The sequence below is a fragment of the Megalops cyprinoides genome, chromosome 11, assembly GCF_013368585.1.
Source record: "Megalops cyprinoides isolate fMegCyp1 chromosome 11, fMegCyp1.pri, whole genome shotgun sequence".
In the NCBI taxonomy this organism is placed as follows: Eukaryota; Metazoa; Chordata; class Actinopteri; order Elopiformes; family Megalopidae; genus Megalops; species Megalops cyprinoides.
Window position 1 is genome coordinate 24,288,424 of NC_050593.1, and position 72,089 is coordinate 24,360,512.

The 72,089-nt window shown below is 39.0% G+C and overlaps 1 protein-coding gene across 1 annotated transcript; it reads right to left on the reverse strand.

Moving 5' to 3' along the window:
- Positions 1-24,321: 24,321 nt before the first annotated feature.
- Positions 24,322-34,210, reverse strand: shox (short stature homeobox). Its single transcript, XM_036540932.1, has 6 exons — positions 33,854-34,210; positions 31,811-32,019; positions 28,227-28,284; positions 27,773-27,861; positions 25,033-25,245; positions 24,322-24,728 (listed from the first exon to the last, which is right to left on the reverse strand). The coding sequence occupies exons 1-6, from the start codon at positions 34,101-34,103 to the stop codon at positions 24,642-24,644; spliced, it is 906 nt and encodes a 301-aa protein (XP_036396825.1). The 5' UTR covers positions 34,104-34,210; the 3' UTR covers positions 24,322-24,641.
- Positions 34,211-72,089: the final 37,879 nt, after the last annotated feature.

Consider the following 72,089-nt stretch of genomic DNA (forward strand, 5'->3'; position numbering starts at 1 on the left):
ATTTTAATACAGTGATGGAATGTTGCCCCCGACATTCCAAACTGAAAGATGATGTCATTAAAAAGATAGATTTACATTTTTACATGTATTTCTAATGGTTCAAAAGAACAAGATGCTAGAGGTCACTGAGACATATCTGCTATTGTTCTTCCATTGTTTACTGCAAGAGTTACCAGGAGGCTTAAAAAAATCCCATTTGAAGTCAGTAAATCAATTTTAGTATTGACAACACCGTGTTAGGTTTCTCAAAGAAAAAAAGATTTTTCTTTATACTTTAAACACAGTACTACTCTGTGTATTCACTTTCTTGAAAGCTTTTATCTCTGGCTTCTTGAATAAATAATATCAGAGGAGGCATTCTTGGATTTAAAGATCAGCTTTTGTGATTCAGGAAGGAATCTAGGGGTGCCAAAGTTCTGAGAGCTATTAAATGTCAGCGATTTTGATGGAGAAGTTGATGGTCTGCATTTAAATCCATTTCAAAAATTGCTCTAGATTTTGTCATTATATAAAAACAACAAAGCCCTGCGTAATGACATGCATATTCACTGCATATGTAAGGACACAAAGGGTCACACTGACCAATTAATGTTATGTTATGAGTTTGCTATAATTTCAAGTATTTTATTTTCCTCATAGCCTTCTGTGTTATGTGCATACAGTTCCAAAACATATTTCATGACCTGCCGTACCCTATAACGTCAAACATCAATGTTTATTGTGTGATCATCATCATATCTCAGAACAAGACAATATTTCTGTGGTAGCCTACTTATTGTATGCTGCTTGTCCATTGGTTGGGACATAGCTGTCATTGTTTTGAAGCGTGGCTGTCTTTTTGTTGTTGATTGTGTTTTTTTTTTTTTTTTATGTCCCACAAAATCTTAGAATAAAAATGGAAGCAATGTGATTTAGCTGACAGCCCTGAATAATGAAAGTACAACCAGAGTGATACAGATGAAGTAAAGCAGGCTATATGAAGTGTGGCCCAATAAATGTGGACATAATTTAACATCTGTATAAAATCTTACAAAAGCTACAAGAAGCCGCTACTGTTTTGACAATAATTTTTCAATAAGGATGAAATATAATTGCGTGGTGTTATCTAACATTTTGCATTATTTTTTTTGCACCAAGCACTTTTGCCAGTCGAATGCGTATATATTTAGGCACTAAAATAGTTTTTGAAGTTGAGGCACCAGAGTGACATCTCCACCAATTAAGCTAGTTTTTCCACCGCAGTTCAGTGAAAATATTATTAAATGTAAAAAAAAAAAAAATAAGAGACAGAAAGGAAAAGGGACTGATGGACAGCTTTGGCAGTCTGGAGCACTTAAACAATTATTAACAGTTTCTGCAAATCACTACATCTGACATAACACAAACACAGACCGTATAATTTTACATTACACTGCCAGGCTCGGGTCACTTTAAAAGAACACGGGAAGCTCATTTCAGCTTTGTGTTTCAAGACCAGTCATCTAAATTAGCTCCATGGTCTTTATTCCCCCGCGCCGTTTGCAGACAGTGGCTGCGAGCAAAAATAAAACGAGTCAGGGCTTTTGAAGTGCGGCAGTCCGTCAGGGTGATCCTGCCCTGAGATCGGCTTGGTAAAATGATACACAGGTGTGAGGCAGGACTTGAGCCACCACTTTCAACAGATCAACAGTGGGTCAAGTGGAGCCAAGGCAAGACAAGCCTGGCTGTGTTGAACGGGGAGCACTAGAGGCCGGTGGTAACGAGCCAACGACTCGGACTGGATGAGGCATCCAGGGTGCAGGCTATTTTCTGTGGCAGTATTCCGGTTAAATTTCATTCTGTTTCCATGCATGTAATGCTGTGTCCCAGCAATGTTTACTTTAACTTGATGTTAACTTGAATGTTTACTTCATCTGAAATTGGGGAATACAGTCTTCAACAATGAGAACCATTACCATGGTGTTATTGTAGTCAGTTAAACACACTCGGTTGTCTAAACAGTCATAAAAAAAAGCTGTGGAGTAGAATATTTTTAATGTTGATTAGATGTAAATGTTTATTGCCTCAATGTGATTTGGAACAAAAAATATCAAACATTTTGTTTTGAGGTTGTTAGTCTGGCATGTCTTTAAAGAACATGTATTTTTTATTGGAGCAATGATAGATTTGTTGCAGTACAGCATTGCTTGTCTTGTGTTGTTTATTCTTGTAATTAAACGATTAAAATCTGGAAAGGAGACCATAGTCTACGCTCTACCTCAGCATGTGGGTTAATTTGTTCTCTAAGTAGCCTACTGGTTCTTAAAAAAGATCCAGAAATCGTTATGCTGTATAGGTTAATATGAATTGAGCACGGTTTTCACGAAAAATCAAAACATCCTGAAATCCTGACAGCGCGGGCTTAGCTTGTGAGCACAGAGAGACTACGCCAATTCTAATGTTCTTCATATGAATTCTGATGAGTGCTACCAATAATTTGTTTGAGACAGACTCCTCACAGATCTAACTCAAGACAGACTCTGATTTCATAGGCACACAAAAAGTATCACAGAGAAAGTCCGAATACATAACTGTCAATGAGGTACTTGAGATGTTCCTCTAATGCGGTAACTTGGCACAGGTTCCTTTTGTAGACCATCGATGATTGATAGATTATTGATATTTATTTAACTATTTATTCATTTATTCATTCATTTGTTTATTTGGCAGTTGTCCTTATCCAGGGAGATCTGGAGCACTTTCAAAGATTCAAGTACATAATAAGAAGTAGCCTCCCATGGTACAGTACATTGGCTTGTTTGTTTCTAGAGGTCACATGCTTAATTTGAGGGTCGATAGCTGTACGGCCTGTTCACTCAATCAAACTTGAAAATGAAATCAAACATGTTTTGGCTATAAATGAATAGGTCTAATCTGCAAGGTAATTACAAGAAAATGGCACTTTGTAATTAGCGACTAACGGCAGCCTTTTCTGCATTTGCTTGCCAAACAGCTGTTGGAAAAGGTAAGACTCCAATCTCTCTCTCTGCACATGTTGGAACACATGAAAGTAATTTTGTTGCACTTAACTCTCCATAAGCAATTAGTGTAAAAACGTAAAGACTTCTTTATGTACAATTTCTGCTGCATTTTTTTTTACTCTTTCCTTCCCTGTGTGCCGGCAGAACAATTATTACCAATCGTCATCTGCTAGGTACACTTCATGAATTTTACATGAGCCCTCATTATTACCATAAGTAGACTATCAAAGATACAAGGGGCCTTCAACATTCTCTTCTCTGGGAGCTGTCTTAGATCTGTTGTCAAGAATCTGAATATCTCCCACAATTTGAAATTCACAAGATGTTTTCATGATGTCTGTGTATGTGTGTGTGTGTGTGTTTGTGTGTGTGCCCATGTCTATGAGAATGCATATGTGTATATATATATGTGAGTGTGTGTTTATTTGTGTTTATTTATGAACATAACAATATATGTGTGTAAATGATGGCAGGGAGGTGGTGAGTACGTGTTTGTGTATATGTGAGTGTGCGTATGTGGGAGGGGAAACGTGTTAATTTTTGTATGTTTGAGTCCATGAGAGTGTGTATGTAAATGATGGCAGGAATGTAGTGTGTGCATGTGTGCATGTGTTTTGTGTGTGCTAGTGTGTGAGTGTCTGTATATGTCTATACGTATTAGAATGCCTGTGTGTAAATGGCAGTTCTGGGCTGTGTTTGTGTGTAAACACTCTTCCTTTAAATTGCATTATTTCATTCCGAAGCAGAAATTCCATTTGCTTTCTCTTGTCCACTTCACCTGATTCCTCATTGACAGCAGTTCTATAGAGTATGTTGCTCTCTTTGCATTAAATGTCACTGCATGCTATCTATCCACAATTAGATTTGCTTCTTGTGTGTGTTTTTCTGACACAGTGAATTGGATTATAAAAAAGTGAGACCATTACAGCGTCAAGGTTGTGGTGGGGTGGAAAAAAAAAAAACCCCTCTGCAGTTCACTCGCATTCTTTTTATTCATTAGGCATCACGGTTTGATGGACGTCCAGAACGTGGCGGAGTAATTATCATTTTCCTTCGTGCGGTTCCTCTCTTTCTTTTCCTCGGTGCTGTGATGTCCTGTGATGCGGAGGAACGAGTGAGAGAATTCTGTGTTATCATTTAGAAGCCGCCAGCACTGCACTAACAGACTGTAATTATGTACTGCCAGGGACAAGATCACTGCAGAGAACAAAGTGCGCATGAAAACATTGGGAAGACTATTTGGTTGTGTTGTACAAAATGTCCATCACATGCCGCATTGGCTAACTTTTTTCCCCCCTTGGTGTCTTGTTATTTCCTTTTTTCGTTTTCGGGGGAAATTGATTTGCTTATTAATGTGGCACAGTGTTTTTTTTTTCACGTAACACACCAGGGGAAGGTGTCTGTAATGCTGCTCATTTGCGTTGCACAGTTTTCGTTCTATTCCAGGGACAAATGTATACCGATGTTTAAGATATGCTACACAATTATCCGGCACACTGCTGGTTTGTTAACATTATAAGCCGCAGAGAAGCGCATGCCGTATGCATGTGCAGATAACTGTGTAGCTGAATTTGGCTTCCTACTGGATAGTTTATGGAATTCATTTAAAACTGTTTTATGAGAAATAGGCGGTGACTTAATGTCTACACAGTGGATGTGAGAAAAACAGGTCCTTTATAAGCCTGCATTATGCCTACCATGCTGACCTGAACACATTTGTAATGGTGTGTTTTACAAATACTGTAATAATACAGAATCATTCATCAAACAGTTTATAAACATTAACACAATGTGCTTCCTGTTGTTATAATGGCATTAAATAACTGACAGGTTTGAGAGGAAGTATTTATAAAGGAGTGATGAATCTTAAAGTATGTTATACACACAGTATACTTAAAGGTTTATTTTATATAAATAATAAATGTCCTTAAACCATATTATTAAGAATATTATCACAAGACAAATGGAGGATATATATCCCTTATTGGATTGGTGTTTCACTCCTTAATGCATTACATAATCATATTGCAAAATCAAAAATGTAATTTTTAATAGACTAAATTTCAAGATAAGATGATAAAATGAACAGTTGTTTTAAGTTACTAAATTAAGACAGACACAAAAATGGCTGCACCATTCCCTCTGCAGACTGGGAAAAATTCAGCAAAATTTGAAGTTTTGTGTCTTAGCAACTGCTTCTAACTGAAACTGAAACTTCTAACTGAAATTATCCTGGTTGATAAATGCAGTGCGGTTGCAGTGTTTACATTGATTATAAACTGCTTAACAATGTTCCTGCAACCCCCCTTAATATTTTAAACAATTGTTTAATTTGTGATGGACATCCCCTTTTCTCCTTTTGCTGGGGGGATAATGCTCCAATGTCCTAACAAATTTTTCATGTATAACCATGAAAGAATTAAGGGGAATATTTTTATTTTGTCTAAATAACTCACTGGTTACAGATGCAGTAAGTGTGCCCTGAACAACACACAGTAATCACATGGGAGACAATTACTTTTAAACATAAAACTCTCATAATCTTAACCAACGCAGGTGAGTCATCTTGGGATATACTAGAGGGACAACTGGGAGGACATCATGTGAGCTAGAGGAGACGGTCAAATACATACACTTTATTCCCACATCATCCAATGAGAGCACACTACACATCGGCACTGATGTAAATTGAGGTGCAGTTGAATCGCTGTTGGCTAATATTCAGTAACAGTTTCACACAGATTACACAGGCCAATATTATTTCTGTATTTGTGTGGTTCAAGAAAAAAAAGCCATTTAACTGTAAGAAAGCTGTATCTGTAAATGCTCAAAGAAGTGTGTCACACTCTATATTCCTATTTAGGCAGTGGTAAAGCATGCTTTCAAATGCAGAAACAGGTGCTAGTGCTGTTGTCACAGGGGTGTGTCCAAATCACTTTCACTGTTAAAGGTACTACAGAATGCACTGCAAGTTGTAAGACGGCTGGGAATACAGGAAAGTATAATGAAGGTGTGTCAAAGGTGTGAGGTGTCACCTGTATCAGGTGTACCATGCCCCTCTCATTATGTCTGGACCACAAAACATTATAACCCACCCTCCACGAGGAATGGGATTCCACATGCCACTGTCATGATCTCTGGGGGGCACAGTCTGAAATCGCTTGTTCAGGGTCGTTCTGTATTGTGGTCTCTATCAGATTTTCATAGAGTGTGACTTTTGATTACCAATCTTGATTAATCATACTTTATTACTCAGATGAAATCTAACTACATTGCTGGTGTGTTTGTTTGTCTATTTGAAAGTACATAGTAAAGTCATGTCCATAGCTGCAGATGAGTATGACACCTTAAAACAACTCTATTTTCATATTGCGTTGCCTTACACTTTGTTTGACATTCAGATGAATTGCAGCTAAATCTCTTTAGGAACTTTAGAACTCTTCCATAGGATCCTCAATTTCAACTTCCAAAGTATGTGAATGTGACATTTCCCTGCTATAGGAAGTAAATAGTGAGTGGATACTGGAGTTCTGACTCTTTGCAGTGAGTCAGAGCATATTTAGGTGACTGTCTTGAACTAATTAATCCTTTTCTATTTAGGAGGACTTTATTTCTTCTGAGGTTTCACTTGAAAGAGACAATGATTCCTTTATGGAAGCACCCAGCTTTATGCCTGCTAAAGTATCCAGCAAGCATAGTGATTCCTTCTGTGGTAAATGGGAGAAAGAACATATACATTTAAAAACTTGCATGCTAAAAGCAAAACAGCAGTTGAACAAATATAGGTGAACAATTTATTGATATGTAACATGTTTTTATGGCTTCTGTAGTATTTTCTGTATTGGGATAATACCCCACATATTGAAGAAATCTTTATTTTACTCAAAAACACCTGCTCTGTTAGTATGGCATTTTTTAGTGATATTGGAAAAACATACCCTTTAATGAAAGGAAAATGCATCTTTATTTTAGTATTATAGAACTCTTAAGGAAAATAATGAACAAACCATAAATGTACTGAGAGAAACTAAATTCTGGTTGAAAGGAACAGAAGCACTAAATAGCTAATTTACATTTCACCATTGTCTCCACTTCAGTCATAACGTGTGTGTGTGTGTGTGTGTGTGTGTGTGTGTGCGCTTGTGCGTGTGTGTATGCATATGAATAAGTTGAGTCACTGTTTTTGTATTTTTGGGCCAGACACTTGTCCTGAATTGCCCTGCTAAATGCCCAGCTGTATAAATGGATGATGTACAAATTATAAGGTATGCAAGTCACTCTAGATAAGCGCAACGACGAAGCACATGTAATATTGCTGAGTGGCTGTATTTAGCTTTCAACACACTGATTTAGAGAAACTATGTAAAGTCAATTAGGTCTTGAGAAAACATTTTTGTAATTGATATGCATCTACATTCATGTGATTTCAAAATTTACAGGAATTGAGATGTACACAATGACCAATATCACAAAATGATTTGTTTTTCTGTAATCCACACGTTATGACAGAGAGCCCGGTTTTGCCTGAAGGACCCCAGTTCTCACATTCAAATGAACAACGCTTGGTAATTATGTAAACTAATGACAATAATCTGCACAGTGTACGCAGGGATTTATCAATACATTATTAAGTCAACATTACCTTGAGGTGCATCGTGAATCAGAGAGATGTAAAAGGCTCTATCATAAGCCAGCTGTCAGCATTCTGTAATATCTGTGAAGAATGTGAAACAGTCCATGATAAAGATTCTGGAAAGTTGTGTCTGTAAACACAGGCCAGGAGAGTGGAGACAACACATGCCGTATTGAGAAAATACACTCTGCCCTGGACTCCTTATACCAGCCAGCAAATTGCCTGCAGCATGCCACCAGCCATGTAGAAACACCCACTCGATGCAGTGTCTCTGTGGGTTAAATATATGTGAATACAGATGAACGTTGTTTAAAATCATTGTTTTAAATTCATAACATTTTCATTTAACGACACAACTGGCAAGTTATTAATGATAATAACTGATAAGCAAGTTATTTGGAAATAAAATGTAGCCTTATTGATTTGAGTATATTAGATGTACCACAGCAGATCAATAATTCCACTCTGACAGGGTGAGGCTGACATGAGAAAAAAAACACATTAAATGCTGACACTCTAATTCACTCGTTTTTTACATGTCTGTAACTTTCATTCTCCCAGCCATTTTGTAGACACCATTTCTGTTTCTTCAATGCAGGCCCATGTTTATTTTCTAACTTTTAGTCAGACTCTCAGACTCTTGTTTAAAATGGTCAGACTACTCTCAGGTTTCTCTTTTGGTTTTGACTCCATCCAACTCCTTTTTTTTTTCAGCTGGATCCATTTTTTCTCCAGTGAAATAGATTCAGGTGGCCATGTCAGTATTTTCCCATTTAGAGTGACCTGTAAACTCTACAGGATCCCTGCCCTCCAAGGTCATGATTGCATGGCAACTGCATGATTATGCAGAGGTCTGTTTTATACTGTACCAAAGTAAATAAGCAAGTCGGTAAATGTCTGAAAACATCTGGAAGACTGCAGTACTTTGCCAGTCTGTGCTTGCTCATCAGGGTTTCAATCTGCAGATTTAATATTTGTCAGTCAAGTTACATTTTGGTGGCAGCGGACATGGCTAGGGAGGACAAAGTATGCAACAGTCGCTCCAGGAGTTCTTTGAAAATGATGCTGCTTAAAACAGCGCTTTCCAGATAAAACCGTTTGTATAATCGACATAACTTTAAAAACAGACCATTTTGTGTGTATGTCCACAAACATCCAGCAATACCGGTAGCCAATTAAATTATCCCAAAAAAAGTTCCCTGCAATATACAGAGAAGAAGAAACCCTAGGGCTGTTTAACTTTAAAGCTTATGCTTCAAAAACTATATAAAACAAATAATCTGACTAGAACTATAACCCTGAGAGACCTTGCTGACTGCCTGATAATTGTCTGCTTTCATGGCACCATCCATCCAGAAAATTACTCTTCTGTTCTCAAGCCTGTTAGGCAATATCACAGGGGCTATCGCAAACAAGGGAAGCTTCACAAAGACTCCGCTCCACAGGGATCTCCCAAACCTTGCTATTATCTGGCCATAGGGATCTATTCCCACATAAACAATTTCAAAACCGCCAGGCCTCGTAACAAACAGTACACTTTCATTGTGATTTTATCTCCTCTTTTTTCTTTTTTCCCCTCCAACACATTCTTTAAGGCAATCACTAATTTCAAACATGGTTCATAAAAGATTAAGTAACCTTTCTCCAGTGTTCTTCAGATCTTTTGAAATGCTGCCTTTCCCATACCCCCAGCCAATATACACATGTATTGATGTACATTGAAATGTGTTTATACCTGTGCTGTGTTTATGGTCAATATTAAAAGTCTAACTGAAACAGGTTTTACTTCGCACTTTTTCTGTTTATGTATGCATGAAGCTCTTAAGCTCTTTTTCTCAATAAATCCTTGTTGAATCTGCTGAAAGTGAAATTGGTGCTTAAATGGATAGATTGTTTTGTGTGGAAATCCTTTTGTTGGGCATTCATCAAAATGTGATTGATTGATTTTTCACATGAATCATGAAATGAACAAGAACAACAGATTAATTTCTCCTCATCTGCCTAACTATGAAATTTCCCTGTTACTCAGCAATTTTTGAATGGCTGAATTGGCCATTTGAAAGATGTAGCGAGTCGTATCCATTGAATAGCATTAAGCAATGAGCCCCAGTGTGGACTGAAGGGAGGCAATTTTACAGATCAAACTTCTTATTGATGAATGATTTTTTTTTTTCTGAGATCAAACCACACAGCCAAAAGTACAGTAGCTGTTCGTTCCCAAACTGCGACAGACGTGGTGTGGTTGGTAGGGGGTTGTAGCCTTTGTGTGGATCTGAACTGTCTTACTAATGGGTTCACTAGTCACACCTTATAGATTCAGTTGACTCAGTCTGGCAGATGGATCTCTGATTTCTTGGTCTTTGACACATATGGCTTCTACACTGTTTGAAATTAGCTGAAAATGGTATGAGTCTGTAAATTAATATTGTGACATAGTGTCGTTGTTGCTCATTAGTGAAGACCCCCTAGAGTTCATGCTCTAGGAACAAGATCATACCAATTGAATGTTAAGCAGGTGTTAAACCAGTTATGTCACTGTTTTAATTATGTGGGGCAAAGCAACAGTCAGTCAATGTCTTCATTTATGCCCGGGCATGCCCTAGTGCTCCATTTATGTTACAATTACACATACATGCTACATGCACTTGTGAAAATGGAGGCTCACTGAACTGCCTGTAAAGTAGGTTCTTATATATATTCTTGTCCGCTCCTGAAACAGTGGGGCACCTGGCAGTGTTAAGCTCAAATGTCCCTCAGACACACGGCCATATCAGGTCCTTCCAGCCTTTCAGCTACCACCACCTGGCTGAGTCGGAGCCAGTGAACTCTTCAGCTGAGGAGCAACCCTGTGGGAAAGACATGCGCTCTCAGTAGGAGATGCAGGCCCTCTTTAATCAACCACCCCTTCCCTCACCTCCTTCCTTCCATGCTCCACAACTCCTGCTTTCCTCATGGCAGACATTGCCTTGCTTGGAGTGTGTCATTTACTATTCAGCCAGAGTAGTTTTTTTTACACTGTTTGCTGACTACTATAATGATATGTTTTTTTTTCACTGGCATGTGTTTGTCATCTCTAACGCATGCCTGTCAAATTCAAGCATCTGATTAAAGTGCAAAATCTTACTCTAAAGATTATTTAATGTTTTTCCCCAAATATAATTGAAATTCATCAATGTAATTTTATTGCGTTGTTCATAAAAGTAGTGTTTGCAAAGCAGCAACTTGCATTTGGACTGAGCATCTGTCAGTGTTTCCAGGCTGGTCATATAAAATAAATGTATACATATTATAGAGGAACATGGAAATGGTTTGGAAAGAAATGTGTTTGGTTGGTACAGGGGCAAATAGGAGAGAATAAGTGAGATGGCATTACAAGTGCAAACATCACCGCAGCCTCCCTTTATCTGGGGGCTCGTACATTAACATAGAGTGTAATCAAAACCAGCATTCCAGGTGAAGAAATTTTACTCGAGTATGATTCAATTCCCAGACAGCCCATTCTCTGCCTTCCATTCAGAAATAATCTGGTCATAACTGGGCTATTCAAACTGCAATTGAATTCATCTTTCAGTGGATTCATTTAATACAGGCATCTCTACAGTCAAATCATCCCGTTCGTCAACATGAAATATGAAGCCCATGGGGACGGAAAGTAAAATAACCCACCGAGCAAGATGGTTTTCATAACCTTGTAACAGATTATGTTCCGATGACATTTATTGGCTTTACATGAGATCTCTAAGAGGAGAGTCAGTAATCATGCTCTAAACTCAATGTCTGTATCAGCGCAGGGGAAAATTGAGAAAACTGTGCAAAGAGAGGGTGTTTATTATGCACATAGGCATAGCTCTTCATCTGATCCCTGTGGGTTTGAATTCATCAACATTTTCTGTATTCCTAGTGCCTATTCAGCTTACAATAGCCCTCAATATATCCTAACTTCAAAATGTAGACTATTGTTTAAATTTATTATTGACAACATTGTTTGTTTCTCTGGTTTACAGTCACTTTATAACTGTAAAAGCAGTGTCCATTTGGGATGAATGGAAAATGGAAATAGCCATTTATAAATGCAGTACCAGGCATAGATGAAATGAAGATACTGTTTTGGGTGTGCGTGTGTGTGTGTGCGTTGTATAGTTAGTTATTGTGAGGGTAAGGTCTTCTTATTCTTATTCTAATCATTCAAAATAGCCTTGCATAGAATGGGTGAAAGCCATGTCAATACAATGAGTTTTCCTTGTGTCATGTGCCTTAAGTCATGACTGGTGAAGTGCAGCTACTGAACAGGAAGTGGATAGGTCCAGACATGGAAAAATCAAAGCAAATGTATTATAACTTTCCTTTAGAAAGGTTATGTTTGTGCCATTCAGGTCCTGCACCAACATTGTGAAAACACATGTCATTTTGTACAGGAATGTCTCAGAATCATACACATAGGATATCAGACATTAGCAGTAAGGAAAATGACCCAGCTGATTTACTTGAGTCCTCTTTAAACCTTCTTCTAACTCTAAGTCTAAGCCACATGTCAAAATTTATTTAACACTTATTATACATCCATTGAAACAATATTGAGAGGGAAAACTGATATTTACAGTATATCACCTCCAAAAAAGATCATGTATTTCTATATAATTTGGCTATATTTATAATAATATTTATATTATGGCTAAAGGTCATATATGTTACTCCTGACTATCCAATTTCTCACTTCATAGGTTTAACTCAGTTCATACTTTTTTCAGAAAAACCTAAATATTTTGACATGTAAATAATTCACAGCTTATTAACATCAATATGGAATCAATATGGCAAGAGGAAGAAAAAGGAGTTGAACGTGCTGACCTAATTATCACACAAATTGATGATAGTTGCCTAATGGAAAAATACATTAGAAATTTGATTATGGATCCTTTAGCACTGATCGCACGAAACTATAAGCTCCATAGATTTCCATTGACTGTTGTGCATATGAGGAATATTTCAACCAACACAGCCCGACATGAAGGACAGATGCACTGGTTGGCTGACACATACACAGATATATACAAATATTGATTAACAGTCAGAAAACATAAAAGAGATGGGAAATGGATAGATGGCCCATGATGAGGGAAGGTTATGTTCCCTCAGGCGCTTTATAGACCCATAACCTCTCATCCCTGTGAAACGCAGAATATTAGCTGAAGGAGTGTTCATGAAATCTGGGGTAAAATTGACTCTGTCTGCCCCCTCAAGGTGCAACGCCGTTTGGATATCTCAGCTTAAAGCCAAGGGTTATTTTCTCAGTCGAGACCACGTCGGCATGGAGCTTCTTGCTGTCGAGTAGGATTCTGCAATCTTTGTTTTGCTCTCTGCTGAAGGCCAGTTTGGCCTATAACACATGAAACTGGTTTGCTTCGTACTGTACTGTTTCTGAGTAAAGTATAAATTAAACATGTTTTCTTAACTGATGAACCCATCATCCCATTTTTTAATGCTAGCCTTTTGCAATCAATTGTAAAATTATTCCCTTACAATTATAATAATTGACACTGTGGTTTCACTTCATTTTCATATGACACCTAGGTAGTTCTTCATAGATTCCTAGACAGTGTTACCTGGGGAATTTCTCAGCTGTATTTCTTTAGTCTTGGGGGTATTGTAAGATTCAAGAAGGCAAGGATTTTCAGATGTAGATAGCATCTTTCTAATTCCTGCTATGTTGACTAGCATCCAGGCAAAACTGCACAACTTTTTTGCAAAAATATTTGAAATACAAGGTGCTTTAGTAAGTAGCCAAGAGGTGTACTATGTTCATATTCTAGCATGTTTTTGTTAATTATGTGCCCTTGCATACTATTAAGTACCATCAAATGTTATGAGTGATTATGATTCTCATAAACTGTTTGCTTGATTCTTACTAGTAGAATTTTTAAAACATTTTAAATATAAGAATGGTTCTTTAACAGTGTTTTGACCACTATATGCAGTTCGTTCTTATATCAGTATTTCTTATAAGTAGAGTGTACTGGACAATCCTATCGTCCAGCTTTTTAAAATTAGGAAGACCACAAATAAGTGAGTGATAAGTGTTTCGAGGACAGATGTGACAAATGTGCATTTACTTTTGAAAATAATATCTACAAATATTTTTCATCTTTTCATGTTTACAGTTTGAAAAAATTTTACGGTAGCAAAATACCTAAAATATGAATGTTGATCAAGTAGATCAAAATTGTTTTACTGTGCTTTCTCTTGACTTAAATATATTAATAAGGTTGGGATTTAATCTGCCAGCACGTATTTCAATTTTACGGTGTGCTTGAAGAGTTTATGTTGAAGAAATATTGGATTGTGCTCTTTTTACATCTGAGGGCGTGGCAGATTCAGACATCAAAACACCTTTACTATGCCTGTAAAACCTCTAGTAAGATCTGCAGTCTGCAGTGTTGTTTCAGGTCCTCTGACCTGACATGGGAATAAGTAAAAACACATTGTGTCTGTTCCATTGGAAGATCATTAGAGCTGACTCCAGCTTAGCCTCTGAAAGTAGTTCATTTTTCTTCAAACTGCCCTGGGGTGTCTTGGATTAATTAGGTACGCGTCATTTGGTCTATTGTGTCTGTTGTGTACGTATTCCTTGTGTATAGGAAGCAATGCTGTTCAAACTGGTACAGACTGTTACTAAGGATTTTGTTTCCAACTTGATATATCACATTCTGCTTAATTCCATTTTGACCCCCAAATGATTTTTTAAGCCTAGGGGTTAAGTAGTCCAATAAAGTTCAAAATTACGACCAACAGAGGAGGCACTGACTTCATTAATGTTGGTTAACAAGAATTTTGATTGGTTGAAATATTCTCAGTCACATGTCCAGCACAGGGCACTGCCCCAGAAACTGCAGTATTCCGTTTCTGGTTACAAAATGATTAAGTTAAAAGTTTTTCGGTGGCTGAGTCACATAATTAGCTGTGATCTTGCCAATTTTACAGCCGATAGCCATATAAAACTTGGAGCTCATACAGTATATACATGGACAGGAAGGAATAGTATATGAACACCCTCAGAACTTTCATTTCCTGCACAGTGAAAGCTGCTGACCATATTTTATGCAAATTGCACATTCTATTACCAGGGACCTTGTTCCCCCCAAGGAAAATGTAGAATATTTTCACTTAATTGTGACCTCTTGCCCCCAGAAAGAAGGTTTCATTACCAGATACCAAGGGCTTTTAGACTTGAGCCGCTAACACTTAACCTGATATTCCTGTCATAATCCTTTTAGAGAAAAATTAGAAATACTTCAGTTGAGTTCTGAGGTAAAAGGGACACGTTCATTTTCAGACTGTAGTGTGTTTGCATATTTGCTTTTAGCATCATGTTCAGATTTTGAAAATGGTGATTGTGCATGGTATATATACAGTGCATCAGCACCAGGAGGCTTATTTTTGTAATATTATAATCTACCATTTTACGCTTTTGAAATGAATCAGATATTACTAATTGTGCTTTGTTTAGTTTTGCTAGGGGAAATCATTTCTTTTACGTCTGCATTTTAAAATACATGAGGCAGAAAAACTCAGCAAGTCATTTGCATTTGCATTTAAATGCATTTGACCTTGAGTCTGTAAGTGGCTGACAATTATTTTTTTCCCCTGTTTGTGTGAGCAAACCGATTGCTTTAACATGGCTCACAGCTACACGGAGGCCTGCGATACTGTAAATTGCTGCGGTGGGCTGTTTGCTTTTTCATTAACATTCACCCTCTGTCTGATTGCCCTGAATTTGCGAGACTGCCTCTTCTGAAAACTCGGTAACCCTGCCGAGGAGCAGAGAGAGAGAGAGGGAAACTTGCACACCCCCTGTGGCGTCTGTCTGTAGAGACTAGAGACAAGGGAGAGGTTTGCTGTTTGATGTACTCACATGCAGTGTTGGAGTTTGATATTATTATCCTTTCTCAAAAGCAGTACTGGGAAATCCTGTGGTGTGAGGAGATAGGATAAGAGAAACTAGCCTTTGCTGGGTGTGATCAACTTTCCTGCCGACCAGTGGACTTTTGTTATTTATACCACTGTGTCGGTAAGCATGTCTGTGCCCAGCGATAATCTGCTTTCCTACATTATAGAAGGGTAAGCCCCCAAAAGCTGCAGAGGAGTTGTCCTGTACTTTCAGTGGTCCCTGTGGATGTAATATGAATTTTTCATTCTGTAGTTATTATTTTTAAAGTTTGGAAAGCTCTTTTGTAAAATATGGGCTTTGAATCTGAGCACGATGGAATATAGGTGTTAGGAACAGAATGCATTTGATTTTTTTGCCAGGTCATGTTCCTGAAATAGTATGAGTCATTTTTTCTGTTAAAGGACAATTGCTGGTTTGTGTAACACAAAATAGTCTGTGTGTGTGTGTGTGTGTGTGTGTCTGTGTGTGTGTGTGTGTGTCTGTATGATCCACTATCGCTGCAGTTGCTCAGGAGGAATTTATATAGTTATATTAAGTTGGAAATGAGGTGTCATTTGAAATTGTTACTGACAGGAAAAGTTATGTGCTGAGCTCTACCTTAAGAACACATTAGAATAAGCTTCTGGCTGACTTTTCTTGTTATTATATAATTTGCTTAGAGAAGTGCACCATCTCAAACATATATATTCAGATGTATGTCAGCAAATTATTTCTTTCAATGTTGGTAATGCAGCAAATAAGTCAGCAATACAGCAACTAAGGAATTCACTCAATATTCAAATGTTTGTGGCTTTACTGGCAAATTGTAAACATGTACTTAATTTCCTGGTATATCGACCAAGCTAATGCTGATGTTTTTGCTATGCACAGGGAGATGAGAACACTCGCAAGTTTAAAATGACTGGTTTACAAAGCCAAAGAACCGAACGCTCAGTCTAATGTGTAGCCTCATTTGATCAAACAATATTGCGTAACCAATTATATGTGGGCATATACTACAGCCTTTTGTTTCCAAGCATTTTCCTTGCATGTTTACATGAAGATAGCACTGTATGGCAAGGTCTCCTGAGGGGGTTAGTGATCTTTCTTCCAAAGGCGTGCATCTCCACTGCCTCCTAACTGGTTCATGCCCACTCCTGGAGGACTCATCCAGGAGTAAAGAAACTTGAGGGATGTCTTCTTTAATCCTATCTCTAGCACAAGCCTAGACTGGGCACAAACTGAAACTTCCGTCAGCTCAACAAGATGATCCAGAATGAATGCCTATCCTATACCTCGGACACTGATTGAGCTGATTGAGTGATTGCAATCTGCCTGTTACATCAATACTCTGGATTAAAGGATTTGGGAAAGTAGCTGTCTTCTCTTCTTTATGGGAAAAAAAAACATCTTTTGCACCCCTGATGGGCTATCCCATTCATGAGGTCCAGATGGACATCATTCTGTGTCCTAACTGGAGTTACTCCATAGTTCCAACAAGTCTCCAAGTCTCTTTCATACTGCATTTTGCATCTCTTGCTAACCCCCTTGGCAGTGTTCATATGCAAGTGTCAACCCAAGAAACCATGTAAACTTGACTAATAAAGTCTAGAGGTCATTGTCAGTCCTGAAAGAATTAGTCCTTGGACCTGCAAGCAGCATCCTTCACTGGACATGTCAGGAAGACGTCAGTCTACTGTTGACCCTTTCTAATTCAGATCAAAGCCTTGAAGAGAGGTTTCGTGGCAGACCAATCACAGGAACATAACATAAAGTACACTTCATCTTCTTCATCTTCATTTCCACATAGAGAGTATAGATTTGCCACAGTAGAGTGTTAAAGTGTAGCTTTTAATTGGAGTGTCTGTGTGATCACCACTTAGGGCTGCCTTGCACTGGTGATCAAACCCATGCTGCTCTTGTAGGTGAAAAATGCAGGGGTGACCCATTGGTTCTTGACCATCCAGCCCTTCCACTTGAGTGCCGTGATGTGCCCACTGAAATGGCATCGCCCTCCCGTGATTGCATTCCCCTTTGGAACTCTGCCACTTCTACCCCAGGCCCAGAATGGGGGGAATGGCTATGTGGCAACGGGAGAGGCTGGCATTGGCGGAGGGCGTGGCGACAGTATGCTGCTGTAGGTTCAGCACCCCTAGCGGAGAGCACGCCTGTCAGCACCACGGACAGCCACTCAGTGATCAGCAGCTCAAGCATCTTTAGCTCATCTCCAAATCAGGTGGAGGCGATAGAACAGAAAGCTTTAGACACAAACGCACACTAGCATTTCCACCTCATGCTGACCCTTATCTAGCACCAAAACATAGACACCTACTTCACTTTGTTGGACATTTTAGTTCCTTTCATTGTCCCTTTTTTCTGTTTGTATTTCTGTTGGTTAGCAATGTGGTGTAGTGGCTAAGGGATAAAGGTATCTGCTAAGCAAATATTGATAATAATACTAATAATAATACTACTGCGTTATTGAAGAGGAACTTTACAGCAGAGTCACTGGTTCCATCACTCCATCTCTGGTATTCTCACTTAAGGGACCTATTTCCACTGTGCATGCAACCTTAAACAGAGAACCACAGTACATTCTTAATGAACAACCTAATAAACTGGTTAAATGAATCACGCCTATTGTATACCTTATACATTGATGTGCTGTATGGCTGAAATCAATATTAGCAAGTGCTGCATGCAAGTTGTGTTAGCACCCTCCGCAATAATATATTCAGATGTTGCACTTCAGCTGTTGCTAGCTATGTGCCGTAGCTCAATAGCAGATCAGCAGCTAGCGTTTGTTTTCAGTTTTGTACACAGAGGTGTGGTAAGGGTTAACACTAACTTTGTGGTATTATTTTGGGTAGAAAAGCAAATTGATGTACACATGATAAGCAGCTCAGATTACAAGATTGTGTTAGGGCTTTGATGTCACTGGCACCCTCCTGACTCGCTTTATCCAATAGAGGGAGATAGACATGGGAAGTCAGGAACAGGGTCTCTGAGCTGTCCTTATCTCAGCTGGTGAAAGTGAGGTAACAAAACACACTTAATATGTGGGCAGAGTGCAGACTAACAATCTATATCCAAGTTATTAAACCAAAGTTTCTAATCTTCAGCAGGCTCCTTGTTCTCCAGATACTTTGTTTATGCAAGCCTAATGTGAGAATGAGAGGGAATATGCATGAGGGGACAAGAAGAGCAAAGAAACGTTATAAGGAAAAATAGGGTTTGTAGGGTTTGTTTGCATACTTAACCACTCTTAATTGCCTTAGAGAAACTTTGTAATACACTTCTGTGTTATTACTGAAGAAAACATAAATAGCGTACTCCATCCAATTCACATGCTGATACAGTGTGCTGTGAGCATCATGAAACTTTGATGTGCAGTATTGAATTTATTTTCTGAAACATTTACTTGCTTATATCCCTGTGGAATTAAAATGTGCTTTTATTCCCTTTAAGGTAGCGTCATGCTTTCTGTTGTTTACAAATTGGCAGAGAAAAGAGTAGCAAGTGCTAACACTTACTACAAAAGATAATCCTTTATTTTGAATGGACATTCATTTAAGGAAAAGCAAACATATGAAGTTGGCACATTATAATTTTGTGTCGACATTTCATAACAAATTGGGTGAAAGTGAATCAACACGTCTTAATTATTTTCTCTAGTGTAACTGGGATGAACATATCAGGTGAATGAGAGGCCATTGTGTTCTTCATCTCTTATTCCATTGGTGTAATTAATATTTTATCAGAAAAGCATGTCTGAAAAAATGTTAAATCGGGGACCATTTTTTATACTTTGAGGTAAAAATGTTTTTGTAGTATTAACATGTTAGTTTTAATATAGTTTTGCACTGCAGTTGACTCCTTATACATTATAGGTATTAGCCAACAAAGCAAACCTAAGTTAAACCCAAATAAACTCCGGTAGAAGATGGCCTTTGATCTGCGGGCGGTCACAGTGACTTCAGCACTTTGAGTCTGTTATTTTTTCCTGAAGTTTCAGTGGGAGGTTTCTGATGAGGCTGAGTGAACAGACTGAAATTTTATTTTCTTGGTCTGGCATAGCCTTAGGAACTCCACTTTACACATCCCAACTCAATACAAGGGGACTAAATGGAATTTTGTGGATACACAAAACTTGCCAAATTTCTCTCAGAAGGGTTAGAAGGTGTCCAAAGTATTTTTCACAAACATGATGAGGACAAATTTAAAATGTCTGCAACTATTGACACTGTATTAAAAAAGGCACAAATCCTTTAAAACACTGCGTCAACATCTGTAACAGATGATTGACTTTGAGCCTAGATACTAAATTATACTTTTGCATTTTTTCTGCCAAACATGTTCTTTTTAAAAACAAAAATATGTATTTTCACTGGTTATGACCTTGAGACACTCTGGGTGTGTGCTCCTATATGGCACGGTAATTATATGTTAGAACTGGATGTATGAAGCACAGTGTCGCCACAGTGTAGTGTGACATTGAGACAGGACTGTGAAACCACGTTTGATGAAATTCTTTTCACATGACCCGTATGTATTTGACCCCCATAGAGAATGCTTGGCTTCTCTGCCACGGGCCCAGCTCCTCCTGCGAGCTGCAGTCTCTGCTGGAATGAAGTTTAACGCCTCTTAAACGAGAACATCTGCAATTATTCAGACAAGAGAAGTGTTTGAAATGTGTATTTAGTTCATGCTGTGTGTGAGTGTGTGTGTGTGTGTGTGTGTGTCTGTATCTGTTTCTGTGTGTGTGTGTGTGTTTGTGTATGACTGTGCAGACGTGAGTGTGTGAGTGTCAGTGTGTATGTGTGAACATACATGTGCAGATATAGACGTGTGAGCGCTTGAATATGTATTTGCATGTGTGTCTTTGTGTGTCAGTGCTTCTTACATTTCAATGCATACTCTGGCAGCATGGGAACCCAGTGCAACATTTTTGTGCATCCTCTTTAGCTGCGCGTTTTCATGCTTTTCTTTTCACAGCAGAATTCAGACAGATTTAATGTCCCCTTCAGACAGAGTCAACCCTTAAAAAGTACAACTTAACTGGAGACATTTATTTGATGATATGAAACACCTATATTTCTGCTCATTATTTTCAGAAGTCACTTGGGGGAAATCAGATAGAGTGTGCACACAAATTTACTTGAACTTGTTAACAAGACCCCTGTAAGCAATTGCTAATTACAGTATTACTTTAATTTTGTTGTATTTGGCTGTACTGTTTTTGCAAACATATACATATGGAATATTTTAAATGCTTCCTGTCTCTGCTCAACCCTGATAACTTTAGTGTTGTTCCTCTGGGGGACACGAGAGGCTACACCTTACTTTTCAGAAATGTATACTTTTTTTCTTTTAACTGTATCCTTTTAAATATTTCATATAACTGTTTCCATTTACCATACATAGAAAGGTAATAGGTAAAAGAGGACAAAAGCTCCTCTTATTTTAAGTGTTGGGATTAGTTTATAGAATAGTCACAATTCACATGTTAATTGTTCTAATACAATGTTTCAAATATTCAATAAATATTCAGATGTTAAATAGTTTAAAAGGCAAAAGTGTTAAGTAGGCATACTGGGTTTCCCTGGGCTTGAAAAAATACTGGTGTCTGAAATAAGGCTGTGGACGAACATGCAGTCTCAAGAGTGATTCACATTCCTTTATTATAGCATGCCAGCCAGCTGCCAAGGACCCGAGAGACAATATGGCCCTTAAATTACGTAGTACAAAGTACTTTCAATCTGGATACTTTTGTCCACCTCCTTGCCAGCAAAATGTCTGGGTTATTATGAGGGGGGATTTCACTTGACGCCTCTCCTTCTCACAGCTGAAGGAGCTAAAGGCCTGTTTCGCAGACATCAGCTACCATTTTGTACCCCCCCCCCCCCCCTCCAGGATGTATCTTTCTTTATTTGTTTCTTACGCCCAATATAAACTGCTTTATGTGCTGGAACATGTTGACAAAGCAGCCGTGGGTAATTTTTGTTTGATTGATGGCTGCTGTGTGTTGCAAATTATTAGTAAACGTAAAAGGATGTAGTTATTCTGAGGCAGGCCCAGCAGGCCCTGGCATGAAGGTCACAGAGTGAATGTGAAGCCATCAGCCCGAGCCTATATCACTCAATCTTGATGTATGAGCACAGGGGTACAAATTAAACACGTGCCGAGACCCCCTTTTTTTTGGAGGGGGAGGCTGTATTAGCTGAACAGGATGCCATTTTGGCTGATTCCTGCTGCTATTCAACAAAAAAGGCACTGTACATCACATGCTATAATTACTTTGTGTACACACATCTGGAATTAAGTTCCCAAAGGAAGCTAATATACATCAAAAAGTCCCCCTTTTTTTTCAACGCGCAAAATAACTTTAATCTGTGCCAATTATGCAACTGACTTTTCAAGGTAGTGTGGTAAGGGGATACCTCAGAGAAATAGTGGGCACTGACATCCAAATAGTTTTTGCCAAAATGATTTTGCATGTTCTGATGGGTTACACAGAGATCCAACCCTTGGTTATTTTCTAAACGTTTCAAAAAAAAAACTTTCTAATTTCATTTTTGGAATTGTTCTCATTTTCCCATGTATTTCTGTATGGTTGCACTGCTAGTTTTGCCTTAAGGGACAGGTCTGTACATCTGGATCCTATAGTGACTCAGTTTTCTCTGCTGGCAAAAGACTGGATCTGATGAGTTCTGATGCCTGACATGGAAACTGTAGAAATGTCGATATAAGACTTATATAGCTAGCAATCCAGCCATTTTGCCTCAAACATTCATAGAGTTTTGGCAGATTTTCATTATGTGCATGCAACATGTTTATTTGATTTAACACCCACATTCCCACATATATTTGGAGACATTTCACAATGCATTGTCTCATAAATGCTCCATGGTCTCATGTATTTGTTTGTCTTTGAAGCTGTAGCACATTGTTATCCATTTTCATAGCATGAAAATTTTAGAATAAAGTATTATCAATAAAGATCATGCACACCGTGTCTTATTCAAGACACAGTGTGTTAGTCTTTTTTTGGTGCACCTGCCTAAAAATGCTAATTGTGTAACTGTTATAAAGCATTGTAAAGCTGTATTACAAATATTTATAACTTTATTAATAGTTTACTTCTACAACATGTACATTCATATTGTGTGAATCAACAGAAAAGAACACATTGTAACAGAACTGTACGATGAATCATGTTTAAGCATGCTTGCATAAGTCACAAAACTTAAGAAATGATAATAACTGTGATAATGATAGGTACAAGTTCCATGGAGTGTAAAATAAATTTGAGCTTGTTTGAAAAGTATTATATCTTTTTTACCATCCCTGAAATGTTTGTAAACTCATACACGCTACATTTTATGCAAACAATGCACTACACTCAAACATGTTCTGTTCAAACTGTTGCAAAAAGTAAAAATTAAAAAAATATATAAAAATAAATGCAAAGCCATGTAAAAATGTACACTCGTTATTATACTATTCTTCCATTTATAAACTTTCAAACAAAATAATAAATAAAAGCACCCATGGATTTAATTAAAATGGAAACATTGCTTAACAAGTGTAAGGTTGGTCTGTGTTTCAGAAAAATGATTCACAATTAATAATCTATTGTTAGAGGTAGACCTTACTAGGATCATTACTGAGTTCAGAAGTCATTGAGAAGTATTGCCAGTTGCATCCATTTCATTTTTCATTGAACAGAACAATGGCAACTTTATTTTAGAATGTTTTCCTTGATTACAATTTTTTTAATGTCTGGATATTTATTTTAAAAAATCATACGATCAGTAGAGGTCTAGTTAATAATGTAGTACCGTGAAATTATATGCAGGACTATGGCTTCCCTGCATTCTTTGGACATAAAGAAGTAAACTCCTATTTTTTCTGAATTAAAAACAGGATTTATTTTGAAATATAAAAATTGACTTTAGGTGGGTATAGAAATGGCATTGCCCGTGTCAATACTTTACAGCAGATGTTGAAGAGGAACTCTTTCAGATCCTAGTCCTTCCATTGTCAATCTGAACAACATCAATCAAAAGTGCTCTCGTCTACCTCAACAAGTTATCATCGCATTTGAGTGTGTGCTAAGCTATGCTTGAATACCTTCAAACCCCAGGAGTTATGGCACATGATTGCTGCTGATGAATTTATACCATTTACATCTCTTAGAAAAACATGTTCGTTTGGCAAAGAAATTTGATATCAGTGTCAAAAAGTGACTGAAAATCACTGTTTTTACCGCTATTTTGACCTTTTTTAATATATATTTACAATATTGCACTTAACTGCACACAATTGCATTTCAGTTTGACTGATGCTGCATTAATATCTTAAATTATGTAATTGCAGTTACCCTTTGTCCTTTTGAAACATGTCACTTCAACACCTTTTTGGTGACATCAAACCCCTATCTGTTCTTATCTACCCTCTTAGTCAGAAGTAGTATCTGCATGTAGCATGGATTTGTAAACAACTCGATACAGGACCTGAAGTGCAAAGGTTATTTTCACTTCTATTCCCAGGACACAGCACATTTACCAAAAGAAGGGAGAACACTACGTGAGAATAAAGGCAATGATCCTGCAGTTACATGCCCAGCAGAAATACAGCAACACAAAATTCCCTCCAAAACGGAAAAAAATAAGAAACAAGTACGCTGAAAACAAAGCTTTTGTTATTGCTGCTTCCTACAGGTCCACAGCTTCAATCAGGAAATCAAATGAAAAAAAAAAAAAACTCTGCAGAAGATGAATATAGTGGAATCTTTTCATGGCAGTGATTAACGTAGTCAGACGTGTGCCAGTCACCATGGAGGCCAGCCCCAAAAGGTTTTTTTTTTTTTTCCTTCCATCAAATGCATGCAGCGGGCAGAGGCAGGAGCACAGTGGTTGGAGGCAAACATGGCCGCAATAATGAAGCTGGGTATCCAAAAAAGCCTCAGTGTCTTTCCGTCCACACAGGTTCTCAACAAAGCGTCATGGACACTAGCTGTGTTCTGATGTCTGCTTTCGCTTTGCCCACTTTTAAAAGTCTCCTCATGTTAAAAGGCAGGTTTTCAGACATCCAGACACGATTTGTATGGTCCTGGGGCTGTGATCTGTGCCTGGAATGGACTGAACCACAGACCTCCAAGAACTCCTGCCTGTTGGGCAAAAAGTAAAAAGGTGACTTCATTGGTATTTAATTACCGTCCCTACGAGTGGTTGTTTTGGCAGCTGGTTTTGTGTCAGTTTTTTGTCTCTCTCTCTCTCTCTCCCTCTCTCTCTCTCTCTCTCTCACTCTCTTGCTCTGTATTTTTTTTCTTTGTTCTGTTTTGTTTTGTTTTGACTGTGAGTGCCGTGGCCTTTTCACAGGCTCAGTCTCGTGTGAGGAGCAGTTACTGAGAGGTCAGAGCAGTGGAGGTGCCCGCGGGGTCAGAGGCCCAGTGCCTCCGCATGTTTTCTTGCCTTGAGTCTGAGGTCAGCGATGCTGGAGTTCTTGCTGTTGCTCTTGGCGGCCGCCGCCACGGCCGCAGCAGCGGAGGCAGAGTCAGCCAGCGACGCGATCGGTAGTCCGAAGGGTGGGGGCGGGAACATTAGGTAAGGGGCGTGGGCCGCCAGGTGAGGGTGCAGGTGTGGGTGGGAGTGTGCCACTCCTTCCAGCTGCAGCTGGGCCTGAACCTGAAGAACAGTCAAACACAGACACGGGTTATTCGAGCTCTCCAGGCTGTAGCTCAGATTCGGTCTCACTGCAATGCCTTTTGCCTTCAACTTTGAGCAGCGAATTTGTGCAGGCCTTCCTATGTTACACGTTTGGCGGCCACTGAAATTAATTAGGAATGTCTTAAAAGGATTAAAAATTCATGGTTGCCTCAGTTCTTTACTCCAAGTTAGTCACAAAGAGTGTTGCGCTTAGATTTCATATTGGCCTGTATTTATGTGGAGCATGCCAAAAATTGCTGCTTGGAATTTGACATCACTAAACAGAAACTTAACCAAGCTTCTAATAAATGTGTGTTTTCTCTGAAAACACCTAAAAACAAGCATAATTTACCCTCAGTTTTCTGTGTTAGTTGTTCTTTGAGGTAACAGATCACACAGTGTGTTCACAAACAATCCAGTTTAATTGTCTGAAATAAAAATATTTATGACGGTATAATAGTATTTAAGTCTCCCTCAAGGTTCCATGACACGCAGTCCCATACGTTCCAGACGATATGTTCAGTGAAAATAATAAACACATTTTTGCACAAGAATATCTAAATATTAACAGAACACAAACTATTTCCAGAAGAAAAAAAGGGTTTTGAAGGGTGGGGGTTTTAAAAGGACAGAATTTCAAGAGACATGCTCCTGGTAATTATTTTACAAAGAAAACTGTCCCTTGACCTTAAAAAAAGAATTGCACTGCTTTTTTGAATCTGTTCATGCATTTTCAAATAATATACACAGAACTTTCCAGAACACTGCAGCTCCTTATCCAAGTCAAAGCAAAACCATTTGATCGTTGCATAGTCACCATTTTAGCTTAATAGTTTTACTGTGTTTACATGTTTTCTGTGTGACAAGGGAAATGAGAAAATTAAAAAGCAGTTCTGAGAAATGTCTATCTAACCAAAATTGTAGCCACATTTAAAATATACAAAGTAACTAGGCCCTTCTGTCTGGAAAACATTTTAACAAGATACATTTAAAATATATATTACAACCAACATTTCTGCTCAAACTTTTTTTAATCACATGGACACGAGCCACCTCTGTCCGTAATTACATTTTGGGTAGCTTCCATACTTTGCCTTCATTACAAGCTATTGCTGAGAAATGGTTTACAGACATGAATTTCCTCATGAATGGATATAAATGAGAGCAGAATGTAGGCACAGTAGCAAGGCCTTGGCTACACAAGAGCATTTATGTGTATTTGAAAGTGCATATGACGCTCGGGACAACTGGATTACATTATTAATTTGCTTAGCGGGTGCCCTTGTCCAGGATGACCTACATCGCTCACACATTCGCTCACAGTCTCCGTACTATTCACTCATTCGGCTGGATAATTTACTGAAGCAATGAAGTACCTTGCTGAAGGGTAAACCATCTGATGCTGGCACAGCATTTGGACCAGCAGTCTTCCAGGTACAAGCCCAGGTCTGATCTAACCACTATCGCGTACTTATGCCCACAACTATTGCGCAAGGGAGACCAGTGCTTGCATGTCATTAGGACAACAGGTGGTGGACATTGATGAGAGGAGTAAAAAAGCACCACGCTCTCTCCAGCAGCATATTGTTCAGCATGCAGTGCCCAGCGCCTCAGCCCTGCCAGTGCAGCTCGCTGCCAATAACCATCACTGCTTCATTTCTCCCGTTTCGTAATCTCTTTCATCTGCCTGCACTTGACGTTCTGTTGGCTTAATTAGGGATGCTTTTTTTTTCGCAGGCATGATGCAGACACTTCTTAACTGGTGCTTCTGAAACAGACACCAGATCAAATGTCTCTCTGTCTCTGTGATGTCACTTGCCTGCAAATGAGCTACCAAGGTGAAAGGTAAGCTTGGGGTCGAGCTCCTTTCACATACTGCCACAGTTGCCGTCCCCAGGAGCTCACCATTTTGACAATAACTCTTGCAAAGTGAAAATTCATGACATTTTCAGTTTTTCTATCTTTTTTCTATCTTTATTTTTAAATAATACGTCTTTATTCAGTGATTAATTGTAAATCAAGATTAAGCAAAATCATTTAACTGCCAATAAAACCACATATCGTAGTATTTTTGTATGCTTGGTAGAATTATTCTGTAAATAAATTTCTTATCCAGCTTTGAAAGATAATGTAGATCTATCAGCTCTGCATTAAGAACTACATCAGTTCTTGGAGTCGTCATTTCTTTTCTGATTATGTAACTGAATTTAAAGTTTTAGTTGTCCGTGTGAGTACACAACGTTAAATCAAAGGTTGGTAATTTAAAGAGAGTGAAGAAAGAGTGATCTTGACTTATATATAGGCTCTATCATGAGACCGTTTTAGAAACCGGCCGAAAAAAATGCATAAATGCCAAAACGCGTAAATATTTACTTATATGCTAGTATAATATCTACTTATATTTATGTTCCATACGACTATGTCAGTGACCTCGAATAAATAATGGATTAAATGCATATCCTGTAAAATGCATATCCTTGTAAAATGATGCGGGTACAAGACATACCTGTTGAAAAGGCATTCTGAGGGCACCCATGTTCACATATGGAGCAACTCTGCATGCATCCAAGTGGCTCGCGTTACCCAAGATGACGCCTAGGAAAAATAGCAAAACGTCACTGGGTAAAGCGGTGAGGTACGGTTAATCCTATATTGAACATGAATTCATGATGGCATATAAGTTTTCCTTCTTCATTCAAAATCTAGCCGAATAATGAAACACATTAACATAAACATAAAGTGTCTGCGCACAATAACAGTGCCATTTTAACTTTGGCAGTTCTTTGTAAGAACATCCGTTTTTATTTTTTTTAGCATGATCATTGATGGCAAAAATCAGTTGTACAGTATGCATTTTCAAAGACAATGTTCCGATAAAGACATAGAGAGTGGGCATTCGTATCATATTAAAGCCCTCAAATTAATAATACCAAATAAATGTAGAAATCAAGTGAATGTACCTTTATGCATTTGATTTTCTTGTTTTCGACATTTAGCTCTTCTGTTCTGAAACCAAACCTAAAAATTAAAAGACAGTTAAAAATGGAGGTGAAACAGGATCGATGTACGTGAAATTGGATCGCTTCGTCATTTCATTCATTCCAGACGTGAAGAGTATGTCGACACAAATACAAAACAAATAAGTCCACACGAGTTAGTCAAGCAATAAATGCAAAAACGTTCCCAAAAGAATGAACAGACTAGGAGCAAATTAATTACTGCAATGTATGCAATCTGAGGTAATACTAAAAAATATTTGTATATGTGGAAATATTTGCTGTATTACTAGTAGTAGCAGTAGCAATAATAATAACAATATAGTTTGGCGTATTACAACTAAATGTGTTACAGTAGCTCTGAATCAAACCTGAAATACTTTCATTTAAAAGCATGATGGTCCGTGTCTCTTTATATGGGACCGTCTCTGCGTTCATTATACAATGTAGCGAAGAATTCCTAACTGTACAGCTACACTGACCCTTCAAGTAAGTACCATTATTTTTACATAAATCGGCTGTTCTGGAGTCATAAGCCTAATTTTCTAAGCTTTACCTCTTGATAAAGATTCTGTGTTAAAACATCAACTTCCCTCCCCATTTTAAATTGCATTCGCATAATTTCCCCGTCCTTATTAATGATGGTCATTTCCAAGAGCGTAATTAGTGACTAGGAGAACTTCAAAGGGCATTGTTTAATCTCCCAAGGTGCTGAAGCCATTTTACACTGTATGAATTCAGTAACACGCTAGTCAGAGCGCGAGCAATAATGCGTTTGTCAATAAAATATACGGATTCGGCAGTTGAACGGCGTACGGTAATGTTAAAAAGTCCACACTGCTCTTATAATAAAAACACAAATCAACCTATAATAGTGGTGTTGTTTGCCTAAATTGCGTTCAAAATTTTTCAGTTTTGAGACGTGTTGTGAATGAAGGAAATAAACTGGTCTGGATCCAGTATAGGCAACTGTGTCCTGAATGGAAGCTCTATGATGTTATTGTTTGAACAGTTTTTTAGTAAGACATGTTCCTGTACTTACAGTACTCATCACAATGAAAGCATGTTCTTATTATTATTAATATTATTTTATTATTATTATTATTTTGTTGTTGTTGTTGTTGTTGTATTTATTCTTCCACAGCCACATGAGAAACATCTCTGTTGTTTATCATACATATAGAGTATAGAGGCTTATGATACAAATAAATCAAACGTTTTACAGCTCAGGATCAATTCCAATTATCCACGAATATGCTAAGCAAAGTGAACTACACTGGTTTAGACAGTTATTTCTTCATTAAGGACCACTCAATGATGCGCTTCACAAATACACTAATGTGATTTCCTTTTGATTTTTATTAGAGACAGTGAATAATGACATTTAATTTAGCTCTGCACCAGAAACCCAAAGATATTAGTCGTAATTGAATTACTGCCTGCTTCTCACTAAGGTCTCATAACTTTCAATTAGATTCCTGACAGCTGGTCGGTGTGGAGTTTCTGTAGAACACGAAAATATAGGTCAATATCTGCTATCTACCGCGCTACATACAATTTACTTACAATAGATTTTCGGTTTAAATTGTAAATATATCCCTTAGCGACTGACGTGAAAAATTGCAGGGATATAAAACTCAGTGTATAGCAACCCTTTTCAGCTTTTACTTTACGTAGAGTGGGTTGTCCTATATGGGACGTGTGTTTCCTTCACTGCGTTTAGCTCTGTAGATTAATAACCATTTTTCCATCGTAGGTCTCTGTATAACATTTCAGTTTCATCGCTATTTACAAACGATATATTTTAATGCTGCGCTTCCCTGTCTCATGGGCTTTAGAGATAGTTTATTCTTCCCATTAGCTATTGCAACATGCGATATCTCCCACAAAGATTTGCTGGTAAAATTGAGTTATTTCCAAAACATTTTTATGGGGCCAGTATATCAAAGCATTGGCAGATATTACATAGATAACGGAGGAGAAAATGAGACAAGTGGCATGAAGAGGTGTCCCCTGCAGCAGCAGTTTAGTCTCGTTATTAATTTAAGTGACGGGTTTAGATCTATATGCTGCGCACAAGCAACTTTTCTTGTGAATTTACTTGCAATAAGAACTAATTTGTAAGTAAAGGTACTGTCAGCCGCCACCCGGGCTATGCAGTTTTTGGTCTGAATGTCATGGGAGAAATGTTCCTTGTATCACTTCCTGGCTGCAGGCAAGAAATATCCGATCTGATGTGCGGGAAATAAATGAACCGTACATAAAGTTAGCACGCTTTTTCAATCTATTTTTACTTACAGTTCGTAGCCATGCATAGGTATAACAAAAAACGTAATGTGAGGAGGATTACAACATCAATCAACCACTTTGGCGTTGATGTTTTAGCTGAGAGGGAGAAATTACAATGTACTGTTCACCTGTTTTCTCACACTAAAAATTGGAATCCGAGTGCACCCCATATAGACCAATTAAAATGTTTACCTACCTTCAATTTTCTTATAAATGTTGTTAAATTAGTGAATAAATAATAAATAATGTAATATTTTGAATTTCAATACATTTGATTGATGAAATGTAATCATTTCCCGATAATCTCTTTTATAAGAGAAAAATATTGTTGAACATAAATCTGAAACCTCCACACTGAAGTGATTTTTAATTAAGCCTCGTTTACCTACTTTGGCAAGATAGCCTATGCTTTTCTAATTGCGTTAACAAACCTTTAATTGATATGTGTGGATTTAGGTTACAAAAGAGAGAACTGTTGAGCCTCAGTCTTTTTTAAAATTAAGATTTTACATCTCAGGGCTATTTAACTCAATTAACTCTAAATGTTATTTTACTGAAAGATTAACATATGACAGTTCAGCACATGACCGTATTCTACATGATCTGCATCAATTTAGTGCACGCAGTAATGTCTGTCATGAAATAAATCCTTTGCCACTATAGGTCCGTATTCTCAGTATCCATGGTGAAATAAATAAAGTATTTATTAGGAATAATAAAGAACATTTTAATAACCGTTATTTGTTTTAGGAACTAAATTAATTGCATCATTTAGATTGCGGTGCACCTTCTGGCGTGTCCGCGCTGAGATTTACTTTTCCTAAAACTATTATCAGCAAGTTTATATGCTGTGCGTGTGCATAAATGCTTGTGTAAGTGAAATGATATGCACAATGACAAAATATAAAAACTCATAAACACTACATTTGAGAAACCTGTCACTGTTATGAATATGTTACATATACACTAATGTGTGCACATGCTTATCCGCGTAGTTCAAATGTTTTTTGTTTATGAACACATCACACAAAAATTGTTAAAGCAGCACATAAGCAGTACTACATACTGCGATTTGCTTAGAAATCCTCAACAGATACATTTCAGCTTGTCTAATATGTAATGCATTCAATTGTTACGTTTATTCGACGATCGTAGTCAGTCTATAACTCATTCAAGCCGCCGGTTCAGTCGCGATCAAACAAACTTTGACCCCGTGACATCTGTGTGTGAAAAACTTTATTTTGGGAAGGACGGCTTACCTGGACCCTGGCCTCCGACAGCCCTAGCCGCTGACTTAGCTCCTCTCTCATGAAGGCATCCGGATAGTGCGTCTCATCAAAGAGTCTTTCCAGTTCGTTCAGCTGCTCCAAAGTAAAATTTGTTCTACTCCGTCTCTGTTTGAGTTTGCTTTGAGCGTCTTCATCCTCGGATTTCACTTCCTCTTTCTTGTCCTTGCATTCGTATATCCCTGCGTGAGCAGACCACATTTTGAAACCACTGCAGCACTGTACAATACCAGCAGGCCCATGTCCAAACAGAATACCGTCACTATAAGGGATGCGTTACTGTTAGCTGCTAATTATCTAAGGGATCTTGGGCGTTAAACGCCCCTGAGCCAAACGCGCTTTGTTTCAAGCATCCAGTGATTCCAAATAAATCATGTCTTAAACTGAGTTGCGGGCATACTGTGTTATGTTACAATTATGCGATTAAGAATAAATTATGTAACTCTTAGTTGTAGTCTTTTTTCACTATAGCAGAGTCAAGGTCCCGAAAGGGTAGGCCGATACTGCTTTTTCGCCTCTTACAAGAAGTTAAGATTTGCATAATATCCATCATCCAAGTATCCAAAAACAATTTAAAAGACATTAAGGCAAACAGTAAATAAATGTATGCAACTCTGGCATATACAATTTAAAACATTTAAACCTTTCAAGTGCTGTTCATGTATTAACAATGTAGCCTGTTTAACTCAAATGCATTTTAAAATCACTCCATAGTCTGAATTAAGATTGTTCTGTTTGCGCTCACAACACATCAGTCGACATCTCCTGAGTAATATATTTCTGCATCAGAACATGGCTACATAAGACAGTTCAGTGTAAAGTAAGTATATGAAAAGCAACGAACTAATATAATTTAAAACTGCAGAGGAAAAAGGCAGTCATAAAATATCACAAAGCAGATTTTATGTTACCTGACCATTCTTTGCACATAAAATCTTTATATGTATATCAAATTTGTGTGCAGTGCATGTACCTTCGATTTTTTCCTAGGTCAATATTTTTCTTTTTTTTTTTTTTTTGTAAAGTGCATCTTCATACACTCTTTTTGCACGTGTTAAAACCAACCGGGTATTTTTCCCGAAATGAGAATATTAGAATATATATGAGTGTTTTAAGAATTTTCGCCACCATCCTATAATTATTGTTTGTAGTAGTAGTAATAGTAGTAGTATACTCCATGTGATAAAATGGTCATGGTGGTTTGGTGTGTCACATAACCACGTCACTACGCTATTCTTATCACTGAATCATTGTACAACGTTTTTAACACATTGTCGAATAGCATAGCAATTCCTTAGTTGTATGTTTACATTACAAATAATGCATTTTGAATTAGTATCTGTAAATGTTAATTAGGTAAAAGTGGCTAATATCATCCTCCTTTGAAAACCGTGAAATTTGGAGGCAGGAAGCCACATCTCTTATGTGGTAAAATGTGATGCAACCGTAATATACGAAAATGCTTTACATATTTCTATTAAAATATTGGAATATAAATGAATGTGTCGTCTTTGTATTCGGAATTGGTGGAGTTATTGATTGAGGCCTATCGATTTCACTATCATCTTTATTAAAACTTGACAATTAAGTGTCTCTACACTGTAGACATTTAACTATTATGCTTTGTTAATACGTTAAGTGTATTGGGAGATACAAAGCAAAATATAGCCTGTATAACATATATTTGTCACAATGTTGTTCTTTCGTTCTGCAACACAGACCACTTGTATCTGAGTATCAAGGAAAACTGTACTCAACACGCATGTCTGAAAATAAACAAGGCTTTTGCTATTAGACAAAACCTGAACATTCGTTGCTATTGTTAAAAGACTACCGTTACGTCTCAGTCGGTAGAGTGGTACAACGGTAATAATGTCTGCCCATGAAATCGATATAGGTCCACGTACCATAGGTAGCCTAATTGTTTTACAGTCGGGATTCGTAAGAGCATTTCGAGCGAATCACGCCACGGGCATACCATAGTACAAACGTAACTGCTAGCGGAGATGAACTTACCTTCAGAGGCCCTTGAAACATTAAACTCCTTCAGTTTTTCTTTTTCCAGCTCTACGTGTTCTTTGAATAAGTGTACCGCACAATGATTGCTGGTTTCGGTAATGTCCTGAAGGTTTGTCTCTGAGTTACCCAGCTCCCTGGCTCGTGCTAAGCCGCTCTCCAAAACTTCCCTGTACGTGATACTCTCCTTACTGCTCTCCTTGGTTTTCTGGTCGAAAGATTTAGAAACGAACGCTGTAAGTTCTTCCATGGCTGGCTAGTGGTCCTGATCACAGAAATCCACTTCAAAATTGCTAGCGGTGTGTCGGTCCTCTGCTCGGTTGTGAAAGCGTTGATATTGGGGTGTAGAAGGTTAGATCACTCCTGCTGTTGTGTCTGTGTTTTTGAGATCACACTATTTATACATGGCTACCTCAGCCCAGCCCCCATCTCCATGTCTTGAGCAATTACAGGCGGCTCTACTGTCTGAATTCAACTTTCAGCAGCTTTTTCCTGAAATCAATGCAGGAATAGAGTTGTAATTTAATTACAATTCATTAAGATATCTAGTGCCGTATGGCGAACCACACACAAGATCTATATATTTAATTAATTTCCTTGATAATTTCATTAGTTCAATTAAGAAAGGTTCATATATGTATTAAAGGGTTGGGTGTGCCGAACTGATGTTTATCTGTGTACATTTGGAAGATATGACCTTATATAATAATATGAATTTAAAATACCTATATACCGCAGAAAAGTAAAGGGTGTCATTTAACTGTCACAAGCTGTATCAGTGTACAGACAGTGTAATTGTAAATATGACAATACACCTCTAATTAACATAACGTCAGTAATTGATTTATTGATTATCATTTGTCAAATATGTTTTCAACAGTGAAAAACACGATTGTTAACCACGGTGTTGATAATTTCGTCTTATTAGCTACTCCGTATTGTCCAAATAGTTAATTAATTTCAAGTTCCTCTGCTAGGAAGATGCATCTGATGTTTTATTTAAATAATAAATTGCGGTTTATGTTCGGAAAATGTTGAACTTCATTATTTTTGACGGTTAACTGAGCCCATTGCTTACTTTTCAGGGCGTTGAGTGTGTAACCTTTAAATAGAATACATATGTTTGCTTTTATGAACATATATGTGCACTGCTCCACACCCACGCGAGTTTGTTGTCCTGTTATTTCAATAACGTAAGTTGGTCCCTGAATAAAATCGTCTGTTACTTCTGAATCACTTTTATATCCAACACACGAAAACAGAGGATGGTCAGTTATTGTACATTTTGAAAACAAAAGCTCGCTTATTCGTCGTTTTATGATTATTTGTTCATTCCTTTTCATTATAATGACAAGTACACAGCTGATGTGTGGTGGTTTACTTTTAAGAAGATATATGTAGGCTAAATATTGATACCCTATGGGCATCTCTTAATTATTTTTTCTTGGGTTGACGTGCACAGAGTACATTTGTTTTGTACCATCGTTGACCATTTCAGTCGGATATTGTGTTATGATATAAAATACAATCAGGTTTTGTGCATTGATGATTAATTATTGTCAGACACGAACAATCAATAAAATAAAGAGGCTACACTTTTTTACCCTGTAACATTTGGTGATGTATATTATGAGAATATTGGCCTTATAAGAACTTTTGTCATATCCTACATTAGTAATATAACACTGTTGCGTGAGACTGTGCAACATTGTAAAAGGCGTCGCAACCAATCTAGAGAGGAGTGTTTTACCTTGTGCATATTTAATGAGCTTCAAGTGAGCTTTAAATTAAAACTTTTTATTTCTCTTATTTTTGTAAAGGAAACACCAGTACTGGCATTGTTTTTTTTTTCCTCTGTTTGGCACAAGCCTCTAAACAGGGAATATATTTTTAGATTGCAAGACAACCTGTTCTCTTCCCCCTTGTGAATTGCGACTTTGTTTTTCGTGTATTTACACTTAAACACCTTCAACAAACCGCGTTTTTGTTATTCCGGTCACCCAATAGCGACTGGTCGGTATTTATATAGCGTACCCCACATTTATTTCCGTTTCAACACATTGTCTTACCACTGCGTGAAATATCGCATTTGAAGTGTCCGTCTGTGGGCCTTTTATCATCTTTGTGTCGCTGCTAACGGATAAATAACATTATAAACGATAGATGTGCATTTCATTTAAAGCTGCAACAGAAACACAGGTTCCCGAATTCTTGCCCCAGAAGCCAATCTTGCGCAGTTTGTATTGGTTGATTTACTGCCACATGAAGTTGACCGTGAAAATAAAACAAAATATCTGACAACAACCCCGCTCAACAGCTTGTGAGTGGCTTCCATTTTCAAGGTGATTGTATTTATTACGTATAGGATCCTTCCTGGAATTTCCTGCGTCTGTCATGAGAATTCTAAATCTAAATTAGGTAATCCAGGTGTAGTGGTGTCCCGAGTGTTAATCCAAACTAGAAATTATCATCACAAATGATATTTGATATATAACAAACTTAATCCTGGATACACATTTTCACCTAACATTTTATTTATCAAATAAACATGCGATTAAAGTGATGCTGTGGAATAGCCTATATAGTCCAAATTTATCAATCATATGACAAGTTACCAGGAATATATATTGGTGAAATGTAAATATTCAGATGGGGAAAGTTAAAATCACTCCTTTTAAAGCCCAAACAGGAATAACATTTGATACTTCACAGCAATTTAAATGTGTAGCCCTTCTCAACTGTTCTGCGTTATTGCAATTGTTTCTTGATTCTGATGCACTTTAATAACTGCAAGACTTCAAAGTGCCCCTAATAAGTGTTTGAAAATTACTGAATGCAGACCGATTGACGGAGATTATCTACATGTGGTTCTCAATCTAACAACAGCCTCGGGGGTATAGGAATACTCAAGCACAAATCGACCATCAGTGAAGATCTTACGCTGCCGCGCGCCAGTCACCGTGGCGTAGCAGCGAAACCTCCTTAAAGGCGCATGAGGCATATTTGCACTTCTCTGGCTTGCTCAGCAATGACAAAAATCCTCCCTCCCACACTGTCAGCTCTGTATTTTTGTATTCTTCACAGACAAGTGTTTTAAACCAGGATCGCCGCGCGATGGTTTTTCACATCGGGAGTCACATGCCTCTGTTGAAAGCTCGATAGCTGATATGATTGGCGGTAAGTTATTTAATCAAACGTGTGCTTGACCACATTGAGCTTCAACATAAAAGTATCCGCCTATTATAGTTGGTTTGAAATCTTTTTCTCAGCCAAAGCTAAGCAATACATAAAGCGCAACAATACAACAGCTTTTGGTAACACTGCAAGTGCACTTCGACGACTTCATTTACTTGGATGCATTCATACGAATTTCAGGTTACAGCTAAGCTCACAAATATTTAATCAGTGAATTTTTTATTTTTGTGTTTTTAAAGACCTTGATATGTGGCTGGATGGGCGCGCAGAAGGCAGCTTCAATATTTCTGCGCAACTTAATTCAGCTGGGAACAAGTAGTAAGAGGATGTGATGTGGTATGCGTACCGCGGCGTCCTGGACTCTCCACGGGGTTTACAGAACTGCGCTGCGCAACGCGCTCAGTCCCTCGGGGGTATAGGGCACTCCGGTACCCCCCTACCACTAACAAAAAGCATCAATGTAATTGTGTTGTTTTTGTATTTTTTCTCGAGAAAATATTACAACGTTTGGCACAATAAAGACAGCGATGGAGGTTATATCGACATAATGTTTTTTTTTTCTTTTCAGCGAAAATTATTGTATCAGCGTACATTGTAAATTTCATGGTACAATGTGCAGAATTTACAGTGCACCGTCATATACATAGGCCTATATTTTACTCTTTGTATAGGGCGTCCTTCACTACTAAATGAAGGATTTTTGCATTAAATAAATAAAACTACATAGGCCCATGATGTTACTGGAAGCCATAGCCTACATATGTACACAATCGGCCTGATACAATATTAGTACAAACCGATGTGTCGAGCTCGCACCTATGATATAACTGCTATGATGATAGATTAAATCCAGGCCAATATGACTTTAGGGATTACAGGACTTTTTATTTGGTTCTTTTTTAGTATGTAGATCACTGTTTATCGTATTTTAAAAAATCATTTGCGATTATTCAGAAGCTAATTAGTGATGCACCAAGAGTATGTGCATCACTAGCACAGCTTAAAAACCCTTAAAACCCCGAGTTTAAAACTCTGCTCATGTGATTTCTTTTTATCTAATCAGACATATTCACAACAATGAACTGATAAAATAGGGATTCGATTGTAGAGATTATGATGGGCAAAATTGATCGCAAGTTTTAAAGCTTAGTCATTTATCTCACACTAGATAGTTTTGGAGTAGTAAATATTAAGTTCTCAGAGCCCCCTTTTTACCAAGATGGAGACGCCCTTGTCATATAGGCCATAATACACTCTGTGAGTAATACTGTAACCATTCTTGGTAATTCTACTGGTAGCACTCTCGAGAATAATTTAAGCAACTTTCTTCAATCTGAGATCTTTTGCAGTTTGGCTATTTAATTTATCCCAGTTGAATTGTTGACCGATTTCAAACTACAGGATGACTAAAAGCAAGGTTTGTCAATACTATTCCGCTTTATACAAAATTTCTATATTACCTTTTTTCCAGGATTTAATCAGAGCAGTCATTTAATAGACAGACACGTATGGTCTTCACACCCGGGGGCAGAAGGCCAGGTCAACATAACTCAACATTAAGTCTGTACCAGATCGACAATTGTGAAGTAAGACCCACACTATTATTTTGTGTCTATTTCAGTGAGAACCTTGGATTCTTGTCATCTGTGACGATGTCCTTTTTCTCAAAGACCGCAAGCACTTCGTTCATTGTGTTTTAATACCGGACTCATACATGCCAGCACATGGATCACTGCCACTTTAAGAAATAATTTGCCTGAATTATTTCCCTTCGCTTGAGTTGGCACTGAACGCGTAGTCCTGGTCCCAGTCGAGTTAGACTTAGACACAGGCCTACAGCTATTAAACTGCGTTTCACCGATACAGTTGTGGTGATATATCCGCACCTTTTCTATTTTTGTTCAGATTTTTGTTATCTAAAAAGACATTAAGTTTACTTTGAGGCCACACTGACAGTCTAAGTATGTGTGCACCTGTGATCGTTCAGTGGTTACCTTTTTATTGTAAATGGACTTGCAGCAACATGTTTCACCTGTGTTAGAAAGCCACTGATGAACTTCGGGCTGGATCACCGTGCCAGACCCGGAGGCGCTTCTCGGTAGGCGGTTTGTTAATACAGTGGCGGAGAGGTGAGAACCGTGCCTTTCCTACTGGAATCCCGCGCTAACGGACAAATGCCATAACAACTTTTAAAATTCTTCAATCGCACAGATTAATACCTGATGTGCCGGAACAGAATTATTCCAAAATCGCATTTAAAACGGTCAACATTTGTCACGTTGTGTTCAAACAAGTTTAATCTTTCATGATGTGCCTGTGAATTAAAACGGACTCAAAGTCAATTAGCCAGTCACAGAAGAGCTGTGCCTTGACGCGTGGTCAAATACATTTTCCAGAATGGCACGGCATGCAGTTATTAATCCTAGTAACACTACTCTTTAAGCAAACTGATTGTTATCAGCGACATTTGAGCTTAAATTAAATGATTACTCTTGTATTATGTTTTGCAGCTACGTGCTGGAAGGGCACATATTATAATGTAAGGGTTCTAGTTACATTTTTATTGTTTTTTTTATTATTTTTACAGTACTTTTCAAGGTCATTCAATGTTCAATTCACAATAAGCTATATAATACCAAAAAGGCTGCTGCATCTAATGTTGTGTCCCTGATTTCTTTCCACGAGATCTGTTTTCATATCATTTTCTCTAAAGCTATTTTGGTTTAGTTTGTTTCCAGCTGTCCTGACCTTATTATTAGAGAAGTCATTCACCTGAAATGACTGTAAATAAATCTGTTCTCCCCTCTCCAAACAGTTTGAAATGCAGTCTCAGAATAGTTGGGTTCAACAAGAAACACACAAGATGCCTAACATTATATTTATGTGAAGGTTGGGACTCTTGCAGATTTGTCCATTTCCAAACTCTGAGAATGAGTGTTGTGTTTAACGGTAATATTGCACTTCTTCCAGTGATATAAGTTATTATTCTTAGTATCTGTTTTTGTTTTGCCCCATTCATCAGAAAAATGCATAGTAAGCTTTTGTTGGAAGAGAATGTAGCTATGTTCTCTTTGTAAAGGTATCATGAAAATGTATAGATGTGAAAATCACCCGAAGTAAAATAACTACAGAGCCTACCCCAGCCTTTCCAAGGATCTACATATAACTCCAAAGACAAAAAAATCTCTTTAATGACAATTAGGGAATGCCCTACTTTTTTCCAAAGTTGTTGGGGTTCTGTTGCATTAATAGGCCTCCTTCTAACACTCTTCTAACATTAGGTAGGTACCAAACTCTCTAAATTTTTTTATTTTACCATATATGTGAAAAAATATATGTACACAATGAGTGTGTGTGTGTGTGTGTGTGTGTGTGTGTGTGTGTGTGTGTATATATATATATATATATATATATATATATATATATATATATATATATATATATATATAGACATGTTATCTATGATAAAGATAGATATTTTAAGGTAGATAAGATAGATGTTTTATCTAAGATATCATTGTAAATGAAATACATATTCATTTACTGCCCTGTTGTTTTAGTAGTGAGAAACAGCGGGGTAGTAGATGTCTACAGTTTCAAAAGCCTTGATCACCTCAGCCGACTTACTAAGCGTGAGGTCATTGCAAAACCAGGTTCATGAAGGACCTCCTACTCTGTCAGAGACATTTAAGGTCTCTCACCTGACATTAGTTCTCAAGAAACTATGTCTGTGTCTCATACATGTATTGAGGCATTTTGCCTTACCCACCAATTTACTGAGATCATATTGTAAGTCTAAGGTAAAGCAAGCAACCACGTCTAACATTTTCATTCACAATAAAATTCTATATGGCAAGAGAGCAAATTCAGCATAACCTCAGCAATCATGTATACCTGGTGGACTGGGAGGTTTGGGGGAGCTGGGTTTCCATTTGCTTTTTTTCTTTCTCATATTTTTTGTCTGTTGTGAGTCCACAGGGCTTCCAGCTCAAAAGAGGCATGAAATTGACATTATACCTTGAAATACACGGCAGATTTCCTGGGAAAACACAATAATCCAATGACATTTTTTCAAAAAATGAAACACAACCCTGAGATCCCACAAATTTCTGTTCTCAGCTACAGACAGACACACACACACACACACACACACACACACTTAGACAGCTAATTAAAAGATTCCAGCTTAGATGGCCAGTGAAAGACACAAGTCTGGTGTTGTGATGGGAAACCTCAGCACCCGTTTGATCCCCTTTTGAACAGAATCGCAAAAATTTTAAAAAGGTGAATTCACTATTGTAACAATGTATTTTGATTCCACCAAATTGAAGGTAATGAATTCTCCAGACATTGCAGTCTTAATATTTCATCATGTATGCGAGTATCTTTCCAGTAAGTTAAATGCTTCCAGCAGGTATCTCATTATTAGGAGTAACTGGAGGAAGCTCTGGCAACCAATCTTTCTGAAAAACAATGTTATAAAGACAATAATATTCATATTTGAAGTTGTTAAAATAAATACAATATGAAAAACATGTATAATAGCCTTAATCATCTCGGTAATATGTTGTAAAGAACACTGGGCTTACTTCTCCTGGGATCAAGGCACTCTTGTGAGAGTGTTCTTTACAGCATAGTCTTGTGGCTATTCCTTAAAATTTTCCCCGCAGTCAAACACCTTTTGTTTCAATGAGCACCTTGTTTCGCTTATCTCCGAAGGTTTCCTGGGACATGTTTTTCACACATTATTTCTGTTAGGACTACCTCTCTGTTAGGCAGTGTTTGCTGATCTTTTTTCAACAGTTTGTCAAGCTTATAATACCCACATGTAGGTACAGTATAGTCAAACATTATCAGTACATTTACTTACATACAGGAAAACCTTTTCATTGTCACTGTTGGATTGGTTTTACAAGCATTAGATCATTACAGCATTACAGATGTGGTTCTTTAGTGGGGCAACTAAGGTACAGAAGCTTTCAGTACAAGTTGTGTCCCAGCAAGGGAGTCAAAGCCACAGGCCTAATGCTGTAAATGTAATATTGTAAAGCTGGTCACCACAGATCAAGTAGCATGTTCACATTCATCATGATTCTGTCCTAATGCTCAGGTGTCTGTGTCTCCTGTAAGTAGGGATGTTACAGGAGGAGTTCAGTATGGGAGTTTTCCTGATGATATCACAGTTGTTAGCCTTAGCCCCGGGGGAAATAAGAATATACAGCACAAAGTATTAATCAATACTCCCCAGAATCATTTATAAAATATGTACGACACACTACTTTATCTTTCCATTCAAAGATAAGCATACAGTTTATTTGTGTTTTAAAAAGAAAATTATGTGCATAAAAAGTAGTGGTTGGGGTGGGGGGGGGGGGTCCTTTTTCAGTGAGCAGCTCCTTTCCTGGTTAATAGGGTATTAAATGAACATCCATTAAAAGTGAAGTATCACACATCACACATCACAAGAAGTATCAATTAGCTGTGTTAAATTCTTATATATTTAGATATATAAATATGAATGGGATTTGGGGTTAAATTATCTAGTTATTTTAACTGAAAATGTGCTTCTGTGGACAAAGTTAGTATGCAAACTACAATCCTGAGATACTGATCCCTGCCACTAACAGTTTTAATGAAGGTGTATGATTAAGCGCAGAGTAGAGGCATATCATTTCTGTTCAAATACATTTGACACGTAAGACTAGATAATAAGACAATCACATCTGAGTGCACCAGCCATTGTGATGCCCTTTGGCTGAAAAGAGCTGTTTTTCTTTAACACTCTAAATGTGATCTGTCCATTGTCTTATATAAATTGTGTTTAATGCTGCTTTAAGTGACTAATTTCTGGCAGACCAAGCCTGAGAAAATAAGACTTTGTTGGTTATGGCTTTTAGCATAAATTCATTTGGCTAATGTGGAGATGTATCAAGTTCTTTCAGGCTGAGGATTCTCCCAATATGTTAACAATGCCTGTAGAGACCAACATGCTTCACTTAAGTGTCCATTTAAGCGCACGGTATCTGTGCTTACCATTACAGACTAAAGGTTTCTCATGTCAGTCAGAGACCGCAAAGTCGTTTGACATGAACGCGGCCACCCTTTTACAGGGCCCGCTGCACTTGCTCAATCATGTAATTAAAGCGTGTTTAAAAAAGCAGGCTTCTACACGAGAGCTAAAGACGGTCGCTTTAGTCATTTATAGCCGGGTGATTTATGCACTCATCTTAAGAACAAGAAGTCACCAATAGCTCCGCTCATTAAGATTAATTAGCAGCGGGATACGGAGTGGCACGGCTAATTAAGAGGCACTGGAGACGGTGTGTTTTACAGTCAGAGGTGGCCGTCTCCTCAGGCCTTTCAGTGCTCTGGACTGGGGGCCATAGGGTGGGGGTGGGGGAGGGGGTGGGGTGGGGACCATCTGTGGATGAGTCTCAAGGCAGAGTCACCAGTCACCCCCATCTGTCACACTGCGTCCTGACTCCCCCCAGGCTTGCTGGGTTTTCACAACTGCAGGACACAGATCAGGAACTGTGAAGCAAACAGGCCTTTTAGCAAGATGGGGGTCTGGTGCATGTGTGCACGTGCGTGTGTGTTTGTGTGTGTGTGTGCGCAGCAGTGTGTGTGTATGTGTGTATGCATGCATGCCTATTCATGTATGGATGTCTGCATACATACATATGTATTTGCATGTGAGACAAGCACACATTCTGAAGCATTCCAGCTACCACTACATTGATCATTGGAAGACACTGCTCTAGGGAATTTTTGGCCATTTATGTCACAAAAGGTAATGTTACACACATATTTCTAACATACGGGATGGCTTTCTTGTAGCCAGTGGGAGGAAGGAACAGGGGACAGAGCACTGTCCACCCACCTGCCTAAGGGGCAGAGATGGGTCCAGCATGCTGTGCTGTGTCTCTGTGTGTACAGTGCACTGTGTCATGTAGTCATTCAAGAAACAATTAGAGAGTGGCCTGGGGCAGTGCTCGCTGCAGAGGGATCATCTCTGATGGGCCAAACGTCCTCTCCTTATGTCCTGTGTGCATCTTTTTGTTCCAGCAGAAACCTATCCCGGGCCTGTCAGTGGACATTCTTTGATGGGAGGCGAATTTAGGTTTGGCTTCCCCCTTCCCTTCTGTCTCTTGCCCCAAACTCTAGAAAGAGGTACAACCAGACAACCTCATTTGGGGAGAGAGAGGGATGCTATATATTCATTCCACTATCAAAACACCTGTCACAGCATGTGATTTGCCATTTCTGAAAGTGTAAATTTAGTGTGACATATGAGGAAGGGTTTTGTTTTGAGCGGCGAGTGATCAAAACAATAACGGAAGTACAAGGTGAGGGAAGAACAATTGAATTCAGCAGTGGAGCCATACTTCCCTTATTTATCAGAGAGTGGACGTCAGAGCCATCAGTTTTAATTTAAACATTCAAAGCCAAAGTCCTTTTCCCTGTCAGATGAACACTTATGCTTGTTTTCTTATGTTTCTCAAATAAATTTCACTAAAATATGTTCAAATACATAGATAGATGAAGTGGTGCAAAGATTGTCTTATATTAATAGAGTAACGTTTCTGTGTATATGATAAATTAAACACAATATTTAGTCTTTCAACTTTCAGTTTTAAAAATGAGACTGAGAAAGGTGCTGAGAATAGCATATGCATGTTGTTGAGAGCCTGTTACCCAGACATGAAATGGAAGGTGACTTCCTGTCTGTGCATTAAATATCACAGGTAATGCTCTCAGTTTCTGAACTTCCTAAAGTATGTGGCTCAGTGGCCTTCATCCAGCATTTTCTTTTTGGTCAGTTAAAAGAAATGAAAGAAATTTCAGAAGATGAAACCAGCTTAGTGGCCAAAAGCAAAAATTAATTTCATTTCATATCTGTCCATTTGACACACTCCAATATATAGGTGGGTATTAAATAAAAAACACCAAAAGTAGTGTCACATTAAATATAAAATCTAACATATCTGATGCTCTGTGCTGAAAGTTTATGCCCTCATTACTGTATGCCTCTGTCAGACTGATGGACTGTTCTTTTTCTATCAGATATATTCATGTGATTCAGATATGGAATCACACCAATAAACTACAGTGATGAATTAATGCCTATGCATGGTAAAATGGCATACGAAAATGAGAAAAAATAACACACAGCAAAGTAATAGCCTCCAGCCTCAGAGCTATGCTCAGTTCCAAAAGTTGTTTTCCTGAAAAATTAGGCGATCGACTAATGGCGTAAATGCTGTTAATTAGCAGTGCAGGAGCCCAAACAGGCTTTTTTTGCCTGTAACTAATAAGAAATCAATTAGCTAATGAATTGGTCATTAAGTGAAAAGCTAATCTTTGTCGGGGTATTTTTTTTAATGATTTTTTGCCTATGATCCCGTCTAATTGCCGTTGTCATACAGAGCTCTCAGCTTTCAGCATGCCTAATGATGCTTCATTAGATCAGAACTGGCACTCTTGGATGATTTAGAGGCAAACCTGCTTCCCAATTATTTTTAATTGCCAGACATTCGCACAAACAAGTGCTGCACCTTGCTGAACAGGAGAGATATCTGGCATCACCCGTGTCTCGTTCATTGCCTCATTTGAAGCGATTAGGATGCACAGCACAGGGTTACTGTCGAGTTGATGTTTTTTTGTCTTAATCTGAAAAGCCCATCATTTGAAACCAACCTGTAGGTTATTGTGCTCTCTGTTTCTTTGATACGTGCTGGGTGGGAAACCGGCTTCTAGTGGTTCGTCTAGCTGGCGCAGTCAATATCATATGCACCCTCTGCGCGCGCCTACCTGTACATGAGTCAACTGACAAAAAAAACAAAACGGAATGCGATGAATAATTAAGAAAAGACAAAGGAGTCTTGTTTTTTTTTTTAATTTTTCTGTGTCTGAATGTGTCTGGAACATCCAAGTGAATCATTTGCCAGGTTCCTCACTATAGCAGGATGGAGGAACATTTTTATGCTTAGGCTCATGGAACTGTTTTCCTGCCACATGTTTTCAATTTAACCCTTGCGAAAATGCCTGAAATATCCCCAGCATAAAGTGTATTGTCGTGGAAACAGGACTGTTGAACATGCATCAATTCCTTTTGTGCCTTTTAGAGTTTATCCTGAATTTCTGTTTATCAAACATTTTTGGCTATGACTAGAGGAAGCAGCTCAACAAATGGTTGTGTCACTCACTCACTCACTCACTCACTCATTCACTTACTTACTCACCACTTACTGAAAAGCTGACTCACCCACTCACTAACTCACTCTCTGATTCCTGAGCTAACTGATTCAGTGAAGAGCTCCTACAGTAATAGTGCTTTACTACTATAGATCACAGCTGTTGAACAGTGCAACTGCTTTCTTTTTGTTAAATTACAATGCAAAGGCATCACAAACGGAAACATTTAAAAAATTGATAACATCTAGGTCGACAGAGCTTTTCCCAAGCATGTATGAATTGATACTGTGGTGAATACAATCAGAAAAACCTCCAAATGACCTCAAATTATTCCAGAGGAAGAACGTGCTAGAAAGTGCTTATGTCCTAATCCTGCCCTTAACCATTAGTAAAGCAGTGATCAATCTGATCTTGAACCAGCACTAAGTGAAGACTTCCGATAGTTGTAAACCAGGTTAATCTATTGAACCACATTTTGTATGCATATTAGCTTCATTTTGTAGCTACGCCGGGTATCATTTAAACTGCTTATGTGACAACAAGAATGTGCTGGTCTCAAAGTTCTAGTTCTGCTGCTGTAGTAATTGCATCACTTCTTGTTTGTTGCCACTGCAACCTCCATTTGCTTCCGTGATGGTATAATCTTACAGCAACCTTAAAGTAAAATTGCATTCCTTTTTCTGTAAACTCATAGGGTTTCCAGCTAATTCCAACCATTGATATTTTTCCATATAGTATTTCTTCTAAAAATTAACCACTAAGAGTGGACTATTTCATTTCAGTGTTCTGCGGATAGACTGAACAATATCATTATTGTTACGTTCCAGAACAAGTTCTCCACTACACTCCGTTCGGTACGCTCAAAATTAACAAATGTGTTGGGCAAGCACATACTCTTCCTATCCCAGTAGACCTGCTAATATGCTCTCAGCACCCTGCCAAAATACCATGCCTTTGAGGCAGCTATTTGTGGAAAATAAGAGTGTAAGTATGTTGTGGCCAGAGACCTGATTTATGATGAAGCCAATCGTTATGGCCCAGTGTATTGGGATACTGCAAGGGGCTGGCTGGATTGACTTCACTGAGAGGCTCATTTTTGATGAGGGATGAATGGTACACCAGATGTCTATCAATATTTAGTAGTAAACATCACAAACGTGCATCAGAATGCGGTAGATGAGAAAGAGGAGCGTGACAGTTGTGCCTCCGTAGTAAAAAATACCCTGTTGTTTTTCTGTTCAGAACACAAGGATACTTTCTAAAACTTATTTAGTATGCATTGCAACTAGTGCATGGCAGAGTGGGAGTACAGTGGATGTACATCCTGTATCACTAACCACGGTATTGATTTTAATATAGCGATCAGGACTCAAGGTTTTGTGACGCTTTTTGGGCCTGAACATATGAAGCATGGCAATGGTGTGAATATTCCATTCAATGCTATAATACGTCTTCATTCATCACTGTATGAGTCTTTAAGAAAGCTTAGACCAGAAAGGGTCAGTAAGAATAAAAATAAACTATGGCAAAATAATAAAATAATAATCTTATATACATGTATTTAATCTGCAGCATATGTATAGCGCACACTGTTCAGCTTGATCAGTCTAGTCTAGCTGCAATGTGCTTTGTCCTTAACTGTGTGTAATGAATTTTAAAAAGTGATGTTTTACTTATGCTTTTTGCCTTCACTGACATTAATTTCACTATTTAATAGGTTTGTCAGAAAGATGTATGGTAGTTTCTAGAGGTCAGTCCTGCAGCGTTCTTCTGCATGGATCCTTTCCATGCATTCCAGTCAGTCTCTTAATCAGTTAACATTATTGAAAACATGCATTTAAAAATTGCCATGGTTTTATCTCTGAATTAATGTAAAAAAAAAGAACAAGGTAGGTGTGACCCACTGCCTTACGGCTTATCTCTAATCTCCTCATTGTTAACAGTCAGATATTTAGCTTTGGTGACCAAGTGTCCACACATACAACATTTAGGACTCTGGTGTGATTCCTTTTATCCATCGAAGATCATTGAATCAATCATTAAATCAATATAGCAAGCAGATAAACCTGGTTCTGGCAAAGTGCACATTACAGAAGTCAAATCCATTAATTGTCTGAAAACCAATCTGATTGATTAGCAAGCCTTTAAGTAAGTATGGGCTGTTCTTTCTTCATGGTACATACATATCTGTTTCCTACCTAATGTGGCCTTAGAGGACATATCATTTGAACCAGCTAATTCAAACAAGAGATCAATTAATAGCTCATTCCATTTAGGAGCCTGCAATTTCACTTGGAACCAAAGCTATCATGTCTGTAGTGGGGTGTTACGGATACCAGATTGGCATTAAAAACAAAAAATGCATGTAACATGTGATGTACTTACTTTTTTACACAGAAAAGTAGATTCTAAAACTAGTTCAAGATTTACTTATGAGATGTTTCGACTCTATTAAGTTTTAATAAATGATGTTTGTTAGATCCAGGAAACTTTCATCATCGTTCAGCATTTGTCTAAAGTCTAAAAGCTTCAGCTCCAGCTCCCTTTGTTGGTTTGTCAAGAACACATTATCCCTCCAAATTGGCCAGTCCAGAACAATACCCCAGTAAAAGGTCACATATTAAAAATTTGTTTCATATTGTGTGTTTTGCTGTCTTTCAAACTCAATAAACAAGAATAAATCTAATTACAACACGCGTAATTTAACTTTATGATGCGGAGGCGAGCATATGCTCATGCATGCAATTGAATCATTAGAAATGTACACAGTGGGCCTGCCAGCACTGCAGCTGAGGAAAATGTGTGTGGCTCCAGGCCCTCTCGCAAATCCTGCTCTCAATATGTACACTTGTGTCTCAGACCCTCTGTTTTTATTCACTGGTTTCAGTCAACCTTTGATGTAATTAATACAGCTTTTCACGAAGGAGAAAAAAGTGCTATTTGATGTAATAGTGTTCCTTCATTCCTTTGTTTTCACTCCGCTTCAAGTGGGGAGGTAAGTTTCATCTGGGCTCAGAAAAGAGAGGGCTCCAGGAAGAGAATTTGAAATATTATATTCTCCCCACGTCTGCTCTGACTCTATAATTAAGGCAAATGTATGCGGTCCAACAAAGTCGTAAAAAAATGAGCATCTCGTAAAAATAATGATTGGCAATTCATTTTCGCTGGTGTAGGATGAGGATCCAGAGCACGATCCCGCTGTACGCAACTGCACTTGATCTTAACCAGACGCACCATATAGTGGTAACTGTGCTCCCAGACTTTGACATGACTTAATACCATAAGGCTGTTTAGTTTCATTTCCCACTTGAGGACCAATTGGGATCAACGGGCGTAATTCATTACCGACCGGGTCTTAGCTTGTTTCAAGGGTTAGGGGGAGAAGAGGTAAGGCCTAGAACCCCCCCCCCTCCCTCCTTGCTGTCACGGGTGAAGAGAATGGGTGTGCGGACATCTGGGCACAGCGAGAGGACAGTCTGCTCACAAGAACGGGGTGAGAGAGGCCCTCTCCACCGCGAATATTATGTAAATCGAATTTGTTAATTTGGTGCCCCCGTTTCAGGGAAATCTGCCACCGACACCTGCCGCTGTTTCAAGCGCTGGGGACGCAGATACGCAGTGACACAAGCTTCATTAAATAAACAAACCAGGTTCCCCATAACAGCATTTGGTGGAGCACCATCAATTCTCATACATTTAGATCACTGCGATTGGAGATGACACGGAGAGAGAGGTCTGTTGGGCCGCCTCCAGACACGCGGGGTAAGGACAGGGTGTTTTCTGCTCTGAATCTCCGTCCCTCTGCCAGGGGAGGCCTACTGATGTATTTTTCAGTCAGAGTTCTACAATCAAAGACCTTCTTGTGGCCTTCTGATGCTTCATCTAAATTTTATAAAGATTCCAACAACGGGAGACACGGTGCCACTGGAAAGCGTAATAATATCTGTTTGCCTTTTAGTTTGACATTCATGCTTTTGGTCTGTCTATCTCTTTTCTATATCATTTATTGTCTCCCTGCCAAGATCAAGGCAGGTCATGGTATAGCGTGACACAAGTGTTGGATGACATACTGCATACAGCTGCTATAAGTAATGGAGGGTATCTTTATATTGCAAATTAAAAATGTACTGTTATTTGATTGTATGGAGTGTGTACATTAATCTTAGTGATTTAAAATGTACACTTTTTAATAGAAAATTGAAAATCTGTGGAAGATCTGAATTTTTCCAAACAGGGCTTTCTACTTCAAACCATCCCATTGACGTGGATTTAGAATTATGCTTTACGTATTGGCAGTGGTTGATTCCTAAGTGTTGTAATTTTTTTAGAAAGGGTCTGCCAAGCCATTCCTAATGTTTTTACCAAAAGGGAGCGAACAAAACTTTTAAACACCCAGGGACGTTAACACACTGTTAACAAGGAGTAATGACAGGCCTCAACCCCAAAAAACCCAGCTTGAACAATCTGGGCCTTGACTGAGATGGTGATACATGTGGCAGAGATTTTACTACAAGGTGCAGCTAGAAAGGGGCTGCCACACATGGTTATTTTCAGTAAATTACCTCATGAAATAATCAAGGAGATGCTGAACTGCCTTGGAAACAGTCATTCTTCCTTACATTTCTGAAACCAGTTAACCCTGCCTCCTTAAACTGTTTTTTTTTGTACCAGATTTATCCAAGAGGAAGTGGAGGTATAAAAATCTTAAGGCCCGTATTAGGCAGAAATGCTGTGGATTGACTTGAAAACTTATTTCTCTCATATTAATTGCTCAGCCTGGTGATGCAGGTGGCTTCTTGGTTTAAAAACACATGACTGAGTTCCTTTCATGTTGTGTATATACTGTTCTGCACTTTGATGCCTTGTAAATTACAAGTATAAATGGTGCTGATGTGCCATTTCTAATCAGTAGTACTGTATTTTGTCAGCCACTCCCTTCCAAATGTGGCATTCAGACACAAGGTAGAAAAAAGAATTTGTCACCATCTGGGAAATTGTTAAATTGAAAGAGACATTTAAATGTCCATTTTGCGTGGTGAAATGACAATTACTCTCAATAGAAAAAAGTTTATTATCATGACTGTTTTTTCGATTCATTTCATAAAACAATTGTATGTGAATGGTTTGGCTTCAGAAGTTGTTTTTGTGCTATAATGGCATTGCAAGATTGTCAGCAGATAGTTAAATCAATCATATCTGCCTCTCATCTCATAAACATGAAGCTCTTCACTCAGGGATTGATTGTGTAAACACATACACACAGACACACACACATATATGTGTATATATATACATATACATATAAACAAAACTGAAAACCATTTTAAGCAATAACTATGGAATCAGAATCTGTTTGTGTCAAACCTAATGAGCCATCAATTTTGAAATTTCAACACTCGAAAAATCTGCTTCCTTTGGTCAAACTGTAAGTGTGTGCACATACTCTGCTGAATCAGCTTGCATTACTGCCTGCTTAGTATCAGATTCTGTGGAAATTATTATTTAAAATATTCTTCACATTTCTAAAATATATATACTGTGCTTGAGTGATTTTTATTGTTATTAGGTTGTATGTTTTCCTTAATTTCAGTGATAGGTAAAGTCCTAATGGTGTGGAAATATTTTAAAACATAACAATATAGGTGAGGTTACTGTTAAACTGAATCTGAGGCTTTATTTAAAATCAAAATATACATTGGCTTGTACTCATTATCTTTTTTATAAAAGTAAAAAGAGGCCATTAAAATAAATATATTTATATTGAATTAACAATATTACTTTGTATTTCCATCTGACATATTTCTTTTTGAATATTTTGGGTTACTTCATTTAAAGTACTACGTTAGCTAAATGCAGCCAAGTCAAAAACACATTAGACAGAGTTCCCTGACAAGTATTCCAATGAAGGTCTTGTTACTTGAGATCTAACTGTGTTTGGCTTGACTTCAGTGTATGTGTTTTGGATTGTGAATAAATGTCGTTGTATTCCTGGGTGCTCCCTGTGTTAGCATTTGGGCCATTTCCATAACTGCTTCTGGCTGTCTAGCTATTGCTATTTTAAATGCACTTGGGCTAAATGCCCTGTCACATTATTTGCGTCTCCTCCAAACTCTGCAGCCTTTTCCTAAAGGCCATATTCTTAAACAAATGCCCATTACGCTGAAGTCCGCCTCAATAAGTGAAACTTTATGTCCTTGGTTGAGATCATTGACAGCTTGATGTGAAAAAGGTCAATTGAAATAACAGGTGTGGGCTGTATAAGGAACGTATCGTCACTGTGTTTCAGTTTGCAGAGGAAGCCTGGAGTGTTGTGTCTTTTGCCAGGCAAAAGCAGGCAGTCGCTATCCTTGTTCACTAATGACAAGGGTATGGTGCATGCTGCTAAAATCTGTTAGTAAAATTAACTTCTAACCTTATTCCCTCTGCTGAACATCACTGACCACTGTAGACAGTATGTGACCAACAAATCAGCAAACCACAAGGTAAACTGAAATCAAAATTTCAATTGGAAATTGAAATCTGGGAACTCAAGCTGTTTGTGAGGTTCAACTCCTTGAGGTTGGTATAGTCATTTGTATTTGGTGTAACTGGCAATAGAAAAGTATTTTATGCAGAAAGTTTTAGCTTATGTGGTTCTTGGCTGGAGGAGAACCATCACACATTATTTTTTCTCAATCACATGTGTTGTGTTGGCAATCATTATGTGACAGATTTGGTTGTGTCATGTAATTGTTACTTTGAGTTCGAAATGATGTAATTGTCCATAAGTGCTGCTGTGATGTGTAGTACTGTATCAGCCTCAATAGAAGAGCCGTTTTCTCTCACAAGTACACTGATGAGCCAAAACAATATGACCACCTGCCTAATATGCTGTTGGTCCTCTGTGTACTGCCAAAACAGCCTGCCGAGGCATGGACTATAGAAGACCCCTGAAGGTGTCCTGTGGTATCTGGCACCAAAACATTAGCAGCAGATCCTTCAAATCCTGTAAGTTGCAAGGTGAAGCCGCTGTGGACCGGACTTGTCGGTCCAGCACATCCCACAGATGCTCAATCAGATTGAGATTTGGAGAATTTGGAGGGCAGGGAAACACCTTGAACACTTCATCATGTTCCTCAAACCATTCCCGAACAATGTGTGCAGTGTGGCAGGGTGCATTATCCTGCTGAAAGAGGCCACTGCCATCAGGGAATACCATTGCCATGAAGGGGTGTACCTGGTCTGCAACGATGTTTAGGTAGGTGGCACGTGTCAAGTTGACGTCCACATGAATGGCTGGACCCAGGGTTTCCCAGCGGAACATTGCCCAGAACATCACACTCCCTCCACCGGCTTGACGTCTTCCCACAGTGCATCCTGGTGCCATCAGTTCCCCAGGTAAATGGCACACAGGTACACAGCCATCCACGTGATCTGAAAGAAAACGGGACTCATCGGACCAGGCGACCATCTTCGACTGCTCCAAGGTCCAGTTCCAACGCTCCCATGCCCATTGTAGGCGCTTTCGACGGTGGACAGGGGTCATCATGGGAACTCTGCGGCTGTGCAGCCCCAGATGCAGCAAGGTGCGATGCACTGTGTGTTCAGCGTTATTCGGTTCACCTGTGAGTGGTCATAATGTTTTGGCTGATCAATGTATATATTGTATATATTGTACAAATGCAGCTCACCTTATATCTGTGGGCTAATCAAAATTCAAATGCTAATGCTAATTAGCAGAAAGTGGAATGATTAGTCAGTTTCAGTTTTTTTTTTTCCAATTTTCCCCTTTTCTCACCAAGTTTGGTGTAATAAGTTTGGTTAGTAATTGAGTGTTAAGCTTGCTGCACACTAACACCTTTTAATGCAGGCACAGGGAAGAGCTTAAGCAAGGAATGTGCCAGTACACATCCTCTGATACACTAGCTCACAGCCAGAGCAGCTACTTCACACACTATGCACCTCTCTGGGGCAAAAAAAAACTCTCACCATAGAGATTGTCAGCAGGCCAGTAGAGTTCATGTTTTTAGTCTAATACCAAGGTTTCAATATAACACCAAAAACTATTTAGATGCTTTACAAAGTAAAGAAAAATAATATTTTCCAATTGTAAAAATAAGTGATGCAACATTAGTCAAAACAGTCATATCTTTAGTGGCCATCTATGAGTTGATAAACTGTCATCAGAGAGAACCACTGTATTGGAAATCCTGTCAAGCACTGTTGTGGAAGTAGTGTATGAGCTGGATGGTACATGTCTTATTTCCTCTGAGGAAACACCAAAAGAAACATCAGCATGCTGAATTTGTATTATTTTGTAGTTTAATGAAGCACCATTCCACCCTTCTTCCTGAAAGGCAGGTAATTTTATAATCAGTACCATCTTGTATTCAGGCCAGTATAATACTTTGAAGCTGACAGCGTCATTTTTTTTTTTCAAAGGAAAAGCTTTGGCTTTTCTTAACCCAGCGGTTTTCTTCCAGCCTCAGAACACCGTGACCCAAAACGACAGGAGAGTGACGGAGAATATCTGGAAAACTCTAAAGTGACCACATAATGGGCTTTTGTCCAACTCTTTGATAGATTGATTTCTTTTATCTTTGATAAAAGCAAGGCTTGGCTGTATTAAGACAATTGAATCTACATTTTTGATGGACCTTTCCCCACATACAGGTGAGGTTAACAGCACTGACAGATGTTTAGCCTGTTTTGATACACCTATAGTATTGTAATCTATAGCACGTTTATGTGGAGAAATTTTTTCTTCCATGATACTTCCAATCAGCCTATCCCAATGAGCATGGCCAGTATCAATTGTCCCATAATGAGGGTTTTGGAATGTCACAATGTACCGTCTGTTATCATCTAGCATATAAATGGACACACTGTTCTCTGTAGATTAATTGTCTTCTATATTTTAGCATAATCCCACCACAGCTAAGAGATGAAAGAGCTTTTAACTGGAGTAATACATTTCAGTTACTTTCTCCTCAATGGTGTGTGTATCTTTGCGGTTCTAATGAGAGGTGAGAAAATGATAGATTTGTCAGATGAGGTCCTGGGGCAAAAAAAAAATGGCAGACAGGAAACCATTCAGGTGGATAAAAATGGTCTTTGTTTCAGATGCTCAAAAAAAATTAGTCAAATCAATTTCATGGATTTCAGTCATAAAGACACTTAACTCGTATAGTTTGTTTATGGTAAAACACACACATCATAAAATCTTTTTAGATCCATTTTCCCTCAATTCTTTTGTGTGAAGGGGTTTGTCTTTACATATGATTATTCAAGGAAATGTTTCTGTGGTAACATTTTCCAGAACAAAGCGCTGTTATGATAGGTCACCCCATTCATGTCCTAGCTTTAATCACATCATTTTTATAAGGCTTTCATTATCCTTATTTAAATGTGGTGACTGATTGTAACCATGTGTGCTGTACTAATAACAATGGGTCATCTTAAGAGAGCTGTAGAACATAATATTAGGTGTACAAAAGTGCATGTATGTAGTTGTTTTTCAATTATGTATGTTCTGTAATCCCATTTCCATTTTTTGTGTGAGTAGTTTTGTTTAATACTACGCACGGTTAACGTACATGTACCTTTACCTATGCTGTCACACTGCAGTTTTGTAAACAAGTAATGTGCAAATGCAAGCAAAGGGCTAGCGTTGGTTTTGAGGTTAAATTAATGATAATACTTAAAATGAGGAGCTGTGCCGAGGCTGAGGTTAGTTTTTAGAATTGAAGGTAGGGTAGGGTAGGTAGGTAGGGTTTTCACATAAGCTGTATAATTACATGTGCTGAAAACCTGTGTTGCATATTAATTACTTTGTAATAAGATGTAGATACATAGTAGGTAATCACTAATTAAGAGGTAATTTAAAAACTTAAAGATCCTACATGCTATAAAGTCATCCAGGATCCTTTGTTAGTCAGTAGAAAGAATCTTGTTTCTCCGTCATTCAAAGCTTGTTACATTAACTACAGTGTGATGAGCAGGTGTATAATTATATGTGATAATAAAACTGTACTTGGTGTGTTAGGCCCTGTTTCTGAATCAGGTTGATGGACTCAGACATACACAAAGAGCAGCTGTCATTTCACCCGTTCACCCCAAATTCCACAGCACAAATGCATAAACACGTACAGTCAAATATCCTGTATTGTAATCACACGTGTCAATCAGCCCGTACCTATACAAAGGTTACATGCATTAACGTCAGTCAGGGGGAGTCCCCAAAGCAGCCAGCCCCCCCCCCCCCCCACCCCCCTCCTCCCACCACGGCCACCCCCTGCCTTTTAAAGCTCCAGACGAGCGAAATGTCAGAGCTGGTATGAAGATACAAACAGGGATGGCAAAAGCGCATCAATCTGCCGCTGACTCCCGCCACTTTGATCTGATTCCACTCTCTGCGCTTTATGATGCATGAAGCTGTCAGATTAAGGGGTGTTCAAAAACCCACTGTGGCTGTTGAGCCTGACAGCCTGTGTGATGGATTACAGACAAAACAAAAGGGTTATCACCTTTACCGTGAATGCCTCTCTCCTTTTATATAGATATGGGAGGAGAAGGGCTCACTCTCACAAACAGGCAAGGGGCTGTCAGTGGCAGGAGAGTGTGCAACGCTAAAATGCTTCCCCCACAGCATGGGGGGAAGGCTCACTGACAAACCCCCCAGAGCTGGCCGTGTAGTGGTCCATCCTGCCACAGCTGCAGTACTAAATGAAGCGTTCAGTCAGCCAGGGTCCTGGCATTGGGCTGCCGCGGCACAAGTGCGTATTGATATAACACCCCACAGACCCGGTAATGAGGAAAGACTGATTGTCGCCGGCACTACAGTGCCCAGCAGTCATATTATTTACAATTACCTGCACTAATGACCCAAGTGGTATGTGATTCCGTCTCATGCTGTGATTATGTTTGACAACAGTGGATGCTTTGTGGTGCTTGCGATGCAGTTACAGGGCCATTCAGGACAGGAGCGCGCTGTGAGCTGCACGCAGCCATTCCAGGCAACGCTTGTATCACGCGAGACGATCCGCTAGAAGGATGTTGCATAACGCCATGTGTGCGGCATCTAAAGGAAGCATTTTAAGTTTTTAAAATGCCCCCCCCCCCCCCCCCCCTCCCCTTGCTTCCTAACCAACGTGTGAATATTTGGATTATCAGCTCAAATCACAATAAGGATAATTAAAGCGATGCGTTAGGTGGTCTGTTTCACACGCCGGGAAAAGGCAAATTATGAAAGGTTTTATAAGTCTACGTGAACAGCTTTCTTCCTCACTTCCTCCACTGGGCGAGACATCTGTTATTTAAATAAAGGTTTCAGAAAGGAACGAGCAGGGAGGAATTGTTATTCCACATTGTTTCAACTGCTGACAGAAGCCGCGCAGAGTTTAAAAAAAAAACCCACACTGAATTCAAATGACAGGAAGAGATAATGAGATCTTTTGATGTGATGCTTTAGAGAGGGAGAGAGAGAGGTTTAACAAAGGCAGTCTACTGCACTAAGCAGCCACATTACAGGTCAGTTTACGGTGTGCGACGGCGCCCGTTTTATCTGCTGGAGCTCTCCCCGAATTCAGCAGCCTCAGCGTTGTAAATGTGGGGCGATCTTTGAACGTCTACATTGGATGCCTTGTAAAGCAGTGATCTGGGGGAGTTAATAATGAAAAACAAGAGGTCAGGTTAAAAAAAATAGTAAAAATAATAATAATGATAGAAATACGCATTTGTGTAATTTGCTTATTTTACTATAATATTGTTAGTATTATTATGAATTATTAGCAAGATACCATGCAATGACCCTGTGTGTGTGCTTATGTGTCTGTGTGTGTCTCTCTGTTGGCAGTAGGTTTTCTGTAGAAATATGGGATGGATAGGCAGCACCCACTTAGTGTGTGGACCCAGTGAACTGACTGACAGGTCTGAAATAACGCGGGGGATAGAGTTGTTCTAACTGATGGAAAGATCACAGTGAAACATGCCAGGCATTGTCATTGAGCATAACAACCACATAAAGACATGCCTCCCAACATTGATGTCGCAGTCCTGTTGGCAGCAAACATCATTCAGCAAGCAAGCTGAGAAGACAAACAATTACAAACAGTATCGCAGAAAGAGGGGGGAGGCATGGAAATTGAAAATGGGAAAGATGGATTGTGATCAATGTTGCCGAACAGTAAGGTAATTGTATACGTTGAATTTTATATGTTGGAAAGAGGCAATGGCTCTTCAGCTGCAGGAATTACTATGTAAAATAAACTCCAGAAGTAACCTGGAATTATCACGACAATGCTGTAAGCACAAATAAGCTTTTCAAAATCTCAGCAAAAAATTTGAATACGTATATTTCTCAAGAAAACAATCTCATCACTGAGGGCAAACAGTGCGATTGAAGGATACAGCATGGTACAGTCCAGTGTGCAGCCAGGTTTATTATGGGGAAAAATGTCTCCTTCTCCCCCTGTCTAAGACGGGGCCGATAGCTCAGTACTCAGTGAGGCCCTGGTCATTCTCATTTCTGTCTCTTACTTTCCAGGTTTTTGGCTGGTGCTGATTAGCAGTGACAGGGCTTGGCTTCCCCCCTGGGAACCGGAGGACGTCTCATGACTGGGTTTAGATTGTATGATCTAATGGGGTCATGCTTTAAGTCAAGAGTCTATTAATGAGAATCAATAAATATGCCATAAGAGATGCAGGAGGTGACGGCGATCACCGGAGCACTTCAGTGAAAGCAGGAATGGCACTGAGCTGTTGGGGCTTGGCTTTGGAACAAAGTGTTGTCAGTGTATTCCCTATCACGCACACACACACGAACGCACGCACGCACGCACGCACGCACGCACGCACACACACACACACACACACACATACGCACACACACACACACACACACACACACACACACACATACGCATCAGTCCAAAAACCTATGTCTATAGTATTATAGGTTTATGTCTACAGAAAGTAGCCCGATGAATGAATTGTGGTCGTATACATCTCTCTTATTGTCATTCTCTACAAAATCACAATGAAATGCAAGATACAGGACTTCATCTTTTTGCTTTATTTTATTAGTGTTCATTAAAAAAAAATGTGGTTTCTGTTAGCTTCAACTTCATTATGAAAACCATCAAATCCCGGAGCATTTTAACACTTGGGCAGCTTTGAAATTACAGAAAACAAAACAACCTTGTAAAATCTACAAGGAAAGAAAACAAAAATTACATGCTTTTTGCTGGTTTCTATATGGTTATTGTATAGTTATTGATCATCCATTGTATTGCTATCATTTCATTTACATTTAAATTTATCTGTGACAGCTTAAACTTGTATGTAACCTAGAGAATGATCATGTTAAAGATCAGCTGTATCATAGGTGATGGTGGACATCATTTCAAGAAAAGGTTGTGCATGTTAAATACTGCCCAAGTTAAATTGCACGTGTTAAATGTGTTTTCACAGAGGTAGCTACATTTCTCAAAGGGCATAATATTCTGTGGAAGACGGCTACACTGATTTCATAACAACCCATCTAAGTTTTGTCTGAACCTCCTCTGGGTGTGGTTCAGCAGCTGTGTTCTGAAGCAGCTTTGGGTTTGGTGTGAATAAGATATGTCATTATTGTGTAATTTCACCCTTATTGTGTCAATATTTCTCACTGGATGGGAAAAGAAAGATCTGTAGTGATCAGAAACACTGTGCAGAATCATTCCTGTATATAACACGGTTTTAAAACTCCACTAGAATCAAGCGATCTGCATGTAAGAATCAATTTGGGCTCTCTCACAACATGTAATATGGTACTCAATGGATTGCAATGGTTCCTATTGAAATAAATGAAATGGGGAAAAAAAAGCTGAATACCGTGTATCTCTCTCTGGTAATTTCCAAAGCACCTAACATGAAATATTTTGATAATAAAGTTGTGGTTTTTGGCTTTTTCTGCTTTCTGGTCGACATGGCGGGAATAAAACAGTTCTCTCTAAAGATGAAAAATTTTGCCTTCTTGAGTTTCCTATTGTCTTCAGACCCATGAAAGAAATGTCATTGAGAAATGGGGCACAGCCTACACTGTTTAAAATTCTATCAAGAACTTACAAGGATTATCTTATCCTGAAAATGAATGCAAACAGGCAACGAACCACAACAGCAATTATGGAGCCGCTCAAAACTAATTAATGTGAATAAAACTATAATTAAGTTAAGGCCAGAAACTGGACTCAGGCATCATAGCTTGAATACCGTAGCTTGGTGGAGATTCACAAGGTGACATTTAAATAATTAATGTGATTAATGTTATATTTGTTTATTTCACTAAAGAATTGGCTTGTACTTCAAATAGGTTTTGTTCCATGTTTGAAGAGGTGTTTTTCTCTGTGTTTTCCTTCATTGTTAGCATGAAACAAAGAAGCCAGAAAAACACTAAATAATGTTATCTGAGTTCAGCATGCATTATGTTTATGTACATACAAAGCCATGTGTAGGTTGTATTTAAGTCTGGCAACCTCTATCAGTGTTCTGTTTTCTCTTCAGGCTTTGACATTAGTGTCATGAGTGGGCAGATGATACATGAGTGGGCAGGTTTCCTGGCAAAAGTTGAGATGTGGCCTTTGAGATGTTAGGGAATTGAACTCATAACCACAATGCTGGTTCAAATCATCATTGAGTACTCTTATTGTACCCTTAGCCAAGGTACCTGACCTGAATTGCTTTGGCAAATGTCCAGGTGGATAAGTTGTAAAATATGAGTTGAGTAACTCTGGACAAGTGAATTTACTAAGCAAATGGAATTGTGGAATGCTCCTCACAACAGAGTTCTAGAGGTAAGTGACCCCAAATATCTGCTTGACATCAAGGGACGTCTGTTAATTTAGGGGTTTCTGTGGGACAGTTAAGTAGATCAGCCTCAGCTGATGTGTGTTCTCTCTCATGCCCCAGGGAGCTGGCATAATTGAGTATGTTCAGTGCACCGATGTAAAACTGTCTTTTATGGGGCAATAAAACCAAGCGCTGCCCTGCCTAGGCCAGACCCCTGAGCCCTGTGAGACATGCAGTCCGTAAAAGGGATCCAGTCTAGCATCATTAGGAGGTCAGCCATGTCTCCCCCACATAAGAGTGTCAGCCCCTGACAAAAACCTGCGCTGCCAACAGGCCATAAATGTGCGCCAAAAGCTATGTGGGAGGTCAATCTGCATTTTACATTAAACAAGTGCGGTTAGCAGTAAGTGTTAAAAAACAGGAGGTAATGAACCCAAAAGCATTTTACCGCAGCATGGATGAGTTACTCTGAATTCTGTGGCAGTGGGAGAGAGGTGTTCGTGTGGGCCTTTAGCATTCGTGTGGTACTGAGTCAGGAGCTGCCATACAGTGGGGAAGGCGGCTAGCTGGACCATGCGCTGATCTGAAGCATATGATAATACTTAGGTAGGCACGAAGGCATTCTGTTTTAATATCGGACACTTTGCTGCGTGGAATTTTAGGGTCACCGGAGGTGAAAAGCAGGCCGGTGGGAGAACAACAAAAAAACGGCTATAAAAATGTTGGCCAGTTATGCCAGCTTCTTACTTCTGCCCCATTAAAGGTTGTTGTAAATTATTGTAAATGCCCTGTAAAATGCTTGTGAAACTCAAATGAGTGTGTAATAGGGCTGCTGGTGACACACCGAGGTAAAAAAAAAAAAAAAGAATCAGAAAAGAAGACAGATGGTCCAATCAGCTTTGTGTATAATAGCCCACCTGTCTGTCATAGCCACTGGGGAAAATTGCCTGCAAAAAGGCCACTGTACGGCTGTAAATAAATAATGATGAAGACATATAATTAGAAAATAACATCGTTAATCATGAAACATACACAATTCAGAAAAAGATAAATGTAATCCCTTCCCCTCCCCCAAAACAAACAAAACATAAAAAACCATCTTTGGTCCTCGCCTGGTTTATCAGAACTGAGCTTGATTTGGAACAGACAATGTTGTCAGAAGAGGAATTATATTGACTGAAATGGGTGTTCTTTAGCTGTGTCTTCGTGTTCTTCTGAATATTTGTATCCATGTAATGATGTCATAAAAATCATCATGTTTATGCTAACCACAGTACCAAGCCTCCTGTGTTTTTTGACATGAATAAGAAGATCTCATTTTGGTGTTTAATTAGTTCTGGGCTTGACAGCCCAAGTGCTGCAGCAGCCATTGCATAGTAGATCAAAATACTTCCATTTCTTGTGAGTACGTACAGTGGTAAGAGAGCCCTGACTATCAACGGCAATAAGAAAATCCCCAGAACTGTCTGACTGCCCTCAAAACTTTAGCACAATTTTAATCTAACACATTTCCATGTATTTCATGATACCGAACATGGAATTGATTACAAGTTGAGACTGCTTTCCCCTGAAGCCTGATTATTGAATTCAAGCGAGATTTTTGTGATCCTTTTTCAGTGTGTTTATGGGTCTTGCTGTGCACAGAAAAGGGTTCAGTGTTCAAAGCACTATTTAATATTTCATTTGACGTAGTTCAATACATATTTTGGTTCTCCTAGTGTAGCACAGGTGACTCAGTCAGACACTGTTTATTCAAAGCTAATTCTGTCTGGGCACATTTCCTGATCATGACAAAAGACACGCTCTCTTGCTCTGTGCTGACAAGGTATGGGCAGCCACGGTTGCCTCTACTTGGCATCACTCCTCCCTGGATCAGAACAGTGGGAAGAGTACTCTGCCTCTTGCTAACTTTTGCTCTGTACCCATCACAAAATTTGAAAACAAAAGACATCAGAATGCCACCACCTGTATGCGTATGTTTTCGCGTGTGGATGAGCACCATTGCGAAATCCCAGAGCCTGACTCTGAGCCTGCGGTGTCCTCCATTCTGGCTGTTGTTTCTCAGCAGCACACCTGTAACCTTGACTCTGGAAGTCCCAGAGCCAGGCCCTCATTACTGTAGGTGTGCTGCTCTGGGTACCCGTCAAAGGGCAATAAACCATGTTGTGAACACAAACGTGCTGGCTATTCTCTTCCAACACTCCAAAAGAGTAAAAAGAGTCTTGTGTCAACAATTTTCCCATGTGTCCCAATTTCATATTTTGCCACCATGTTTGGAGTTTGGATAGCAAAGTCAAGTTGGCAAGTGTAAGCATGAATTTATGTACTGTGAAGCTGCAATGCCAGTGTTAAGCACATGTGCTAATAGCATTCATCTGAAATGGTACATGCAATTTCTCCTGATGAGTTTCATTCCTCATCATCAATGGTTTGCGTCATATATTTGTCATTCGCCGCTGAATACAAATGTATGTTACTTAGCTGCAGGTGTACATTTAACCACATTTTTTATCAAGGTTTTTAATAAAGGTCAATTCAATATTTGCTTGTATTTAATCATTTTTAAAGTGCACCAAGTGTTTCTTTCAGAAGATATCATTAGTTGACTAAACCCATATTATTTTTACATGCATCTATATGTAGGAGTTATTTTTTCAGTTGCCCTGGAAAAATTCAGATGAAACAAAAAATCCAACCCCATATAAGTGTTTAGTTTCATGTACCTAAAGCAGATGGCTTTTACAAGACTGATTAATAAAAGCTTGGTTCATCCAACCACACATTAACTCTTAGTTTTGTTTTCTTCAAAGATTATGAGGTGTCCTTTAAGATATGTTTATTTTAGCTCATCATAATTATAGATCCTCACAGCAAATAGGGTGTGTTTATTGCTGGCGATTTTTTTTTAGAAACCAGATACATTGTAAGGACAATCTGTTCGAGGAGTCCTTGCAGGCATCTCTTTTTTTTTGAATATCTATGAAATGAGGCCACTAAATCAAAAGCGCTCGGAAAAGTAAACGTCAGTCATGTGACTAATAACTGGCTCAGTAACGTTTGCCATCAGTGTAATAAGAGTCACCTGTTACTCGTGAAAGCCTAAAGTACAGTAATCAACCCCCAGGGATTGACTGAATCCTTCCTTCTGACAGTGGAAACGTGCCCCAGCATTGCGCAGTCTGCGGAAGATGGCTCAGATTAATGTCAGACTCAGGCACCGGATGAACCTCATTGGTTTAAGATGGTTGAGAACCTCTCCATATTAACCCTCTGATTGCTCATACAGACATTGTTAGAGTCTTCAATGAGGAAAAAAAGAAACCGGAACATGGAGTCATCCCCTAGAACTTAATCATGCTCACCCTTTTTTTCGCCTTGGAAATCTAAAGACAGGATAGCTTCAGTTGATGGAAAAAAATACGAAGGGATGATTCGGCGATTAAGGCCATTGAGCAATTTTATGTATTTTCCTTCTGGACGAGGGATGGAGATTATGTTCAATTTGGACCTGCTGTAGGATTTCCTCACCTCCGTCGTCAGGATTAGGCCGGGCCGTGTCAGCCGGGCCCCCTCTGGGAAATCAGCCGTCTCCAGACAGGTCACCGCTCGCCGGCCCATGCATATATTCATGGGGCTGAACCTCGCATCATCATCTTGGCGCTGGTGGGAGGACGAAAAAAAATTCATTTAATTTACACAATCCCCATTCGGCGCATACATGCATAGGGAAAGATGCTTATGAGTGACTAGCGCCGTTAAAATTCACCCGGTAAACCCGAAATGTGCGCCTGTGGAAGCGGCTCGTCAAAATCGACCCTGGCTTCGGTGGCAGTCCATTTGAATGGGTGGTTTTTACCGGTATTGCTCTCGCGGATTCAGTGTGTGAGTGTGCGTGAGAATTAAACAGATTCATTACCAAAACATGCCTGACAGGTATTGCACTGTGTGTGAGACGCTATTAAGGCAAAAAGGAAATCTGCTTAGTTCATTGCCATATGCTCCTCATTTTTGTCATTTTTTTCTTTTTCTTCCCGTTTTATAGTGTACTGAGTAGAGGATATTAATCCATTTTGTATCATAAATATTGTACCAAGCACAAATCATTTTCTTTGTGAGCTGAAACACCTGAACAAAATGTACAAAACACTTGGGATGTTGAAGCGATTTGGATCTGACACAACAAACGCAGCTGTGCCTCTCCAACTTTGAACCCCCAGCAGGAGAGTGGGAGAGTTTGCCTGCTTATTCCATCTTATCCGCAAGCAAAGCCGCAGTCAGTCACAGTCAGACTAAGTCTTACAGCATGTAAGGACAGCGGTGATGATCTCATCTCCTCCTATTCGCATGGATGTCAGTGAATATTTGAAAGGAAGAGACAGAAAACATTAGCCATTAGTTAATCAATGTGCAGTGGTCTTTTTCACAAATCAGCACTCGAATTTTAGAAAGATTCCAGTCAGAACACAGTGATTAATTTTGCTTGTCCTGCATTACATCCTGTCTTTGTCTCTACAAACAAGGCGCAGTAATACTGTACATGGGCCCGTGCATATTTTCCAGGTCAGAGCCTCGGGATGGCTGCCAAAGACCTAAGCAGTGGCGATTTTAATTCCTGGTCAGAGAGAGAGAGGGAATGTGCTGGACGGTGCTTCCAGCGGTCTGCAGAAACAGCAGAGGAGCCTGGGACAGGGCGTCTCCAGCCAAGCCGATCTGCATCTGGCAGAAGGTCTGAACGCCACCTGCTCCGACAAGTCCCCAGCCTGACTCCGAACATGTGATGATGCAAATTGGTGACAAATTATTCTGTCCGGGATCTGAGCAGTATCTGATGTAAATGATCAAGAAACGGCCAAACCCTGTTCCCATTAGGCGCTAACGATACCCCAACCACAGCCACAGCCACCGCCGCCCCGTCCCTGTCACCGCGGCCGTCGTCTCCACATCCCCCCACCCCCACCCTGCCACCCTCCTACTCCCCGCCCCACCCTGGGGAATGGGCCTCAGATGCAGATCACCTCCATTAGTGCTCAACAGCCTTCTCCTCTGAGCGATTATCACTCCCCCGCCACGGCCTACAGGTGTAGCCCAGATTAAGTGAATAAATTCATCGCTCAGTGGATCACGTCCCCTGACCCCGGCTGCCAGACCCTGAATGAAAATGTGTCACGTGTTGAGAGGCAGGGCAGTGATCTCAATCTAACCCGGCCCGCGCTATGCCGATAGCAGAGAGAGCCCAGAGGACAGGGGGTAGGGGGGGTGTGTTTCTGCTCCCCGTATGATGTGGACCAAAAAACCAAACTCACTTGTTTTTGTTCCTTTTATCCCCCTAGATCTGTTTCTAATCTTATTTTTCAATACCTTCGTAGCTGCGCTGGAGAAAGCCTTGTTAACTTAAGCCCCTGTTTCATTTCCTGTGATTTAATCTGAAACAGGCTTGTTTGTCTTCTCTTTTGGACATGCATGCGCTGTTAAGGTTTTTGTTGTTGTTGGTGTTATTTGTTTTGATTTTTTTTTTCTCTTTTTTTTGTACGTTGTAAAGTGGTCCATTTTCCCCCATCAAAACAGCTTTTCCTCTCTGTGTGTCAGAATGTCTTTTGAATTTACCTTGAGCTCCTGTCAGGGCGTGTGTGTAACAGGACTGGTGTGGGTGAGCCTGGGGAAGATTCTTCAGTGCCCTGAGCGTTTTCGTGAAGGCAGGAACTGGCTCAAAGGCTGTCAACACAACCACTGGCGGTGCGCTTTCAGCTGTGCTCCTGCTAAAGGTTGGGTGTTTGACAAGAAAAGGGATTCATTCACAACGCTCATCACACACACTTCGTCTCTGTGTTTGTTTTACACGCGAGGAGGAAAAAGCATAAGCCGCGTAACAAAGCTGCATTTGATCAAAGTGATGTTAAGGTTAGAGCTCTTCAGGCAGAAGGTTAGATCCTTCAGTGATGAGAAGGGTATCTTGAGGGAAGGAATCCTCCTGAATACATTGGGCAAAAAAGCAGGTAATGGATGGAATTAGAGAAGAGACCACCAAAAATGTGAAAATGGTGTTAATTCTTTCCTTTTCTTTGTTTCATTGTTTCTTTAGGGAAATATTGAAAAGTGTTCAAATGCCAAAATCTGGAGTTTATTTGTGAGCAGACACATTCTTATGTTATCTGGCAAAAGTGTTCAATTCTGAATCAAACAGATAGTCTTTATTAATTCATGGCTTGTTTGATGGTTTGTTTCCCAGGGCAATTTAGAGAGCTTCACCACATTTAAGGGTTCAAGTTCAAATATTAATGTACAAAGGGCAGGTGACCCTCATCTTTTGCGAATTCGCCATACTCAGTTTTGTATATTTGCACCAGACAGCACTCCCTGTTCTCAGAGCCCAGAGAGCTATGCCAACAGCTTCTGCACATTTATTTTACATATTACATATGTTTATTGCATGCGATTGGACAAATCACTATATTTGGACACGTGGAACTACCTTCTTTTGTTTCAGACTAAACACTGCTTCTCCAAAGCCAGTGGGAGCATGGAATTGTTTCATTTATTTAAGACAAAGATGGAGTGTGGGGTTGTGTCTAAATAGATTGGCGTACTCCAATGAAATTAAATTTCAGATGCTTACCTATTGCTTATTGACTAGCGGCAGTCACCTGCTTTGTTAACCCTGATAGGTTCTGCTCCATTTCTTTGTGTGATTCTTGCACATTCACAAATACTGCAGGGAATCTTTTATATTCAACCTTAATGAAAGCAGTACAGCCTCCTAACAGCCCCTTACCTCTCTACAGCCCTACTCTGCCAAATTTACTCATGCTTTTCATTTTTCACATTTTAAATTTAAATTATTCTATGTTATGTTGTAAAATGATTTTTGACCCCTAAAAATTGTTCTGGACTACCTGAACTGATTTGTTGCTATTCTAGAGGACTCCCACTTAAACTAATACGTTGTCTGCCGGTCCACCTTTATTATGGAGATGAAAACATTAATTATATGTCTGTTGCGTTACTGTATTACATTAAAAATGTTTTTATGGGGGGAACAAATCACCTTTGCACATTACATTATTATTACAGTACAGTATTTGCAAGGGTTGCTTAAACTATTAAAAATTTCAATACTTATCATTAGACCAAAGTAAACAATTCACTTCATAGATGCTAAAGAGATTTAATACCTTTTAATACACTAAACAAGTGCAAAAGTCCATACCAGCCATTTGTCAGTTCAATGTAAGTAGCTGAGCTACTGATGCAGAAATATGTTTTCATAAAACGCCCAAATTTAGGCCCAGGTGTTTTCAGAGGGCCACAAAATATGATAAGTGTTTTGACAGCATTGGACAACTTTTTTAATGTTGACGAATGAGCAGACTTCTGCTATAGGGGCATGGCTGGGAAGGAACAGGACAAAGGACTGAGCTCTGTGGTGCACCTGCTGAGGGGGGTTGGGGTAGGGAACCTAATTCTGAAAACTTGTTGGATCAATCTTGGAGATGTGGAAAGAAGTGGATCTTGTGGAAGTGGAGAACCAATTCAGGGCAGGGCAGTGCCTAACATCCCCAGCTCTTTGAGATTTTGGATGTGTCAGTGTGTCTATATATATATATATATATATATATATATATATATATATATATATATATATATATATATATACTAGCTGGAATTTTTAAGAGATGTATCCATTCATATAACATTGGCGGGTGAAATATCTACAAATATCAAGCACAATCAAAGTGAAGTTAAGTATTGTGTGTAAGCGAGTCTGTCATTCATGTGCTTATGCTGTCTGAGAAGGTAAATGACTGAAGGTAAGGGTTAAGGGGGAAGGGAGCAGAACTCATGTCAACCTGATGACAGCAATAGGAACTGAAGGGGTCTGAAGGCCTTTTCTGCAAAATAGTCAATTTCTTAAAAAGAGCAGATTGTACAAGCTATGGAATTAAAGGGCTTTGCTTCTCCCTTTTTCCTTGGATGACAGCAATTTGCCCTTACGTCTAAGGAACATCAAACCGCTAACCGGTTCTGGCATCCTGAAGACAGCCCCCACTTGTGGTTGTTGTTTTGAACTTCAGTGTTTCTCGCTGCCAGTTATAAGCAGAACAGAGACAGAAGAGGAGGGGGGTGGAGGGCTTTCAAACCACAGCATTTCTGGGGTTACTGTGGACTTGCATTGCAGCAGAACATGGTACTGCGGACTTGACGGTTGCCTTCAGCCTCTTTTGGTCCCCCCTTCAAGTGCTGACCAAAGGTCTACCATAAATATAGAGCCACGGTTACTTGGCAAGTTCATTAAAATCCCTCCATTTTCTTCAACATTTTTCCTTCGATTGAATTCTTGTTTCTGGTCACACAGAAAAAACGCAGAGTGACCACAGTCCAAATCACATTCTCTCAAGCCGTTCCTCACCCAAAGGGGGTGGCTCTGAAACGTTGTTTGGGTTCCACGCTATGCCTCTGGCAGTAGTGTTTATTTCCCAGCTTATCCTCTCCTGTCATGCTCTTTCAATTAGGGTGGATTGAGATGGTAATTCTATGTCTGCAGTAAAATAGCGTTGCCAGTTAATCTCTGGCCCATTTTCTTCACTGGAGAGAACATCGCCACCACACTACTGCAAGTCTCCCATGACAGCACTCTCTCAGTAAGTCTTGAGGACGATCCATGGAAAACACAAAGCACACTGGACTTTACTTTCAGTAATAACTTCAAAGTAAAAGTGCCTTATAAAAAGTCATGTTCTGGGCTCTTGAGTGGCTCAGTCTGCAGGACATTCCTCTTGAGTACAGGCTGAGCCTTATGGCTCAGGTCCAAAATTTGCCATGTCATCTACTGACAATGATGGGGAGCCCACAGTGGCGTAACAAATCGGTGTCATTTTGCTGGAGATAGGGATGGGTAGGTCAGCCAGGGTTTCTTCATCTCAGCTCTCTCAGGCACCCTGTGATTCAAAAGATGCCTGCAAGTTACTCAGATGATGTCAGTGGAGTCGTCACCTATTCTCTGATGCCCACTTCGCTGCAATGCACTAATGATTTTAGTACATAAATAGCTACTGGCTGGAGATGACTGTATCAGACAAATGCACTCATCTTGTTTCATCACTCCTGCATAAGTGCAGAGTTTATTCTGGTGAGGCAAACCTTGTATATAATTGCCAATTCCAAAACAGGGCTGCATAAAGGGCCAATAAAGCATTACAAGATCATGGTAACATTGCTAAAAATTAATATTTTATGTGTGATAATAAACAGAAGTATAATGAAACCGCTTTCAAAGTTCTTTTGGCAGTGGGTGTGATCACTATGTGCTTAATCAACCTCCCCAATCTGTATTTGATATTTTGAAAATAAATGTCTGAACCACTTTGTACTGTGATCAGAATAGTCTTTTATTATTGTACATTATTCAGCTATCAAGAATATTATGGGTCACTTAACCTCTATCAAGTATATAAGCTACCTTTCTCCCTACTGGATTAATTCCTTGGGAGTTAAACTGTAGGAATCATATCCCATTTAATGATGTAATAATGAAGTGGGCAGAAGTGATCTGCTATGATTATGTCACAAGAGGAGAATTAATTAGAATAAAGCCATGAGGATTAGCCCAAGTCTTAGCCACCATGCGGGCTGCATTGGGGAGAAACTCTTTCTGGGCTCAATTGTCAGAGAATGAACATAAGGTCTATTTGCATAACAGTTCAACCACATATATATTTTGTGTATTATATTACCCTTCAATACAATGTCAATTTGCATGACATTCACTAAAAATCTAAACTGATGAGTAAAAAAAAAAGTATGGGGTGTGAAGTTTTTAAAAGTGGAAGTTGTAGATGACTGTTGACTCTTTTCCCTTTCCCTCCGCCATCATTGTTATCAGATGATACAGTTGCTCAAGCGCAGCGTTTGAATCCTAAGGACCCTGGGGAGTCGATTTCTCTCACACAAGCTCCCTTCTAACGGGGATTAAGAGGATTAGAAACCATTAAATGACCAACCACAAGGTCCCAGAGCAGGTCTGGCTTTCCCATCTCCCCACATCCAGGGGCAGACCAGAGGCAGGTTTACAAAGTTTCCCTGAAAAGCGGCCTGCTTAGCATGACAAAGGGCCAGCGATTCGCCGATCTACCCGAATAGCACACAATGAACTCGCCACAGTCTACCCACCTCATTTTCATCTGAACAAATGGCATTACACTTGGCAATGACATTGTTCTAAACTCAAACATGGGGCTTGCCTTTCTGTGTGGAGCTCAAGGTGTCATATTAATTATTTAAATCTGCAGAAAATTTCAGCTCTATTCCTCCAAGGCCCTATCACAGTGCCAGAAGGTCTGGAATCTGCATTAGTTTTGTTAATTAGAGCTGAAACAAGGCTTTGATCTCAATGAACATTGGGGAAAAAAGGAAATTTCCAGAATGAATTATTTTCTTTCTAACCTATTTTCTTCAAGGTTTATTTTAAATGTGTGTTTTAACACCAATGTGTTCAGCTTTAATTTAGGATATACAATGCCTAAGCAAAGAGGTCAAGGGTTTTGAAGTTAACCAGCTTCAGTCATGAGGTCAATATTAAAAGGTAACTGCAAAACACTAATTTGCCCATGCAAGTCCTTCAGAGCAGTTTGTTCACACCATTAGGTTGGCTACTGACAGATAGTTACCATTACAGTACAGTGGACTTCTAGCGTAGTAATGGCTCTTGATGATGTAGTATGGCCATATCACTGGGACCAGTGTTTAAAATAGTAGCAAAATTGAAATGACATGGTAGAAAAAGTGAATGAAGGTGGTAGTAGCCAGTAAAATAGTATTAGACAGCTTTCACATGAGATGAGGAGAAAAAACCAAGAAGCTCAATGTGAGAGAAATCCCATAGCATGTTGGCTCTCAGGGGGCAAGATAAGACAGTAGGAAGTCTTTCCTGCTATATACAGCAATCTATGTTCATTGATAACTTTAAAACATATGGTTATTTTATTATTCTGACAAGCTATCAGTATATGTTTGAGCTAATCTCAGGACAAATGAAAGATTAATATTG

What these genes read in the sequence shown, in the direction of transcription:
- shox (XM_036540932.1), bottom strand. Translation starts at nt 34,103, where the DNA reads ATGGAAGAACTTACAGCGTTCGTTTCTAAATCTTTCGACCAGAAAACC. An exon ending in TCAGAATGCCTTTTCAACAG is followed by an intron (nt 25,246 to 27,772) that starts GTATGTCTTGTA and finishes ACTGTTCTTCAG; the next exon opens with GTTCAGGCCCAGCTGCAGCT. An exon ending in TCGCTGACCTCAGACTCAAG is followed by an intron (nt 24,729 to 25,032) that starts GCAAGAAAACAT and finishes TTTGCCCAACAG; the next exon opens with GCAGGAGTTCTTGGAGGTCT.